Here is a 72089-nt window from a genome sequence, read left to right on the forward strand (position 1 = left end):
AGCAGCAGGACATGGGAGGTCACCCACACAAGTGCCCCGAGGGAGAGCGGCTCTCCAATGTGGAACTTGAGAAGAGGAGGAGCCAGGACTGCCACCGAGAGACCCCAGAAAAGGAGGATCGGGGCAACTCTGTGCAAAACCAACTGCACAGAGGAGGTATGACATGTTTGTTTAAAGAAAAAAAAGGAACGTTTAGTTATTCTTTAAAAAATGTTAGTCATATTATCATTTATTTCAAAATAAATCCTTCTATGAACTTTAGGGTGGGGGGGGGGGGGGGTTATGGCTGAACTTTGGGGGGGCGGTGCCCCTACCCTTATGGACCAGCCGCCACTTTGTTTACATGTCTTATTCCATAGCATATCCATAAAATAGAAGGGTTATTCACAATGTTTTGATAAGTTAGCAAAGCTTCTATATAGAGCAGATTTACTGAATGAACCTGGTTATATTACAAGCGCCTATATTAGTACACACTGCAAAATGCCATTGATGGCTGAGATACTATTAGAGAACCATTTAACCATTTCCAGTCCAGACAATTCTGATATTTCTCCCATACATGTAAAATCTTTTTTTTTTTTTTTGCTAGGAAACTTACTTAGAACCCCCAAACATTATATTTTTTTAAGCATAAACAATAGAGAATAAAATTGTTGTTGCTGCAATTTTTTATGTCACATGATATTTTGCGCAGTGGATTTATCGCGCACAAATTTTCAGGGAAAAATACACTTTTTAGTGTTATGCCCCGTATGCACAGTCGTAAATTCTGACGGAAAAGGTCAGATCAAATTATATTGTCGGAAAATCCGATTGTGTGTGGGCTCTTCGGACTTTTTCCGTCGGAAATTCTGTTGGAAAAAATTTGAGAGCAGGTTCTCAAATTTTCCGACAACAAAAGCCGTTCATCACGTTCTGAACAATCGGATTTTCCATCAACTTTGTCCGACCGTGTGTATGCAACACCAGCTTCAGGCAAAATCCGTCGGAAATTATGTGTACGGGGACTGACCCCTGTACACACGGTCAGACATTCTGCCAACCAAATCCATCGGATTTTGTCCAACGGATTTTGTCCGACGGATTGTGTCCGAAACTGTTGCATACACACAGTCGGACCAAGTTGTCGGAAAATCCAATCGTTCAGAACGTGATGACGTTATTTCGTTACGACGGGACTACGTTCACGCTAGTAGCCAATAGCTTTGGTGTAGGAATTTGATCTGAGCATGCGTGGTACTTGGTCCGATCAAAATTCTCTACACATGATCGGAGTATGTCCGATCGGACCAGTTTGTCGGAAAATATTTCCAACAAGTTGGAAAATTGGGTCCGACGGATATTCCGACGGAAACAGTCCGATGCATACCACACACAGTCGGATTATCCGACAAAACGGTCCAATAGGACACATTCCGTCGGAATCTCCGACCGTGTGTACAAGGGCTTAGAGTTTTAGTGAACACAAATACAATATAATACCCAATTTTTTCATAAAATATTAAAGATGACGCCGTGTTAATAGAGACCTAACATATCACGCTTGAGTACACCTGTGGAACAGTGACAAACTAAGGTACTTAAAAATGTCCGCAATATTTTTAAAGCCTTTACAGGTAACCAGTTTAGAGTTACGCAGGAGGTCTAGCACTAGAATTATTGCTCTCACTCTGATGTTCGCAAAAATACTTCACATGCGTGGTGCGATCACCGCTTACATATGCAAGCGGGTCCTAAGTGCACATTCGCATTTATGCGGAGCAAGGGGGGCGGGGAGCTTTGTAATTTTTTTACATTTATTTATTTATTTCTACACAACATCCCTTGTGATAGCATGGGCTGTGACAGGTCCTCTTGATGGAGAGTTGTGGGGTCCTTTAGACCCCAGCTCTCTCCTCTGGCCTTCAAAGCATCAGTTTGATCAGATGCTTACACAAGCCGGTAACAGCTCACAGTGAATGGTCGCATTGTTCCTCTGCTCCCAAATGGGACAGGAGACCTCAGGTTAAATTACTGCCTCCTAATGCTAGAGTCACGATTTAAAGATTTGTATACTGCGATCATATCCCCTCTTAAGTGCCTGTGGGCAGGGCCAATGGGGTGGTAGCTAATGTGGAAAAATGGCACACGGAGACAAAGAAAAATGGGCAATTATTATTTGGTTGCGTTGTAGGTAGACAGATGACAAGTAAAGTAACAGCAGCAAGGTAAAGTACGTGGCTTAACAGTTCCAAGAATTGTGGTATCAGCGACACTATAACACAAGAACACAAGTGTGCAAGCAGTGTTAGCGGCAAGGTTCCAGAGTTTAAAAGGTTGTACTTTAGGAAGGCTTACTTGACAGAAGCAGTATCAGGAGCAGCATCTGTCCCTAAGCGTGGATCCTGTGCCTACTCTAACTACCTTGCAACTGTATCGGAGTACTGCTATTTATTAGCATTGCCCTCACTAAATATTGGGGTTGAGGTCATCCTTTGTTGCAGTGTCCAATGGGTGACCACCTACAGAGGGGAGGGTAAACTGTGCCTATGCCTCTGCTCAAGGGAGAATGAGTTTAATGTTTGTATTTGTTTCTCAAAACTAAGGTCCTCCAGCCCTCTTATTAACGTTGTTGGCCTTCTTTGAACTCTCCACTCTTCACTAAAATTAGAAGAAAGGGGCTTAACCTTAAACTGCGTAGAGTTTTCTTCACTATAAGAGCGGCAAGGATGTTAAATTCCCTTCCACGGGCGGTGGTTTCAGCAGGGGGCATCGATAATTTCAAAAAGCATTTAGATAAGCACCTGAACGACCACAACATACAGGGATATACAATGTAATATTGACATAAAATCACACATATAGGTTGGACTTGTGTCTTTTTTCAACCTCGTCTACTATGTAAACAGAATGTGTCCCAGGACAGAGCCCTCGGCTCTTCGTACACAACTCCAAAAATATGCTATTAATCATCACCTATTGGAGATGATCCAGTAACCAGTTTTCTATCCAGCTACCTACTATCTTATCAATGCCATAAGATCTTCATTTGTGAATAAAGTGTTTATGTGGTACTGTATTGAATACCTTAGCAAAATCTAGGTACACTATATCCACAGGCCTTCCTCTGTCCAAATTACAGCTAACCTCCTCATAGAATCTTTAAAGGTTGGTCTGGCAAGAACTTCATGAGTCTTCATAATTCCATGTTGGTTACTACTACTGATAATATTTTCATCAGCAAATTCTTGGATGTGGTCCCTTATTATTCCTTCCAATATTTTACATACTAAAGATGTTAGGCTGACTGGTCTGTAGTTTCCAGATATATATGTTGGTCCTTTTTAGAATATTGGTACCACATTTGCAGTTCACCGATCTGCTGGTACCATTCCAGTCAGAAAGCATTCCTTTAAAATGAGGAAAATGGTCTGGTTATAATATGGCTAAGTTCTATGAGAACTCTCAGGTGTAAGTCATATGACACTGGTGATTTATTCACATTGTGTTTTTCTAGTCTTTTTTTTTTTTGACACTCTGTCAGGCACGAGGGTACATTCAATATAATGTTATTAACTTTTTTTTGTCTATCATACCCCTCCTTTCCCATAGCAAAAACTGTGGAGAAGAATATATTTAATATAGTTGCCTTCTCCCTGTCACTTGTGACCAACTTCCCATGATCATCTTTTAGGGGGTCAATACGTTCTGACCTTACCTTTTTACTATTACTATTTTTTAAGATCTACAGAGGGGAAAGTAAACTGCACCTGCCTACGTGCCTCTGCTCCAGGGAGAATAAGTTTAATGTTTGTATTTGTTTCTCATAACTAAGGTCCTCCAGCCCTCTTATTAAAGTTGTTGCCCTTCTTTGGACTCTCCACTTCAAGGACATTCTTCCTGAGGACCGTTGATCAAAAGTGGACAACATACTCAAGATGTATAATTATGGCAAAATGGAAGACGAATTACCTCCTATTTGCAATTTCAAGGAGACACCGTTGTTTTGAGGGGCTATATAAACTAGTTTGACGTTCTGATACTAGAGGACCCCTTGATAACATCTTATTGGGCAAATAACATCGGGGAGAGACACCTGTGCCCGACGTCAGGCCACTGTCCGATATCGGGTCGGCAGTGGCCCTTATTGTCCTATGTTTTTATGATTCATTTTATTTTGACTTTTAACATGCAAATGCAATAAATACTACACTATGTAGACTTCACCCTGGCTCCTGTTCATCTTTATTTACTACAGCTACATCTGGATGGTACGAGTTGCTGAACAGCCTTCCCCACAACAGATGTCAGATCTACACTGAGTGCGTGTTTGCTTCTGTAATGCCAGCCAGCTTTTCCGGTGAGTATCCATTTCACAGGTGTGCGGTGGATGATTCTGGAGCACTGTACTGGATCACCTCTTCACTTTTCAATTCACCTCCAATTTTTTGTGCACATCTTTTCACTGAACTATTTTGTTTTCACCAATAAGTTTATACTGCTGATCCTATCATGAGACTGTGCATTTAAATCTATATTTTTTTCACTATATTGTTTTTTTATTGTTGATTTCCACAGCGCAGAGATACACCTTTTTTATTTCTGGTATAATTGTTGTTTTATCCCTTGAGTTAATACCCTTTCTAATGCATGCCATTTGGCATTGTGATCTACTAGGACCCCCAGATCTTTTTCCATCCTCAGTTCCCCCAAATGTTCTCCCCCCTAGCGTGTAACTTACATGCATATTTTTAGCACCCAATTGCATTACTTTGCATTTTTCAATATTAAAATTCATCTGCCATCTAGCTGCCACCCCCTCTATATTAACTACACTGTGGGTCTTGTAAAGGGAGGTTACCTGTCTTTTACGGCCCATTGGGTCACTCTTCTGGCAGCTGGGAAGGATGCAGGACAAGGTGCAGTAGTGTTGGAGGTTGTTCCGCCACCACGCCTCCAAAATGCTACTATTGGTTGTGACACACCTCTCTCCTCCACCCCCTCCTCTTCTTCTTCCTCCATGGCCTCTTCCAGTGCTCTGTCCTCCGAACCAGCGGTGCTCCGTAGGCGTTCCAGGGGCTACGCAAGTACGCAGGCAAAACGATGCCATGCCGTGCTTGCGCTGGTTTGTTTGGGGGACAGGAGCCACACTGGGGCGGATGTTTTGTCAGCTCCGCAGGGGCAGGCCGAGAGATGGTTGACGCCACGCCAGCTTAAGCCAGGAATGGTGGTTTGCGACAATGGCACCAACCTCCTCTCCGCCCTCCGACAGGGACAACTGACCTATGTGCCCTGTGTAGCTCACGTCCTTAACCTGGTGGTGCAGCGGTTCTTGGGCAGGTACCCCGGCTTACAGGATGTCCTGAAGCAGGCCAGGAAAGTCTGTGTGCATTTCCGCCGATCATTTAATGCCTGTGCTCGGCTGGCTGAGCTCCAAAAGGAGTTGAACCTGCCCAAGAACCTCCTTATATGTGACATGCCCACCAGGTGGAACTCAACGTTGGCCATGCTGCAGCGGCTGCACACGCAGAAGAGGGCCATCAATGAGTATCTGTGCGACTACGGCACCAGGACAGGGTCAGGGGAGCTCGGTTTATACTCACCACGCCAGTGGGGCATGATCAAGGATGCATGCACTGTCCTGTCACCGTTTGAGGAGGCCACAAGGATGGTGAGCAGTGACAGTGCATGCATCAGTGACACTGTACCTCTTGTCCACCTCTTGGAGCATACGCTGCGTGGAATAATGGACAGGGCACTTGAGGCAGAACAGAGGCAGGAAGAGGAGGACTTCCTTGCCTCTCAAGGCCCCCTTTATCCAGACAGTGTTCCTGCTGTGCCACCCATCACACAGGAAGAGGATGAGGAGGAGGAAGAGGAGGAGGAGGATGATTGTGTCAGCATGGAGGTGGAGGCTGGCACTCAGCATCAGCAGCAGCAGTCTTGTAGGGATGATTTACAGTCCCAAGAAACACGTGGACTTGTACGTGGCTGGGAGGAGGTAGCTGCGGATCATGTTGCCCTTAGTGACCCAGAGGACTCCGGACCGAATGCCTCAGCTAACCTACGCTGCATGGCCTCCCTGATCCTGCAAAGCCTGCGGAAGGATCCTCGTATTCTTCGGATCAAGGAGCGGGACCATTACTGGCTGGCCACTCTCCTTGATCCACGGTATAAGGGTAAGGTTGCCGACCTTATCTTGCCATCGCAGAGGGAGCAGAGGATGAGACATCTCCGGGAGGCCTTGCAGAAAGGTCTGTGCAACGCGTTCCCAGAGACTGGGAGGTTACAAACTCCTGGTCCTGGACAACGTGTTGCTGAGGCATCGGTCAGAAGGAGCGGTGGAGAAGGTGGCCGTCTGACTGATGCTTTCAGACAATTTTTTAGTCCGCAGCCCCAAGGTGTGATCGGTTCCAGCAACCATCGCCAGCGTCTGATTTACATGGTGCAGGAATACCTAGGGGCAAGGTCAGACTTGGACACCTTTCCCACCGAAAATCCTCTGGCTTACTGGGTCTTGAGGATGGATCACTGGCCAGAGCTTGCACAGTATGCAATTGAGCTACTGGCCTGTCCTGCATCCAGCGTTCTTTCGGAACGCACCTTCAGTGCTGCTGGTGGCTTTGTTACCAATCACAGGGTGCGCCTGTCCACCGAATCAGTTGATCGACTGACCTTCATCAAGATGAATCAGTCTTGGATCACCCACAGCTACCAAGCACCTGAAGCTGATGTAACCGAATAATTTTTTTTGAAATATCACATCCCTTCAAGACTGCCTATGCTGATGCTGAGTGACTGTCCTGTTATGTTGATTGTCTATCCTCTTCCTCCTCTGCTGATATGTTGGAAGAACATTTCTGGCTCTGGGTGATGCTATCAGCCCAATTTTTCTGCCCCTGTTTAACAGGGGCGTTTAATTACAATTTTTGATGCAATGCTTTGCAGCAGGGCTAATTCCTGCAATAAAACTAGAGTATATGGGAGAGGTTTCAGTGTGGTGGCACCAGTGCCTAAGGCCCAATTTTTCTGCCCCTGTACAACAGGAGCGTTTAATTACAATTTTTGATGCAATGCTTTGCAGCAGGGCTAATTCCTGCAATAAAACAAGAGTATATGGGAGAGGTTGCAGTGTCGTGGCACCAGCACCAGTGCCTAAGGCCCAATTTTTCTGCCCCTGTTTAACAGGGACATGTAATTACAATTCTTGATATAATATTTCACAGGAGGGCCCGTTCCTGTGCCCACCCAGAGTAACTGTGAGGACTTATAGTGTTGTGGCACCAGCACCACAACCACCAAAGGTCAATTTTTCTACCACTGTTCAACAATGGCATGTAATTACAATTCTTGATATAATCGTTCACAGCAGGGCGCTCCAGCGCCCACCAAGAGTCACTTTGAGGGCTTACAATGTTGTGGCAAAACCAACACCTTGTTCCGCCATTTCTGCAGAGCATATAGGGCAGGCCCCTACTTTCAAACATCCAACTTACAAACATCTCCTACTTGCAAACGGAAGGAGACAACAGCAAGTGAGATGAAAAAAGATGGACGACAAAACAAATTATACAGGGGTGATAACCCTTCCCTATGTTTTCCAAAAAGCTTAAAAATAGTTTTCTTGACTGCACTTTAAAAATGTACCAGTTGAAAATTACAAACAGATTCAACTTAACACAACAAACCTACACAGTCCCTGTCTTGTTTGCACCGCCTGTATACTGCTGTTCTGAGTATATAGGGCCTGGGGGCCACACGCATTTCCTTTTTTTAATATGGGTACTGGGTTCCCCTTAATATGCGTACAAGACCCAAAGGGGCTGGTAATAGGCAGGGAGGGCTACCCATGCCATTTTTCTCAATGATTTTCAACCATATTGCAAGAACCAGATATAACATTAAAACCGCAAGCAGTTTTAAATGGTGTTATTTCCGTTTAATGTCATTTTGTGCAGGGACTGTTCTAAACACGGGAAACACGTGGCACTTCACAGGCATACTACAGACACCCCCCAGGCACCATATTTAAAGGAATATTTCACTTTTTTTTTTCACTTTATCGTCATTAAAATCAGTGCTCCCGCCAAAACGGCCATTTTTAAAAACATTTTAGGCATTGACCCATGTCCCTTGGGGCAGGAGCCAGGTCCCCAAACCCTTTTTAGGACAGTATCTTGCATATTAGCCGTTAAAATTAGCACTTTTAATTTCGAACGTTCGAGTCCCATAGACTTCAATGGGGTTCTAAAGTTCGTACGAATTTGGGGTCCGTTCGAAAGTTCTGGTGCGAACCGAACCGGGGGGTGTTCGGCTCATCCCTATTCGTGGGTATCGCCAAACTGGCTGAAAGATCCAGGTATCACACAAGTGCTATACAAGTTCTAGTTTCCTACATGTTCTACAACAGCGTCTGTGGCAGAGACTTGTTCCTGATTTAAGCACCTTGTTGGCTGCTAGGCCTTGTGAGAAAGGGACTATCCAACTTGAGCAGTGGTCAGCAGCAGTGGTCCTCATGTCTTCTCCTTTACAATATGGAGACTGTTGTAAACAGACCGATTGCCACCTGAAGGCCTTTATATTGCGGTTTTCTTTCACATGCTTGTGAGTACTTTTTAATCTGTTCTTTTAATAAATATATCAAAGGATAATGCACAAGGCTGGTGCGCCCTCCTTTCTTTATTTCTTCTCTTGACAGCTAGGATACCCCTATCCTGGAGGGCAGCAAGGCCTGAGTCACTATTCATCTGGAACTCTAGCTCCCCTGATCAACACACTTGTGCGCAAGAGTATTTGTTTTCTGCTATCAAAGAACCCAGATGACACCCCAGTTGTGAAAGGTTTGCATATGGATGTGTTTCATATCTTTGAAGATTATAAATTGGCCAAATCTGCAAATTTAGGCAAACCAAAAATGTGCAACTTTTTTAACGTAAGATCTGGTATTTACATTTTCATGTCTACATGGATTAATCAATGAGAAAGAACACTTATTTCTATATTTTATTTCCAATTTTGAGGTTACGATTGGCACAACACAGTTCTCTGCACAGTTCTGTGGCTGCGCAGAGAACAATGTGACATACAAATAGACAACACAAAAGGTTTACACTCCATAGTCCAGCCATGGTGTTGAAAAGTAGAAAATATGGCACATCGATTCAAAAAGCACACAGTTAAGCAGTGTAATACAAATATATAAAAAAATAATAACACACATTATAAAGTGATAATATAATAAAAATACAACATTAAATTACAGACTGTAATGTTCTAAGTGCCTATAAGGATGAACATGTTAGAAGGGCATTTATAAAAACCACTGCATATCAGGAGAAAAAGTATCCTTGGAAAATACTGCCACTTATGGCGTCTATGTATAAAAATTTATTGGACAAATGTCATAAGCATTCGTGCTCGTGCACTCTGCAATGTAGTTGAGCATCATGGGAGATGTAGTTCCAAAACATCTGGGGTGCTAAAGTTCACCATCACTGCTCTATGCTATTGTCTACTCTGTGAGAAACCCTGATGCCTAAGGTCTAATCTGGATCTATTCTAAACGTCTCTCTTCTTTTCTTTATTCCTCTATTCGGTCTCTCCCCCCTACTCTCTCGCTCCCCTTGTCCTCATTGCTGGGATACCTGTCTTTTTTTATTTCCAGAGATATTCATTAGGACATGTAATCGGGTAACTTGGGCAGGTTCTCATATAGTTGTGGAGCCAACTGGGAATCTGGTTATAACTCCCACAAGGGGAGATATTATGTATTTTAATAATTGAACCAGTGCATTTACTATAGCCATATATGATAGTTTTATCCAGGGCTTTTTTTCTCAGAGAATAGGTGCAGGAACGCAACCATGTCCGCCACACACACATACCTGCCAAATGGCGGCAAATAGTAGCCCCTCCCTCTGCATACAACCCCCTCCCTCCACTGCCCTCATTTTCTCCCCCCTCCTTAAAAGCTCCACCATCTGTCACATGTCTTACCTGTGTTGCAATATTAAGCTGAAACACCTATCCGGCTGTAGTACCTCCCAGCATACTATACTATACTACAGTCACTTGCAGGGGAGATTATGCAGTAGGAGCATCAACAACTGGTCACCAGGGAAAAAATGGAGACCACAGAGGGTGCAGCCTACCAGGCATCCTCTCCTGCCCGTGACCGCACTGAACCCTGGGCACCTGTTCTGTATCTCCCTTGTCCCTGTCCGGCACTCAGTGGGATCTGCGCAGGAGATCTGACCTGTGGGAACTACTGGGAGCTAAGCTATCACTTGTAAACGCAGAAGCTGGACTTGTTAAGTGTTAAGTGATAGTGGTGAGCAGGGAGCAGAAGACCTGAGCCAGAGGTGGTGGAACTGAGTTCCCCCTAGTTCCTGCTGAAAAAAATCCCTGGTTTTATCCAAGTTAGTACCCAAGATAACTATTTTTGCTATTAATAATGTGATATATACACATGTCAATCTCTAGGTTGGTTTATTATGCTCATGTTTCAATGTCCTATATTTTGATGAAATGTCCTTTTCTGTATTCATATGTGTTTTTTGTTTTTTTTTTCAAATAAAAATGATTGAAATATAAAATATTGGATTCAGCCTGTTGCAGCCTCTTCATTGTCATAGTACAGTTACTCGCTCCAATTTTTTGCCACTGGACTGCACAATCTTCTGGTTTTAATAAATGCCCAACCTTACCATGCAATAGACAATACCCCACATCACAAAAAATTTCTATATAAAATAATAGTACGACAAAAAGGTGTACATGAAACACCTGTCTATAATCTGCACATGAGTACATACCAAAATAGATGCACCTATCGGCTTATGAAACATTGACTATCAATGAAAATAAAATTTACAGTTTTAGTAAGTCCGTAAACCAGAGGTCACTGAGTTTTTGGCACGGGTTGGAGGCTCTTAGAGAACACGTTATGCTTCTGGCCTGTGTAAGATGGTAACACAGCCATGATAGCTGGTACAGCGTTGTAGAGGGGGTTCCACGTTAACTTGTCCCGATTTCGGGTCATACACAAACGCTTTTTCAGTTCCTTCTCCATTTTCATCCCGTCCACCCAGGATGTAAATGTTTCCACCGCAAACGGTCACTCCACAACTCTCCTACAAATCAGGATTTGTATTTTAATTACAGAAATTAATATTTGATAACACATTTGATTTTTTGCTCACAAATGCTGTCAAATACCTTTTTGACTAAGGGAAAATGCTGCCTCCTGCCCTCCTACTGCAGTGCTCTGTGTTTGCAGAGCTGAGTAACAGCCACACCCCTCATTAAAAGTATCCTATTGCAGAGGAAGATAAGAAGGCGAGTCTGACCAGGTCTGTTAAGCCTGGTACACACTATATGTTTTTTTAGTTCAACCTAGCAGGATGAACTGAAAAAAACAACTGACAGATTGCTGTACTAACACAAAAGATATTAGATGAATGATCTTCCCCACTGTGGGGGTTGCCAGTGGTTTCACTAGGAGGGTGGCTTTTGGGGCTGTAGCCCCAAATCTGGGACCCATAGCCCCGTGTCTCTGCAGGGGTTCCCAAGGGAAGGGGAGGCTCTCTGGGGACCCTGATGTAAGTGGGGGGCTCTCTGGCGTCACTAATGTAAAGGGGGCTCTCTGGGAACCCTGATGTAAGTGGGGGGGGGCTCTCTGGGGACCCTGGTGCAAGGGGGAGGCTCTCTGGGGACTCTGATGTAAGGAGGAGGCTCTCTGGAGACCCTGATGTAAGGGGGGCTCTCTGGGGACCCTGATGTAAGGGGGGCTCTCTGGGGACCCTGATGTAAGGGGGGCTCTCTGGGGACCCTGATGTAAGGGGGGCTCTCTGGGGACCCTGATGTAAGGGGGGTGTTCTGGGGACCCTGATGTAAGTGGGGGGTTCTCTGGGGATATATATACACACACACACACACGTATATTACTTTATATACATGTGTATGCCCGCCCAAGCATATGACTTTCTTTACTACGCTGCTATGGGCTCTAGCCCCAGATCTTTTGTAGACCTTGCAACGCCCCTGGTGGCCGCCATTGGCTGCAAGCACTGATCAGCTGCTGGCTTTCAAGCATGGTCCTTCAACAGAAGATGGTCGTGATACAGCTGTACACACAGGACAAAAGTCGACAGTTTTCTACTGTAATGGCTAATTCAGGTAGATAATCAGCCTGTGTGTATGGGACTTTACTAAGTACACCTGGTCTGCCTCTGGTACATAATGAACTGTGCTTTCATATTAAATATATCAAATATAAAAAATATAATGAAAAAATAAATAAAATTGAAAAACCTGCACAACTACTGTAACAGGAAAGCCGGGGTAAGACTAAAAATATGGCATCTGCTAGTACAATGTCTACTTGACTGAATTTCCTTGGCCCTTCCTTAGTTTAGGGACCCTTCACTTCCTGTCCCAGTGACCACCGTTACTAGTTGGGAAGCGAGGAGAAATCTCCCTAAAGGGGACAATGAAAATCTGATAGGGGCTCTAATCTTTCCACCCTCTATTAAAATTAGTGTTTTTATTGCTTTGTGTCTCTAAATCACAGAGATTTATATTCAGTTCCTGTTTCAGTGATTACTGTTTTAGGGACAGGTAGTAAAGGGAAATCCCCCAAAATGTTAAGATTCAAATTATTCTTTTTTATTTTTTATTACTCTTTTAAAATTTTACTTATTTTTTAATCATTTTTTAAAATTATTTATTTATTTATTTTTTAGGAGTCCTGTTAGGGGTCTTTGGTGAAATATCAGGGGTCCAAACCGATCCCCGATGTCTCACTTTTGAGACAGAAAAAGGGATTGAGGACAGCTGCACTGGAAAGTGAATGAATGGAAAGTGCTCTGTGCTGAACATCTTCCTGTTCAATCACAAACTGAAGCATTGTAAATACATTTACACAGTGAGTGATTGGTAACAGTCACTCACTGTGTTCCTTCAGAAATGAAGGTGCAAGTAAATGACACATTTACCGGTCCCTTCCCACTCTTTCCATTCTGTATGTATAACATACTGATGCCTGAAATGATTTAGTAAATATATGACAGATGGTACACTCACCAGAGGGCCGGGTAGAGAAGCGGCATCACTCCATTCATCTGTTTTTGGGTTGTATCTGAATATTGTGCTCAACAGACCCCCAACGACGTAAATCATTCCATCCAACTCAACTGCACTGATACACCTCTGGGAGAAGGGCGATGAAGACTTGTAAGTCCACTTGTCTTCTTCCGGATCATAGCACTGGACCTGGAAAGAAATAAAAGTTCAACTTGGTTATAAAATACATTTCAAGTATATATTACAAGGATCTGACTACATTTTTTGTAAATTCCTACATGCTGTTAATCTGGAGATAATGTTTAAAGCATTCGCTTGGAAAACATGTGCCATGAACGAAGGTTTGTCCTGGTGACCAATGTCTTGGACCAAAAGTGACATGAAATCTAACATTTTACAACTGTCCTCAGAAGAAGAGCTGAGGGAATTTCTTCCAATGGGAATACCTGTCATGTTGGAGAGGATCGAACTTATTGATGCATGTGAGCTTACTATCCAAGTCCATATAAAAAAATGGTTTTACTTGGACATTGTCAACCAATTTGCTCACGCATGGAGGGGTGAACCTGGTGGTCTTTGTACTAATATCCGTACCTTGTTTGTGTTCCCATAATCCTCTACTGCTCCTCCAATGATATAGAGCTTGTTCATGCAGGTCACCGCCGCCGCGGAGCTCACAGCTTCCAACATTGGAGTTCCTGGGATCCAGTTGTTAGTGAACATGTTGTAGCGTTCAACCGTAGACAACCTTTTTGTTCCATCAAAGCCACCAGCAGCGTAGATCTAGGAAATCAAAATGGGATACATACATTGTTTGCTTTTTATTACACATAGAAAATATATTTGTCCTTTTAGACAAGAAAGATAACCAGGATATAAAAGCAATTGCTAAATATACATTTTTATCTATCTAGAAGTGTTTCTGTGCTGCTCTGTGTCAAGTTTCCTGTTATCTAAATGACAGCTTTAAAAAGTGCCTATTTCTACACACTGAATGCTATATCTGCATTTTAATCTCGAGAGATGTCCTCCACCTCTGTCTGTGCAAGAAAGATGATAATTGGAGAGGGAAAGGGACATAAAAGTGGATATTTGCTATTTGCTGTAGAGATTTTCTTTTCTTTTATAGACTAACTTTATCTACGTTTTTTTATTTTATCTCCTTCTCATTGTTTTTTTCTTACCATGTCTGTCTTGGGTGATCTACATCAATATGAGGACACCAGTGGGTCCATTTCTAAAACATATGTTCAACGAATGTCACAAGCATTCATCTAGGCCAGTGTTTCTCAACTCTAGTCCTCAAGGCATCCCAACAGGTCATGTTTTCAGGTTTTCCATTATTTTGCACAGATGATTTGATCAGTTTCACTGCCTCCGCAATTACCACAGCTGTTTCATCTGAGGGAAATCCTGAAAACATGACCTGTTGGGGCGCCTTGAGGACTGGAGTTGAGAAACACTGGTCTAGGCTGCATACATTTTCCCCGTGTTTTCTGTAAGGGCACTTTCAGAGATGAGCGGGCAGTAAAAACTGGCATCTAAACCCCTGGCCGCCCACCCAAATTGCAACAACTTAGGGTGCAGAGTTTGACAGATAGCACATCCTGTCAAATGTTTCCATTGAGTTCAATAGGGGTGCCCTGCAACTGCAAGCCAAATACTTCCATATACCATGCCTTGTGGTACACTGAGTTTTTAACTCCTTCCTGCTTGCCCTGGCATCGAAACTCTGCACCCAAATTGCAACAACTTGGGGTGCAGAGTTTGACAGATAGCACATCCTGTCAAATGCCTCCATTGAGATCAATAGGGGTGCACTGCAACTGCAAGCCCACAATCTTTTGTGCCGCACATACACATTACGTGGGCGGCAAGAGGTTAAGTACATTTTTTTATCTGCTATGGCACGTTAACCATGTGCCATGATGTGCGTAAACACATTGCAAAAGAACGCTTAAAGTGTTACTAAACCCACAACAGTAAAATCTGTTTATACAGTGCCTTGAAAAAGCATTCCTACCCCTTGAAATTTTCCACATTTTGTCATGTTACAAATAAAATTGTAAATGTATTTTATAGGGATTTTATGTTATAGACCAACACAAAGTTGCACATAATTGTGAAGTGGAAGGAAAAAGGGTAAATGGTTTTCAATTTTTTTTTTACAAATAAATAGCTGAAAAGTGTGGCATGCGTTTGTATTCAGCCCCCTTTACTCTGAACTAACTAAAATCTAGTGGAACCAATTGCCTTCAGAAGTCACCTAATAAGTAAATAGCGTCCACCTGCGTGTAATTTACACAGTAATCAGGGCATTTTTAAAGCACTGATCGCTGTATAAATGTCATTGGTCCCCAAAATAGTGTCAAACATGTCCGATCTGCCCACCGCAATGTCGCAGTCATAATTAAAAAAAAGCAGATCGCTGCCATTACTAATAAAAAAAATTATAATAAAAATGCCATAAATCTATCCCCTATTTTGTAAACGCAATAACTTTTGCGCAAAACAATCAATATACGCTTATTGTGTTTTTGTTTTTTACCAAAAATATGTAGAAGAATACATATTGAGGAATACATTTGTTGTTTTTATATTTTTTTGGGATATTTATTATAGCAAAAAGTTAAAAATATTGCCTTTTTTTTCAAAATTTACGCTTTTTTTTGTTTATAGCACAAAAACTTAAAAACGCAGAGGTGATCAAATACCACCAAAAGAAAGCTCTATTTGTGGGGAAAAAATTACGTCAATTTTGTTTGGGTACAACAACTGCGCAATTGTCAGTTAAAACGACGCAGTGCCGTATCGGAAAAAAGGGCTTGGTCAGGAAGGGGGTAAATCCTTCTGGGGGCAGAAGTGGTTAAGTTATTAAAAATATCTCAAGCTTTGAACATCTCACGAAGCACTGTTCAGACCATAGAAAGAGTATGGTACTACTGCAGACCTACCAAGACATGGCCGTCCACCGAAACCGACAGGCCGGGCAAGGAGAGCATTCATCAGAGAAGCTGCCAAGAGGCCCATGGTAACTCTGGAGGAGCTGCAGAGATCCACAGCTCAGGTGGGAGAATCTGTCCACAGGACAACTATTAGTTGTGCTCTCCACAAATCTGCCCTTTATGGAAGAGTGGCAAGAAGAAAGCCATTGTTGAAAGAAAGCCATAAAAAGTCTCATTTGTAGTTTGTGAGAAGTCATGTGGGGGACACAGCAAACATGTGGAAGAAGGTGCTCTGGTCAGATGACACCAAAATTTAACTTTCTGGCCTAAAAGCAAAACACTATGTGTGGTGGAAAACTATCACTGCACATCACACTGAACACACCATCCCCACCGTGAGACATGGTGGTAACAGCATCATGTTGTTGGGGTGCTTTTCTTCAGCAGGGACAGGGAAGCTGGTCAGAGTTGATGGGAAGATGGATGGAGCCAAATACAGGGAAATCTTAAAAGAAAACCTGTTTGAGTCTGCAAAAGGCTTGAGACCGGGTCGAAGGTTCAATCACTTTCCAGCAGGACAACGACCCTAAACATACATCCGGAGCTACAATGGAATGGTTTAGATCAAAGAATATTCCTGTGTTAGAATGCCCCATTCAAAGTCTAGACCTAAATCCAATTGAGAAACTGTGGCAATACATGAAAATTGCTGTTCACAGACACTCTCCATCCAATCTGACAGAACTTGAGCTATTTTGCAAAGAAGAATGGGCAAAAATGTCACCATCTAGATGTGCAAAGCTGGTGGAGACATCCTCAAAAAGACTTGCAGCTGTAATTGAAGAAAAAGGTGGTTCTCCGGGGGGCTGAATACAAATGTACCCCTAAATTTTCACATATTTATTTGTGAAAAATAGAATTTTCCTTCCACTTCATAATTATGTGTACTTTGTGTTAGTCTATCACATAAAATCCCAATAAAATAAATGTAAGTTTTTGGTTGTAACATAACAATGTGGAAAATTTCAAGGGGTATGAATACTTTTTTGCATTTCCATGTTCTGTGTACTGTGGGAGACCAGATATAGTGAATGCAGGGTCCTGGGTTTAGTAACACTTTAAGTATGAATAGGCCCTCGCAGAGATTTCAAGGAAATAGCAATGCTATATTTGCTAATTGTTAGTAGTCCATGTCTCTGGTGAATGGGGGAGGTAAGGTTATCATAGTCAATGACTTATGCTTCCTCCCTGCATGGTGGAGATCTTATTTTCTAAAAAAAAAAAAAATTAAAAAATGACCTACCTCTCCATTCAGAATGGCCATTTTGTGCCTCCATCGTCCCTTTGCTAACGAGGCAATTCTGATCCATGCATTGAGCTGAGTGTTAAACATCCAAACATCACTGCTGTTAATATGTCCACCTGAAGAAGGACAATGATGGAGATCACATGATTTGGAACAACATTTTTTTTCTTATTCTACACCTATGATGAAGAAGGGTTACGGCCCCTGATAGCGTATTATTGCTGTCTGTGTCCCTGCTGAGATTAGTGACCTATATGATGGGAAATTCAAAATTTTGCATATGAAAAATGAGAACAAGCACTTACCTGAGATGTATATATTATTCTTTAATGTACAGGCAGCAAATTCAGACTTGGTATATCCTGGCATGCTGGCAAGAAGTTTCCACTGCCCGCTCCTTGGATAGTAACATTCAGTAAAAGGTAATTTTAAAAGTCCCTTTTTATCACAACCGCCAATAATGACGATGGCTTCCGACAAGTCTGCAAATCTGCAAGAAAGAAACAGTAAACTTATATTGCTCCTTTATTATTTGCACATTGTTCATTGACTAAACACTAGGGATGAGCAAAATTGAGCTTTTTCATTTCCCCTATGATTTTGGTGAAAATTAATACATTTCAGCAACATTTTATCATTTGCTGAAATGCACTGAAGTCAATGGGGAATGAGAAATGAATATGGTTTTTGGTGAGTTTTAGGTGTAAAATGGGCTTCAGTGGCTTCTGGGGTTTACATAAGCTTCTCTTAGCTACGTATATATGTTTGTGTTCCTTATTAGCCTCAATAGTCTTTGTTTTTTATTGCAAAAAAAAGTAACAAGCGAATGCACAAAAAAGGAAATGAAAATACAACTTCCACCACTACCTTCCCAAGAAAAACATCTTCTAAATAAAATTAAAATATATAGTTTTTTTTTTTTTGGTGCAAATTTTGCAATCTGAACAATTGAAAGTTTATTCTTGGTGATTTCACAGTGAAATCACTCATCCATACTGGCCAGCAATGGTCAGAGTTACCAAAGGATAATTGTAGTTTTGTGCAATCTGTTCAGCAATACCATTAGACTAAGCACAAGCTACTAAAACCACAGGAGCTCTGATTCCGAAGCACAGCGCTCCTCTGCAGCACATGCAGTGGTATGTATGTATATCCTTGTAACCAGCAGTGCTTTTAGGTAAAGTTAGTGCCAGCTATCACCTTCATAATACAGAGCTGGTGGTGAAAGTCCAGTTACCTTAGAGCATTTTAGGGCTCCCTGTAAGTGGAAGTGACAATAATGTTGAGGGAGCCTCAAAAACATTTACATAAACAGAGCCTCGATACAAAGCATGAACCACCGCTCCAAAGTAATCCTCGAGGATTAAAGCTCTGTCTCCTATTGATGAGCCCCAGGTGCTGATCATTACACACACACTGAGAAAACAAGCAGGACAAAACTCTGGATAGCCGCACACTGGAAAAAGACTTGAAATCCCATCTTTAATTGAAACAACGTGGGTCACATCAAAACAAAATCAAAAGATCCACAGCAAAAGGAATAACAGGGTGCAGGAAAACTGACGCGTTTTGCACCAAAATCAGTGCTTACTCATAGCTATGAGTAAGCGTTGCGAAACGCGTCCGTTTTCAGGAACCCTGTTATTCCTTATGCTGTGGATCTTTTGATTTTGTTTTGATTTGAACCACGTTGTTTCAATTAAAGATGGGATTTCAAGTCTTTTTTCAGTGTGCGGCTATCCAGAGTTTTGTCCTGCTTGTTTGATCAACAGAGCCTCGTTTGGGTTAAGGTAACCTGAAGACAGGTTGAAAAAAATGGCAAAAAGCAAAGTTCTATATTTCTGTACCTTCTTGGCCTTGCTCTGAATGAGTTGACTGGATTCCCAAGGATATGAAACATCCGAGCCTCGTGCAACAAAGAAAAGCATTCTGGACAGCCCTGGATGGTCTTATCTCTTTCCACCTTCTCCATGAAATAAGCAGGATCCAGCAATGGCAGTCTCACATGTTCCAGAAGATCCTTCAAAGCTTTAGTTCCGATGGTTTTATTTTCTTTGACCCACCTCATGACAGCTTCGAAGACAATTTCCTCTTTGCTCACCACCAGGTCCTCGTTGGACAAGTACTCAATCAATTCCTCTTTGGTCAGCTGCAAGAACTCCTCGTGACAGGAGACCTCCTCGAAACCTTCCAGCACCAGTTTTTTGCTTTTCTCAGAGAGAGAAGTGATTGAGAACAAGTCAGCAAACTTCATTATGCCAACACAGTTAGAAGGGTCCAGTTGGCTGTCCAAAAATTTGACACACTCATCTTTTAAATTTGAGATGTGGAGGAGATCTGAGGCCTGCAAAAGGTCTTCCACATTGTCTTCTTGTATCATTGGGTTCCCACCATACATGAAGTCCAACAAGAAGCCCATAATTCTTGCTGATATTTTCTGAATGTTGATAACACTGAGATTTCGCTCCTTGAGGCTTCCTCCAAACATGGCTCTGAAATAAGAACTGTTGGCTGACAGTATGCCTCGATGGCAGGGAAATGTCTGGTCTTCTATTTGGAGAACCACATCTGTAAAAATTCCACATTGTCTGTAAATGTTTAGACTTTGTAGGATCTCCCTGGCATGGCATGTCCCGCCACAAGGCCATGTCTGTTGTCTCACCATTCTCAGCTCCTGGAAGGAGTTTTCGAGATTGATAGGTTCCAATTCTGGTACCTCTTTTGAAGTCTTTTCAATCCTGCATTAAACGAGACAATGATTAAAGATAAGCTATGAAATATTAGAAAATATTGTAAAAATGTAACTTAATCCATTGGGCAGGCTCCCATGTACTGAATATAAATCCAAAAAGAAAGGAAGCGGGACAGGTAAACTTGTGAACTTGAGAAATAAAGTGTGGATGTCCAACATGGGCACACAAAATTCAAAGCAAGAGTATCAATCTCACATCCTTTCTTTTTGGACTTTTTATTATATATTTTAACTTTTTTTTTTTCTGCAATGGAATGTAGCAATAGCAAAGCTAACTACAGAATGAACAGAGCCCATTCCCCGACACAAAAGTTGTTACCCCCGTCCTCTCATACTATTGGCCGGAATTTGCATCAGACACTTATCGGTGACTTGTGTTTCATTTTTTCTTACATTGTATTCCTTACAGCAGCTCAGTGATTAACAAGCGTGGTGGGCATGTCATTTTGGATACCCAACATTCAGAATAAAAAGCCTAATCTTTTGGTTTTACTTTTTTGCCGTTTACTTTACAAGCCCATCCTAAAAGGATAAATTTGCACCATCATTTTTTGTGGCTCATGACTGTCGCCCCCCCCCCCCCCCCCCCAACTTTAAAAACCACAGGACTTTGTTATTTCATGTGCAGCACATCTGCTTAGATGATCAGGGCCTTGGCTCGGCGAAGATGGAAAAATTGTACGTTTGTAAGCCAACTCACATCTGCACACCGGCTCTACAAATTGTATTCACCACATGACATGAAAATATTTACTTACAGATAAGCAGCCACTTAGACGGCTGGCTAATTTTAGGCTCTGGTAACCGGACCTCCCCACATTCGCCTATAAAGCCCATGTGCTGACAAATTGTAGTGGGCATGTATCAGCAGCAATTAGGGTAGCACAGACTGCGGCAGGGGGAACGTCTATTTTTTTATTTTCCTTCTCTATTTAGGAGCAATACCACCATCGACATAGAGGATCTCCGGAGAACTTCTCTATTAATTCATTTTCATTTCTACACACTTTTATAGGGCACATTAAAGAGTAAAAATGGCCATTAATGACTTTTTTTTTGATCAGCCAGTGGATTTATTATATTCAGCTGGATACTTTTTGTGTTCTGATAAAAAAAATGCAGTGTCAGCCTCCCTTTAGAACAATAGTTTCCAAACTGGGATCTGTGGGCGGCATGCAGCTCTTTGCTAGTCGTTATGCGGACCTTGGGGCACTATTCTTCTGCCTGATACAAGGCACTATTCCTCCACTGACACCAACAGTGGGGCATACTTGCTACCACTGACACCAAGGATGAGGCACTATTCCTCCCACTGATTCCAATGACAGGGCACTATACCTCCCACTGATACCAATGATGGAGCACTATATCTCCAACTGAAAACAACACTGGGGCACTATTCCTCCCACTGACTCCAACAGTGGGGCATATTTGCTACCACTGACACCAAGGATGAGGCACTATACCTCCCACTGATACCAATGATGGGGCGCTATATCTCCCACTGATACCAAGGATGAGGCACTATTCCTCCCACTATCCAATGACAGGGCACTATACCTCCCACTGATACCAATGATAGGGCACTATACCTCCCGCTGATACCAATTATGGAGCACTATACCTCCCACTGATACCAATTATGGGACACTATACCTCCCACTGATACCAATTATGGAGCACTATACCTCCCACTGATACCAATTATGGGACACTATACCTCCCGCTGATACCAATTATGGAGCACTATACCTCCCACTGATACCAATTATGGGACACTATACCTCCCACTGATACCAATGATGGGGCACTATACCTCCCACTGATACCAATGATAGGGCACTATACCTCCCGCTGATACCAATTATGGAGCACTATACCTCCCACTGATACCAATGATGGGGCACTATACCTCCCACTGATACCAATGATAGGGCACTATACCTCCCACTGATACCAAATATGGGGCACTATACCTCCCACTGATACCAATGATGGGGCACTATACCTCCCACTGATACCTCCCACTGATACCAGTTATGGGGCACTATACCTCTCACTGATACCATTGATGGAGTTCTTTTACTTCCACTGATACCAATGACGGGGCACTATTCCCCCACTGATACTAATGAGAAGGCACTATATCTCCAAATGATACCAATGATGGAGCACTATTCCTTCACCTGAAAACAACACTGGGGCACTATTCCTCCCACTGACACCAACAGTGGGGCATACTTGCTACCACTGACACCAATAGTGACTGCCACTATTCCTCCCACTGATACGAATGATGGGGCACTATTCCTCCCACTGACATCAACGATGGGGCACTATTCGTCCCATTGCTACCAATGATGGGGCACTATTCGTCCCATTGATACCAATGATGAGGCACTATTCCTCCCACTGATACGAATGATAGGACACTATTCCTCCAACTGATATCAACCATGGGGCACTATTCCTCCCATTGATACCAATTATGGGGCACTATTCCTCCCATTGATACCAATGATGGGGCACTATTCCTCCCACGGATACCAATTATGGGGCACTATACCTCCCACTAATACCATTGATGGAGGTCTTTTACTTCCAGTGATACCAATGGCGGGGCACTATTCCCCCCACTGATACTAATGAGATGGCACTTTACCTCCCACTGATACAAATGATGGGGCACTATTCCTCCCATTGATACCAATGATGGGGCACTATTCTCCCACTGATACCAATGATGGGGCACTATTCCTCCCACTGATATCAACAACAGGGCACTATTACTCCCACTGATTTCAATTATGGGGCACTATTCCTCCCACTGATTCCAATGATGGGGCACTATTCCTCTCATTGATCCCAATGAGGGGGCATTTTACCCCCCACTTGTACCATAGATGGAGTAAAGCCACTTCCACTGATACCAATGACGGGGCACTATTCCCCCCCACTGATATTAATGATGGGGCACTATTCCTCCCACTGATATTAATGATGGGGCACTATTCCTCCCACTGAAACAAATGACAGGGCACTATACTTTACCTACAACTGATGCCTATGATGGGGCCTTAAACTTCCCACTGGTACCAATGATGGGACACTATTCCTCCCCCTACTGATCACATGCACTTGGTAATTTTTTTACAACCATTGATCATGAAAGCCTAAACTACTGGTACTTTTTTTTTCTCCCACTTTGCACAATCCAGCCCCCCTAAAGTCTGAAGGACAGTAAACTGGCCCTTTCTGTAGATGTTCTGCTTCAGAAGTCTTTAACCCTTATGGCGTATGTCACCAAAACAAAAATTTATATTGCAGGAGTGCCTAAAATTAGACTTTTATCTTAGTGCAGACTAGTGATGGCCGAACGGTTCGCCCGGCGGTCGTTTCGCGGCGAATTTCCGACTTTCGCCGTCCGCGGGTTCGAACGCCTTTTTCCGTCGTTCGCCCCGGCGGACTTACGTGTTTAATGTATACAAGAACTTTAACCTTTCGTGACACGTTTATCATGTGTTACAGGACAACCAATTGAGACATGACAGCTCATGGACACTTGGACATTCCCCCTAACCTATAAATACACCCGATCCGGTGGCCATTTTACATTCTTTCTTCTGTCACTGTAGGGAAAGGATCCTGTGTGGAGTAGGGACAGAGAAAACGCTAGCTATTTGGTACACAAAAGTTCTTTTCAGGACTGGTATAGGTGTTAGGTCAGCAGCCTGAGTTTCTTTTGTCAGTTTAGATAAAGGGACAGAGCGCTGTATGCTGCTATTTTAGGGACAGCTCAGCCAGATTAGTCTTTCTTCATCATCATCATCATCATCATCATTAGCTGTTACTATCAGGTCCACAAAAGAGCTGTTCCAGCTAATCGTTCCAGCCTACTCTTTTTTGCCAATTTGTATAGGGACAGGCAGGAAGCAGTGTGTCAGGCAGTGAGGATAATTTTAAAGACTTGCTGTTACTATTAGTTCCACAAAGGTTCTTTTCAGGACTGGTATCAGTGGTACGGTAATAGGCTTGTACACGTATAATATTCTTTCTTCCAAATATAGAAAGAATATTATACTTGACTGCTGCCCTTCTGCTGCAGTCTGCTAATCATTCACAACTCACTTGTTCCACAAAGCTCTTTATCAGGACTGGTAACTTGGTCTGTCTAGGGTGCTACGGTACATAGGCTTGGGTGCGGTACAGTCTGCTGTTCTGTAAGGACCGCTATCGGTCCACAATACATAGGGTTGCCGTGCACTACTGCTGACCGCTGCCCTATACTGCAGCAGTCCTTCAGCGGTATAGGGACTGACGCACAGTCTGCTAAACACTAATACACAACCTGCTTGGTCCACAAAAGTTCTTATAAGGACTGGTAACTTGGTATAGGGTGCTACGGTACATAGGCCTGAGTGCAGTACAGTCTGCTGTTCTGTAAGGACCGCTATCGGTCCACAATACATAGGGTTGCCGTGCACTACTGCTGACCGCTGCCCTATACTGCAGCAGTCCTTCATTGGTATAGGGACTGACGTACAGTCTGCTAATCACTAACACACAACCTGCTTGGTCCACAAAAGTTCTTATAAGGACTGGTAACTTGGTATAGGGTGCTACGGTACATAGGCCTGAGTGCGTTACAGTCTGCTGTTCTGTAAGGACCGCTATCGGTCCACAATACATAGGGTTGCCGTGCACTACTGCTGACCGCTGCCCTATACTGCAGCAGTCCTTCAGCGGTATAGGGACTGACGCACAGTCTGCTAAACACTAACACACAACCTGCTTGGTCCACAAAAGTTTTTATAAGGACTGGTAACTTGGTATAGGGTGCTACGGTACATAGGCCTGAGTGCAGTACAGTCTGCTGTTCTGTAAGGACCGCTATCGGTCCACAATACATAGGGTTGCCGTGCACTACTGCTGACCGCTGCCCTATACTGCAGCAGTCCTTCATTGGTATAGGGACTGACGTACAGTCTGCTAATCACTAACACACAACCTGCTTGGTCCACAAAAGTTCTTATAAGGACTGGTAACTTGGTATAGGGTGCTACGGTACATAGGCCTGAGTGCGTTACAGTCTGCTGTTCTGTAAGGACCGCTATCGGTCCACAATACATAGGGTTGCCGTGCACTACTGCTGACCGCTGCCCTATACTGCAGCAGTCCTTCATTGGTATAGGGACTGACGTACAGTCTGCTAATCACTAACACACAACCTGCTTGGTCCACAAAAGTTCTTATAAGGACTGGTAACTTGGTATAGGGTGCTACGGTACATAGGCCTGAGTGCGTTACAGTCTGCTGTTCTGTAAGGACCGCTATCGGTCCACAATACATAGGGTTGCCGTGCACTACTGCTGACCGCTGCCCTATACTGCAGCAGTCCTTCATTGGTATAGGGACTGACGTACAGTCTGCTAATCACTAACACACAACCTGCTTGGTCCACAAAAGTTCTTATAAGGACTGGTAACTTGGTATAGGGTGCTACGGTACATAGGCCTGAGTGCGTTACAGTCTGCTGTTCTGTAAGGACCGCTATCGGTCCACAATACATAGGGTTGCCGTGCACTACTGCTGACCGCTGCCCTATACTGCAGCAGTCCTTCAGCGGTATAGGGACTGACGCACAGTCTGCTAAACACTAACACACAACCTGCTTGGTCCACAAAAGTTTTTATAAGGACTGGTAACTTGGTATAGGGTGCTACGGTACATAGGCCTGAGTGCAGTACAGTCTGCTGTTCTGTAAGGACCGCTATCGGTCCACAATACATAGGGTTGCCGTGCACTACTGCTGACCGCTGCCCTATACTGCAGCAGTCCTTCATTGGTATAGGGACTGACGTACAGTCTGCTAATCACTAACACACAACCTGCTTGGTCCACAAAAGTTCTTATAAGGACTGGTAACTTGGTATAGGGTGCTACGGTACATAGGCCTGAGTGCGTTACAGTCTGCTGTTCTGTAAGGACCGCTATCGGTCCACAATACATAGGGTTGCCGTGCACTACTGCTGACCGCTGCCCTATACTGCAGCAGTCCTTCATTGGTATAGGGACTGACGTACAGTCTGCTAATCACTAACACACAACCTGCTTGGTCCACAAAAGTTCTTATAAGGACTGGTAACTTGGTATAGGGTGCTACGGTACATAGGCCTGAGTGCGTTACAGTCTGCTGTTCTGTAAGGACCGCTATCGGTCCACAATACATAGGGTTGCCGTGCACTACTGCTGACCGCTGCCCTATACTGCAGCAGTCCTTCATTGGTATAGGGACTGACGTACAGTCTGCTAATCACTAACACACAACCTGCTTGGTCCACAAAAGTTCTTATAAGGACTGGTAACTTGGTATAGGGTGCTACGGTACATAGGCCTGAGTGCGTTACAGTCTGCTGTTCTGTAAGGACCGCTATCGGTCCACAATACATAGGGTTGCCGTGCACTACTGCTGACCGCTGCCCTATACTGCAGCAGTCCTTCAGCGGTATAGGGACTGACGCACAGTCTGCTAAACACTAACACACAACCTGCTTGGTCCACAAAAGTTTTTATAAGGACTGGTAACTTGGTATAGGGTGCTACGGTACATAGGCCTGAGTGCAGTACAGTCTGCTGTTCTGTAAGGACCGCTATCGGTCCACAATACATAGGGTTGCCGTGCACTACTGCTGACCGCTGCCCTATACTGCAGCAGTCCTTCATTGGTATAGGGACTGACGTACAGTCTGCTAATCACTAACACACAACCTGCTTGGTCCACAAAAGTTCTTATAAGGACTGGTAACTTGGTATAGGGTGCTACGGTACATAGGCCTGAGTGCGTTACAGTCTGCTGTTCTGTAAGGACCGCTATCGGTCCACAATACATAGGGTTGCCGTGCACTACTGCTGACCGCTGCCCTATACTGCAGCAGTCCTTCATTGGTATAGGGACTGACGTACAGTCTGCTAATCACTAACACACAACCTGCTTGGTCCACAAAAGTTCTTATAAGGACTGGTAACTTGGTATAGGGTGCTACGGTACATAGGCCTGAGTGCGTTACAGTCTGCTGTTCTGTAAGGACCGCTATCGGTCCACAATACATAGGGTTGCCGTGCACTACTGCTGACCGCTGCCCTATACTGCAGCAGTCCTTCATTGGTATAGGGACTGACGTACAGTCTGCTAATCACTAACACACAACCTGCTTGTTCCACAAAAGTTCTTATAAGGACTGGTAACTTGGTATAGGGTGCTACGGTACATAGGCTTGAGTGCGGTACAGTCTGCTGTTCTGTAAGGACCGCTATCGGTCCACAATAGATAGGGTTGACGTGCACCACTGCTGACCGCTGCCCTATACTGCAGCAGTCCTTCAGCGGTATAGGGACTGACGTACAGTCTGCTAAACACTAATACACAACCTGCTTGGTCCACAAAAGTTCTTATAAGGACTGGTAACTTGGTATAGGGTGCTACGGTACATAGGCTTGAGTGCGGTACAGTCTGCTGTTCTGTAAGGACCGCTATAGGTCCACAATAGATAGGGTTGACGTGCACCACTGCTGACCGCTGCCCTATACTGCAGCAGTCCTTCAGCGGTATAGGGACTGACGTACAGTCTGCTAAACACTAATACACAACCTGCTTGGTCCACAAAAGTTCTTATAAGGACTGGTAACTTGGTATAGGGTGCTACGGTACATAGGCTTGAGTGCGGTACAGTCTGCTGTTCTGTAAGGACCGCTATAGGTCCACAATAGATAGGGTTGACGTGCACCACTGCTGACCGCTCACCTATACTGCAGCAGTCCTTCAGCGGTATAGGGACTAAGAGTTTTGTCACAGGGTCATTTAAAAAATGACATGCAGAGGAAGAGGCAGGCCCTTCCGCAGGGGTGGTAGGGGTAGGGCAGGAGCAACAGGCTTGAGCCAAAGTGGGAAGTTGCAGAAGGTGCGTTCAATTACTTTAAAGGATGCACCAGACTTGGTTGAGTGGCTCGCTCAGCCTTACTCTTCTGCACCCTCCTCATCCTCTCGATCTGCACCCTCTTCTTCACTCTCTGCTATGTGCACCCCCAAAGACACTACCACCAACAACACGACCACCACCACCACCACCACATACCTTCCGCTTGAGTCACTGGAATTATTTTCCGATCCATATCAAGAGGACATTTCTGATGCGCAGCCACTCTTGGTATTGGATCAGGAAGAGGAGGTAGCAACAAGCGCTACTCAGCAGTCTGACGCCAGTACCCAGATCAGCCCAAGGAGGAGGTTGGTCCCCGGTGTTGCTGCCTACTCTACTTATAGCGGTGGGGAAGGTGACGTTGATGATGACGTGTCTAGTGATGTCACGTGGGTGCCCACAAGAGAGGAAGAGGAGGGGAGTTCAGAGGGAGATATGGACCAGCAGATAGGGAGGAGAAGCAGCAATGACTTACATTGCACAGCAGGGACAAAGCAGACTGCAAATGTATCAGGAGCGAGTCATCGACCATGTACGGTCACATCTGGCGCTCCCAGGACACCGGCACATGGCTCCGCAGTGTGGGCTTTTTTTAACGTGTCCGCTGCTGACAATAGCGTTGCCATCTGCAATCTTTGCAGTCAACGCGTTAGTCGCGGTAAGCCCAATACTCACCTAGGGACGACCGCCTTAAGAAGGCACATGAGCAGCCATCACCGAGCCCAGTGGGAGCAACGGAACACACAAAGCCACACTGCAGGCTCTCACCGTCCAGCCTCGTCTTCTACTTCTCCTTCTCCTCTCTCCTCACAATTGTCCTCCACTCCACCTTCCATCACGCCAAGCTCACATTTTTCTGCAAAAAGGCAGGCTTCCGTGGGCCTAATGTTTGAGCGTAAAAAAATGATGACGCCGGATAACCCTCTTGCCCAACGGTTGGCGGCTGGCTTGTCAGAACTCATAGCCCGCCAACTACTGCCATATAAACTGGTGGACTCGGAGGCCTTTCGCAAATTTGTGGCCATTGGAACACCACAATGGAAGGTCCCAGGAAGGAAGTATTTCTCAGAGAAGGGCATCCCAGAGCTATATGGCCATGTTCAGCGGCAAGTGAATGTATCTCTGGCACACAGTGTCGGTGCCAAGATACATCTGACCACAGACACGTGGTCTAGCAAACACGGGCAGGGAAGGTATATCAGTTTTACTGCCCACTGGGTGAACCTTCTGACGGCCGTCAAGCATGTAACCCGTGGCACCCGTGTAGATTTGGTTTTACCGCCACGGATTGCATGCAGGCCTGACTCTTCTTCTCCTCCTCCTACTCCATCCTCCTCCCTCTCCTCCTCAGCTGCCTCCTCCTTTTCCGCTGCTAGCGTCTCTTCCACTGCACCGCCCAAGCTCCCCAGAACCTATTCCACATGCCAGGTGAGACGTTGCCATGCCGTGCTGCGTCTGTTGTGCCTGGAAGCAAAGAGCCACACTGGCCCGGCACTCCTTTCAGCTTTGCGTTCACAGGCAGATGAGTGGCTAACACCGCTCAATTTGACAGTTGGTAAAGTGGTGTGTGACAACGGTGCCAATCTGCTTAGCGCATTGAAACAGGGCAAAATCACGCACGTGCCGTGCATGGCACACGTCTTAAACTTGGTCGTGCAGCGATTCCTTGTCAAATACCCTGGGGTCCAGGACATCTTGCGGCAGGCAAGGAAAATCTCGGCCCATTTCAGAAGATCTTACACGGCCATGGCTCGCCTTGCTGACATTCAGCGGCGACACCATCTGCCGGTCAGACGTCTTATTTGCGATTGCCCGACGCGATGGAACTCAACCTTCTATATGCTTGATAGGCTGCTCCAGCAGAAACGTGCAGTTAACGTCTACCTGTATGAACTCTGCGAAAGAAACGGTTCTGGGGAGCTGGGTTTTTTTTCACCGCGCCAGTGGCTGCTCATGCGCGACACATGCAGACTTCTGCGGCCATTTGAGGAGATCACCAAACTGGTCAGTCGCAGCCATGGCGCCATCAGTGACATGGTACCTTATGCCTTCTTTCTGGAGCGTGCATTGCGTCGTGTCATTGATCAGGCTGTGGAGGAGCAGGAGCGGGAAGATGAGGAAGTCGCAATGCTGGATGAATTCCCAGGGGGGGCTACTCTATCTGAGACAAGTCAACAACAGGAGTCTGATGAGGAGTCAGAGGAGGATGGTGCCGGGGCGGATGAGCAGGAGCAAGAAGAGCATGCTTTAAACCTTTCTGGGATCCCTGTTGTGCGAGGATGGGGAGAGGAGAATGAAGAGGACGACATTATCCTGGATGATGAGCAGGAGCCAGGCCACCACACCGCTTCCACTTTAGTGCAAATGGGGGCCTTCATGCTCCAGTGTTTTAATAGGGACCCCCGTATAAAAAGCATGAGGGTCAAGGACCAGTACTGGGTGGCAACGTACTTAGACCCCCGGTACAAACACAAAATGGCGGAAATGTTACCGCCGTCGCAGAGGGCTGTCAGAATGCAGCACTTCCAGGCCTTGCTTCGAGAAATGCTGCATTCTGCTTTTGCGTGCGCTGGCAGAGGAGCAATTCCCACTCCCAGAGAAGGATTTGCGGGTACCAATCCAACAGCGCCTGCAAGAAGAGGCCGGTTTGAAGATGTGTTGGTGACTTCGGATATGAGGTCATTCTTTCAGCCGACCCATCGACAGGTGTCATCCGGATCCAGCATCAGGGAACGCCTAGACCGTCAGGTGTCCGACTACATTGGGTTAACGGCCGATGTGGACGCTCTGAGGAGTGATGAACCCCTAGACTACTGGGTGGGCAGGCTTGACCTCTGGCCAGAGCTTGCCCAATTTGCAATCGAACTGTTGGCTTGCCCCTCATCCAGTGTCCTGTCCGAAAGGACGTTCAGCGCAGCAGGGGGGATTGTGACCGATAAGCGTACTCGCCTAGCTCACCACAGTGTTAACTACCTCACATTTCTAAAAATGAATGAGGCATGGATCTCGGAGGAATTCAACACATGTGATCAGTAGACCATGTATATGTCTATAAACAATTTTTGGAATCAAGCACACAGACCTTCTTAATTCATTTGGCTCACTTCCCTGACCCAAAAAAGCACACCGTACTATATGCCCCTACCCTCCTCTTTGAAGAGGTTGAGCGGTGTCATATTTCTACTGGGGCTGCTTATTATGAGGGGTTCCCACCATCCCTGTGCTGTGCTGACTTCCTCCTGGGTGTTCTTATTATGAGGGGCTCCCACCATCCCTGTGCTGTGCTGACTTCCTCCTGGGGGTTCTTATTATGAGGGGATCACACCATCCCTGTGCTGTGCTGACTTCCTCCTGGGGCTGCTTACGGTGCTGCTGTCAGCGCTGTATGTCACGGAGCTGCTGTCAGCGCTGTATGTCACGGAGCTGCTGTCAGCGCTGTATGTCACGGAGCTGCTGTCAGCGCTGTATGTCACGGAGCTGCTGTCAGCGCTGTATGTCACGGAGCTGCTGTCAGCGCTGTATGTCACGGAGCTGCTGTCAGCGCTGTATGTCACGGAGCTGCTGTCAGCGCTGTATGTCACGGAGCTGCTGTCAGCGCTGTATGTCACGGAGCTGCTGTCAGCGCTGTATGTCACGGAGCTGCTGTCAGCGCTGTATGTCACGGAGCTGCTGTCAGCGCTGTATGTCACGGAGCTGCTGTCAGCGCTGTATGTCACGGTGCTGCTGTCAGCGCTGTATGTCACGGAGCTGCTGTCAGCGCTGTATGTCACGGAGCTGCTGTCAGCGCTGTATGTCACGGAGCTGCTGTCAGCGCTGTATGTCACGGAGCTGCTGTCAGCGCTGTATGTCACGGAGCTGCTGTCAGCGCTGTATGTCACGGTGCTGCTGTCAGCGCTGTATGTCACGGAGCTGCTGTCAGCGCTGTATGTCACGGAGCTGCTGTCAGCGCTGTATGTCACGGAGCTGCTGTCAGCGCTGTATGTCACGGAGCTGCTGTCAGCGCTGTATGTCACGGAGCTGCTGTCAGCGCTGTATGTCACGGTGCTGATGTCAGTGCTCTGTATTACGGTGCTGCTGTCAGTGCTCTGTATCTCCTGCACCCTCTTGTTTGCCTACCCTGGTCCCTGACCTTCCCTCTCCTCCATTGCCTTCATTAGCTCCATAGTCCTGAATTGTCAGAACAATTTCCCAAATAAAAAAAAAATGCTTGTAGTTATCGATCCCAAATTCACCTCATACATGTATTATGCTATTGTCCAGGTGGTGGGACTACGTGCTACCCCCTAATAATTACCCCGTGGCCGCAAATTCGACCTAAAGGTTTGCGAAATTCGCCTCCCATTGAAGTCAATGGAGCCCGCGGCGAACGGTCGTTTTCGCGAACGTTTGTGCCCGTTCGCGTTTCGCGTTCGCGAAACGTCCCGTCGGAAGTTCGTCCATCACTAGTGCAGACTTCTGGGAAAATGAGTGAGCCAATCACACCAGCAAGAATTTACATTTCCAGGGGCATTCTGTACACCGCAATGTATGTCAGCACAGCCAACCGCTAGTTTTCACCAGGGGGGAGCGTGTGACATGGTGACAACACAGGGGCACAACTGGGAGACAGCTGCGGAACTTTGAAACCTTTTTCATCCCTTTTTCCATCTCAGTGCTGTTGATCTCCTGCAGCTTTTTTCAGCCACTTCATAGACCGGCTTCCTGAGAGTGGCTATGATGGGCCATGTAATGTCTGTTGGCCGGGCCACTTGTTGTCGCCACCAGGATTGTGTGTGACAAGGAGCAACTCAATTTAGAGACAGTTGTCACCCTATACCAAGAAGTGCGTGAACCTTCATGGTAGGATCACCTGGTATTCGTTTATACTACTGGTTATATGATATTTTAGGTTTAGGCGGTCCCGTACCTTAATTCACAGAATCACCAGGCATTTGTTTCTTTTTTATATATAAAGTAAAACCTTGGATTACGAGCGTAATTCCTTCCAGAAACATGCTTGTAATCCAAAGCACTCGTATATCAAAGCGAATTTCCCCATAAGAAATAATGAAAACTCAGATGATTTGTTCCGTAATTATTTATTCATAAGTCCTTCAGTTTATAGTCTATATAAAAAGATTCTAGCAATGTGATGTGTTCTGTAACCATAAAATGTCCATCCACAAATGGAAACCTCCACAAAGGGGATTAGAAGCAAAATCCAGCACAAGCTACAGAGTATAAAAGAGAAGAGAGGCGCCTCTAAGTGTAGCAATATGGTTACATTTAATGAAGGTACAACATTTAGCAACTCATATGGTTTATGATTAAAACAGTCACATGTAAGTATGCAGGCATCCGAGGTAAAGTTGTCCACATAGAGCAGTGATTCTCAACCAGGGTTCCGTGGAACCTTAGGGTTCCTCCAGAGGTTGCTAGGGATTCCTTCAGCATTGGGCCATTTCTGCCTCTCGGATAAGTTCCCACCGACACCATTGATCTTTTTAGCTATTTGTCAGGAGGTATTTCTTCCCAATGACCACAAGTGTAAGGACCATTCTTCCCACCGTCCATCACACTAATGTATCATGAGTTGTAGATTTCGAATTTTTAGCAGGGGGTTCCCTGAGACTGGAGAACTATTTCAAGGGTTCCTCTGTGTTGAAAGGGTTGAGAAAGGCTGACCTAGACCATCCTCCGCACTGCCGGCTCTCCCGCTGTCAGTCTGCAGTCATGAACAGGAAGACTACCCTGCAGTAGAGCGATCTGAAAGTGAGGCTTGAAGCGCTCATTGAGCACAGCGTGGAAGGGATGGCTTCGATAGTGGTGTGGAGGACGGTCTACATGGACATCTTTACCCCGGATACCTGCATACTTGCATGTGCCTGTTTTAATCATCATCCAAATGAGTTGCTAAATGTTGTACCTTCATTAAATGTAACCATATTGCTACACTTAGAGGCGCCTCTCTTCTCTTTTATACTCAGTTGTGACATGCTACCTGTATATCAAGACATCGCTTTTTTTAAATGTATTTAAAAATTCTGCTTGTCCAGTAAAACTCTCTCAAACCAAGGCCTTAAGCCGCGTACACACGGGCGGACTGTATGGCCTACTTAGTCCGTCATACAATCCGACAGACAGTCCGTCCTACTTTCGAATGAACGGACTTGACCACACACGGATGCACAAACAGTCCGTCGAAAGCTTGCGCGATGACGTGTAAGCACGTACGACGGGACTAGAAATAGGAAGTCGAATACACAGCAATGCACCCTTCCGCCGTGTAAATCCTTTCTGAGCATGCGCCATTCTTAGTCCATCGAACTAGCCTACCAACGAGCGGACTGTCCGCTGAAACCAAAGTACGACGGACAGTATTTCGAAAAATCCGAAATACTTAGTACGCCAGACTGCACGCTGAAAAAGTCAGCTGAAGCCCACACACGAGCGGACTGTCCGCTGAAATGTGTTTTCGACGGACTAAGTACTGTGTATATATATATATATATATATATATATATATATATATATATATATATATATATATTCATGTCCCTGTTTCTCATATTTTATTTTTACTGCCTACAAAAAAGGAGATCAGTTGTCAGTCATTGGCAGACAGGCAGGAAATGAATTTCCAGGTGTTTTCCTATTACATGATATTCCAGAGTTTCCTGCTTCTCTGTGAAATAGATTTGGACCTCACTGTCCTCATATTGTTTGTCCATTTTACTGTAACATGCGGGCCCTATGTATTAAAGTATTAGAGTGGATCCAGCAAAACTTGACTGCCTGTGTTTCGATCGGCCACACATCTAGTGACTGGCAGATGTTAAATGTCAACCAATAATAAACTGAGCGAGAAATTTCCCCCAATAGGGACACCGCAATGAAAAGCAATGCCTACAAGGTCGCAATCCTTCCTCACTATATCTAAAACAAAAACAAAAAAATTTGGTTGTAGATTTTTTCTTGTTTTCAATGTCTTTACACCATTAAAAAAAATATGAATTCACACCTGGGACATCCATAGTTTTCAACAGGGGCCCATATGACTGGGTGACAACAGAGGAAAACAAGTGGGGAGCAGTTGTCACCCTTTACCAGGAAGTGTCACATGGCAGGATTGCCAGGCACATAGTAGGATCATTTTTTTTTACTAAAGGCAAACAGAATGTGCACTTTAGAAGTGCAGGTGCACTCATTTTTCCCCAGAACTTATTGAATGTGGTGAAGCTCTGCGGATTTCTAATCCAATCATGTGCAAGCAAAAATGCATATTTTTTTAATAGTACTTTTACCTGATTTGGGTATTTTTCAGCTTCACCGCATTCACTCTGGGGAAATTAGGGTTGATTTACAAAGTGTAGTTGCCTCTGCCAGGGCTGGATTAACGTAGGGGCTATTGGAGCTGCAGCCCCAGGCCCCTACCTTAATATAGGCCCAGCCAACCAAAAAGAACAGACTTCTTATGGAAAGCAATGGGCCAACGGGAAGAGATCTCCACTGACAGGCCCTGCATTCCACATGCACTGCCTGGGCAGGGTGGTGGGATTGATAATGGGCACTACATGAGCAGTCCTAACAGAAGCCTGGGGCACGACAATGCAGGTCTCTTACAGAAGTCTGGGGCTTCCATAGTGTTAGGCCTGTGCAGCTGCACTCTTTCAGCTCAGAGTGCACGCCAATGCATGGCCCTTACAGAAACTTGGCAAATCAAATGCCAGGCTTCCCTAATGTTATGCCTGTACAGCTGCGCACTTTTGAGTTTGGGCGCATGCCAGCACAGGCTCCTGGAAAGCAGAAGGGTGACCAGTAAAGGGTCCACCAAAATCCTCAGTACCAAGCACATGATGCTCTTAATCCGGCTCTGGCCTCTGCAAGTGCAGTCCAGAGCTTAGTAAATGAGATAAAGCTTTACTTTAAAAGAGTACCCAATCACGTGCAAGGAAAATTTAACCGCTTCAGCCCCAGAAGATTTTACCCCCTTCCTGACTAGAGCACTTTTTGCGATTCGGCACTGCGTCGCTTTAACTGACAATTGCGCGGTCCTACAGCACTGCACCCAAACAAAATGGATGACCTTTTTCCCCCAAAAACTGAGCTGTCTTTTGGTGGTATTTGATCACCTCTGCAATTTTTATTTTTTGCGCTATAAACAAACAGAAAAAACATCAATTTTGAAAAAAACGCAATATTTTTTACTTTTTGCTATAATAACTATCCCCAAAAATATATATAAAAAATTTTTTTTTCCTCAGTTTAGGCCGATACTTCTACATATTTTTGGTAAAAAAAAATCACAATAAGCGTATATTGATTGGTTTGAGCAAACATTATAGCGTCTACAAAATAGGGGATAGTTTTATGGCATTTTTATTATAATATATTTTTTTTAACTAGTAATGGCGGCGATCTGCGATTTTTATCAGGACTGCGACAATCATGGCGGACACATCGGACACATTTTTGGGACCGTTATCATTTGTAAAGCGATCAGTGCTATAAAAATGCACTGATTACTGTAAAATTGTCACTGTCAGGGAAGGGGTTAACACTAGGGGGCGATCAAGGGGTTAATTGTGTTCCCTCAGTGTGTTGTAACTGTAACTGAAAGGGGGAGGGGACTGTCTAGGGGAGATGACAGATCGCTGTTCATACCTTGTATGAATGATCAGTCTCTTCTCCCCTCAGAGAACTGAAAACTGTGTTTACACACACAGATCCCGGTTCTCCGTGTCTCAACAGCGACCGCGGGAGCCTGACGGTGATAGCGACCACCGGGCACTCGCATCGGCTTCAGCGGCGCACGCCCCTAGTGGCCACAGAGCGAAGCGATGTTACATAACGTCGTTTCGCCCAGCCGCGCCATTCTGCCGCAGTAAAACTGCGGCGGCTGGTTGGTGAGTGGTTTAAAAACAGCATTTTTCCTTGCACGTGATTGGATGATGGAAGTCAGCAGAGCTTCTGCTCATTTACTAAGCTCTGGAGTAACTGCACTTGCAGAGTGCACAGACTATTTGCCTTTAGTAAATTAACCCCTAATTATTGCAATAAAATAAGAAAGCGAGACGAGCAATTGCTCTAAACGAACGTTCAAACAAAAATCTGTATGGCTGGCTCTACTCATCTGCCTGTTTATCAACAAGCTGCTTATCTCAGCGAATATTTGTATTTTCACAGCCATATGTGACATGTCATTGTTCCTATCTCAGACACATGTCCCCATTCCTGTCTGACGCCGGGCTCACACACGTGTTGTGTATTGCAGACAGATGTGGTTAGACGTGTTTGTGTGACCGGAGAGAAGCTGAGTCCTCTGAGGTTACAAGATGAGCCAACTCGCTGTCTGTCTTGAAGAAAAAGGGAAATGACTTTAGGTGAAATAGCGGTTATTTTCCGTGTCCTGTGGAGTTCACACAGAGGGGGATTTCTACAGATCTTCAGACATCACACAAACCACGTCTTTCCAGACGACCAGCCGGCGCCGCCGTACAATACTAGATTTGGGCCCTTGCACACCACCGCAGGTTAACGTATACGTAAACACTCTCCTTCTAAAACAACCTTTTCTGTTTAAGGGACAGTTCACACCACATGCAGTCCAGTGCGTTTTTTTTTCTGCATCAAAAACGCATGGAACGTAGGTTATATGGTTTTCAATGGCATCGTTTTAGAGCTGCACGATTAACCAATTCCCACCCCGGCTGCTGTTGCGCGCTGTGGAGGCGTGCATCAGTCTGTCAGTCAGTCTGACACACCGCTACCTCGATCTCGGTAAAGAGTCTCTGATGGAGGCTCTTTACCATGTGATCAGCCATGTCCAATCACGGCTGATCACGATGTAAACAGGAAGAGCCGTTGATCGGCTTTTCCACACTCGTGTCTGACAGACTTGAGTAGAGGAGAGCCGATCGGCTGCTCTCCTGACAGGGGGGTCTGTGCTGATTGTTTTTAGCGCAGCCCCTCCTCGGATGCCCACCCAGGACCATCAGGATGCTGCCAGGACCACCAGGGATGCCACCACACTGGACCACCAGGTGTGCCACCCTAGACCACCAGGGAAATGCCAATCAGTACCCAGGCAGCTGCCAATCAGTCCCCATGCCCAATACCTGCCAGTGCCATCAGTGATGACTATCAATGCCCTCTATCAGTGCCCAGCAGTGCCGCCTATCAGTGCCCAGCAGTGCCGCCTATCAGTGCCACTCATAAGTACCCATCAGTGCAGCCTTTCTGTGCCCATCAGTGCTGCCTATCAATGCCCATCAGTGCTGCATATCAGAGCCACTCATCAGTCCTGCATGCCAGTGCCCATCATCAGTGCCCGTCAGTGCCACCTCACTGGTGCCACCTCATCGGTGCCACCTTATCACTGCTAGCCAGTGCCGCCTAATCAGTGCCCATCAATGAAGGAGAAAACTTACTTATTTACAAAATTTTATAACAGAAACAAAAGAAAAACTATTTGTTTTCAAAATTTTAGGTCTTTTTTTATTTGTTTAGCAAAAAGTAAAAACCGCAGAGGTGATCAAATACCACCAAAAGAAAGCTCTATTTGTGGGAACAAAATGATAAAAATTCTGTTTGCGTACAGTGTAGCATGACCGCGCAATTGTCATTTAAACAGTGACAGCACTGAAAGCTGAAAATTGGCCTGGGCAGGAAGGGGGTGTAAGTGTCCTGTATTGAAGTAGTTAATCGTTAAGAATCGTTATCGCAATTTTTTTCCCGGTTGCGATCTTGGCAAAGTATTTCCTGTTTCTTTCGTTTTTTTCTCTCTGCTCTCATAAAGCCGACAGCCGTCAAAAGAAAGGGAAAAAAAAACAAAAAACGGGCAGTCTGTCAAGAATCACAACTTTCTTAGCAGTGGAACTTAAGTATAAACATTGTAACAATTTGTCCTTTAGCTCAAAGGACTATACACTTTGGTGTGTAAATAAGGAAGTTTAACCACTTAAACTGTTTTCTGACATTTGTTTCAAGTTAAAATCAGTTTTTTGCTTTGCTAGAAAATTACTTAGAACCCCCAAACATTATATACATATATATATATATATATATATATATATATATATATATATATATATATATATATATATATATATATATATATATATAAATATGTGTGTGTGTGTATATATATATATATATATATATATATATATATTTATTTATTTATTTATTTTGTGGAGACCCTAGAGAATAAAATGGTGGTTGTTGCAATATTTTATGTCACACAGTATTTGTGCAGCAGTCATTCAAATGCAATTTTTTGGGAAAAAATTACACTTTAATTAGTTAAAAAAAAAAAAAAAAAACAGTAAAGTTAGCCCAATTTTTTTTTGTATAATGTGAAAAAAAATTTACGCCGCAAGAATTTGCGATCTTTTTATTCTAAGCAAAAAAATTGTGATTCTCATTTTGGCCAGAATCGTGCAGCTCAACATAGTTTACAAAAGAGGAAGAGATGAGGGCGCTCTGGTGAGGCTGGGTGTCCAGTCCTTTGTAGAAATGGAGAGATGGCACTGAAGGCAGCACTTTGTAGAGAAGTAGTAGCTCTGGAGGGTCATAAAGGAAAGAGAAAGGTGCCTCTAAGTGCAGTGGTTAAAAGATTTATTACAGGGACATTGGGATTAAAAACACTTACAAGATAGTAAGAGGTCATATAATGATTAGTCCTCCTGCGGACAGGGCTGTCTTTAAGGCAGGGCAAAAGGGGAAGCTGCCCTGGGCCCTGTCATTGTTTTGGGGCCCAAAGCAGCTGCCTCATACTTGCCAACTATCCCAGTTTAAATTCCCTTGTCCCTTGAAGTTTTAGTCCCTTGCTATGTCCTGATATCTCAGTGTGAAGTGCAGCTACTAATGGTGCCCAGCGCTGCCCTATTGTTGTGTACAGATGACTCACCTACAGACCTGTGTTTACATGTAAATACCCAACATTCCTATGTAAATAGCAGCATTCATAGCTTCACCAAAAGACATAGATATGTAAATAAAGGCAGCATTCATATGGATATCATGCCCCCTGCAGTGAGCAGTATTACTGTACAGTAATCCCTAGCAACCAACCAACAAGCAGAAATCATGTAGTGTAACATCTAGCAACTAATCAGCGAGCTGTAATGTGTGCTGTAGCCTCTAGCAACCAGTCAGTAAGGGGTAATGATACACTGTAACCTCTGGCAACAAATTGCAATCGCTGCCTGATCTGATACAGTAAACTGATTTTAAGTCTAGCTGCTATTTATTGTATGTCTCAGAGCAGGCGGAGAGCAAAATTGTAAAATTGTATTGGGGGGGGGGGGCCAAGAACATGTTTTCCCAGGGTCCAATCATTATTAAAGACGGCCCTGCCTGCGGATCGCTGTAAACCTTGTCTGTCTGGGGGAGAGAGAGAGCCGTCCTGCAGCTGTCAGAGTCCCTGGTGATATGGATTTGGCGAGGAGGTGAAGATGTGATGAGGTCTGACGAAGGAGCTGCGCATGCTCTGAAACGCGTTACTGCCCATCACCTTCACCTGATGTTACAGCAGCCATTCCAGCTTAGTTCCAGAACCCGAGCCGCCTCATTGCATTTTCATATGCCTATGACCTCTTACTATCTTGTAAGTGTTTTTAATCCCACTGTGACTGTAATCATACCTACAAAATCGCACAGGCTAAACAATGATTTCTGATTGGCTGCCCTGGTTTCATGCTGTGATTTGCCCTATTGGGTCTAAAGCCCATTATTAGGAGCCTGCCAAAATCAATAATAGGCTGAAATATACAGCTGCTGTACACACCTCAGAGTGGTACTTACATAGTTACATAGTTAGTAAGATTGAATAAAGACACCAGTCCATCCAGTTCAACCTGAGTGAGTGTCTACAATTGTCCCTATCCCTGTACATTGCACACTCACATCAGCCCCTACCCTCAAGGAGCCCACAATCCAAGGTCCACATTCATATACTAGGGCCAATTTTGGACAGAAGCCAATTGGCCTACCTGCATGTCTTTGTAGTGTGGGAGGAAACCCACGCAGGCACAGGGAGAACATGTATACTCCAGGCAGGTAGTGTCGTGATTGGGATTCAAGCCAACGACCCTTCGTGCTGCTAGGTGAGAGTGCTACCCACTACACCACTGTGCCACCTTATAAGGCCATATGTGCCCAGGGACTTCTCCCCCACATTCACAATGTGCATCCCTGTATACATACGGACCTGTATGTGACTATCGCTTAGCTGTGTGCATGTATTTCAGTTTGTCATTGATTTTGACAGCCTGTTGGCAGCACTGCTGAACTGCACCCATTTTAAATTGCCTAGAGGCATGGAGCCAGCTATTATTGATCCATGGCTGTGATCTACGACTGCAGTTACCACAGTGATACCAGGGACATGTAGACCCTGTTCTGACCTTCGCCACAACATAAATCAACATCGCAGTGTCAGAATGGCGCACTCCACTGTTCTCATACAGGGGTTGATATACTAGAGGCAAATAGACTGTGCACTTTGCAAAGTGCAGTTGTTCCAGAGCTTTATAAATGAAGTGAAGCTTCTCTTTGCAAAGAATACCCAATCACATGCAAGGAAAATTTAAAAAAAAACATTTTTGCTTGCACGTGATTGGGTGATGGAAGTCAGCTTCTGCTCATTTACTAAGCTCTGGAGCAACTGCAACTTTGCAAAGTGCACAGACTATTTGCCTTTAGTAGTTCAACGCCTTAGCTGTTCAATAGTAATGTGGACTTCACTAAGGGAGAAATGTCCACATTGGCACAGCGGACCATCATCACTGACACCACTCAACTCAAAATAACACAGTAAAAATACTCAAAAGCAAAAGATGAAATGGGCATAAATCTGGTACATTTGGTGATTTGGTCATGTCTGACCAATTGTAGTGTATGAGAACCAATTCATTTTTGTATAGCATTGGGTTTCCAAGATGTTTCCAAGATGTTTTTGCTCCAAACAAATCGATCACTAAGGGGCCTGCTCAGTGTATAAGTATTCAACTGTATATATGCCCCAGCAATAAACCTCCTTTATTTGCTCCCTTTTGGTCTATTAAATACAATATCAGTTACGTTTGTTCAATAAGTGCAAACAAATACCCGCTGAGACTATCAGAAAGCGTATGAGCTGGTGACCTCTTGTGCTGTCTGCCTCTGCTGGCTGTTATCAGTTTGCATTGTTCCCAGCTATCCCAGTGAACTACAAAGCACCTCTACCCAATGTTAAAGCAGACCTTCAGTCATTTTTTCATCTTTCCAGCTATTAAATCTTTTGCCCTTGTTGTTTTACCTTTGAATTTTTTTTTTTGCCAGTAAATACCTTATATAGCCCACTTCTTGTCTGGTAAAAAGCCTGGGCTTATGACATAATGTGCAGCTCTCTCTCTCACTCTTGTGGGAGTTTGCCAGGAAGGGAGGGGGGATGAGTCACAAGAGGGCCAATGAGAGCCGCCGAGCTGGTAGTGTGCCTCTATGCGTCAATCCAGGAAGTGAACAGGCAGCAGCTTCAGCAGCTTCAGCTGCCCACAGTCAAAATGGCTGCAGCCAGACTCGGTGGAGGGAGATTTCTGCAGCATATTTGGCAAGTACAGAATCGCAATATATATAAAATAATATGCAAAGTGGTTGGAGGGAAGCTTCAGAATGGCAAAGATGTTTTTATTACAAATTATGTGAGCAGACAGCAGTTCTTCTTTAAGGAGAGGAGGAGGGTGTCCTTTGGTCCTGGACTGTCTCCTCCATTCTGTACAGTGAGTGTTGTCAGCAAAGGACAGGAAGTGTGTTACTGGCAGGATCTCCAGATGAAAATAAAGATGGAATAAAGATCTCCAGATGAAAATAAAGATGGAATAAAGATCTCCAGATGAATATAAGGGGAGAAAAAACAAAACAAATGCAGCCACCACATCTAAGGGCTGGTAAAATGCGCTAGATCTATTTTTTTATTTATTTTTTGTCTGTGTTTTGAAACACTGAGATGTTCAGTCAAAACAATTGTGCATGTTTATGTAAAAGAGCTATCAGAGGACAGATCGTCTGATCACCATGTTATTTCTATGGCAAGCCTTAGAGATACCCACAAACATGAAAGAGAAGACCTTAAACCAACTAAACCAAGCGTTCATGTTTATAGAAGTGCTTCCAAGACAGAGGCTGAAGGAAGATTGCATAAATCTGCAAATGCAACTGGTTTATTATCTACTTTCAGACATGAAGTGACAAAAAGAAAGAACGAAATAAAGACTGTAGAATGTGTGAATATATTATCATAAAGTGAATAATATTATAATGTAATAATATAAGAAAGGAACGAAGAAAGAGAGAAAGAAGAGATGAGAGAAAGAGAGAAAGAAGAGATGAGAGAAAGAGAGAAAGAAGAGATGAGAGAAAGAAAGAAAGAAGAGACGAGAGAAAGAGAGAATGAAGAGATGAGAGAAAGAAAAGACGAGAGAAAGAGAGAAAGAAGAGATGAGAGAAAGAGAAAGAAGAGATGAGAGAAAGAAAGAAAGAAGAGACGAGAGAAAGAGAGAATGAAGAGATGAGAGAAAGAAAAGACGAGAGAAAGAGAGAAAGAAGAGATGAGAGAAAGAAAAGACGAGAGAAAGAAGAGACGAGAGAAAGAAGAGACGAGAGAAAGAAGAGACGAGAGAAAGAGAGAAAGAAGAGATGAGAGAAAGAAAGAAAGAAAGAAAGAAAGAAGAGATGAGAGAAAGAAGAGACGAGAGAAAGAGAGAATGAAGAGATGAGAGAAAGAGAGAAAGAAGAGATGAGAGAAAGAGAGTATGAAGAGATAAGAGAAAGAAGAGATGAGAGAAAGAAGAGATGAGAGAAAGAAGAGACGAGAGAAAGAGAGAATGAAGAGATGAGAGAAAGAAGAGACGAGAGAAAGAAGAAACGAGAGAAAGAGAGAAAGAAGAGATGAGAGAAAGAGACAAAGAAGAGATGAGAGAAAGAGAGAATGCAGAGATGAGAGAAAGAAGAGAGGAGAGAAAGAGAGAATGAAGAGATGAGAGAAAGAAGAGACGAGAGAAAGAGAGAATGAAGAGATGAGAGAAAGAAGAGATGAGAGAAAGAAGAGATGAGAGAAAGAGAAAGAAAACAAGAAAGAAGGAAAGAAAGAGAATATATGTCAATATATTATCATGAAGTGAATAAAATTATCATGTAATAATAAAAGTAAGGAATGAAGAAACGAGATAAAGAAGAGATGAGAGAAAGAAGAAGAGATTAGAGAAAGAAAGAGAGAAAAAGAAAGAAAGCATGAATGGAGTTGATTTATTAAAACTGGAGAGTGATAAATCTTGTGCAGCTGTGCACAGAAACCAATCAGCTTCCAGGTTTTTTTGTCAAAGCATAATTGAAAAAGCTGAAGTTAGAAGCTGATTGGTTACCAGTCACAGCTGTGCTAAATTTTGTCATCTTCAATTTTAGTAAATCAACCCCATTGGGGTTATTTATCACTATGAAACTAAATAATATCTTTCATGTAAAATGACAAGATATAAAAGTAGAAAGAAAAAAAAAAAAAGAAACAAAGGAACAGAAGAGAGAAAGAAAGGAAAGGAAAGAAAAAAAGGAAAAGTGTACTGTATAATGTAAATATATAGGTTAATAATATCATTATTGTAATACTACAAGATATAAAAAAATATATTTGAACTACTATAACTAACCAACTAACATAATACAATAGATAGATAGATGGGAAATATAGGTAGGTTAAAATATAGATAGATAAAACAAGAAACAAAGAAAATTAAGAATAGGTCACATATTATCAATATAAAAATAAATAATACCAATATAAATATATAATAATGTATGACATAAAAATATAAGTAAATATAAATACAATAGATGGAGATAGATAGATAGATAGATAGATAGACAGACCCCAATCCTGACACAAAGCCCAGGAATCGCAGGCTGTCTGCCCCGGTGTGATGCACAAAGACACAATGAGTCGGTGACATGTCCCATTACCTGGGTTGGGGGGGTCGGGCTGGCTCGGCGTCTCTCATGCTGTCGCGGTGTAGTCGGTGGAGTACCATGCACCTGTATTTGTAGTGGATATGCAGGGCGGTCCAGGGAGGTGACACTTCCAGAGAAAACAATTATCTGTTCTTCCTGCTGAGGATAATGTATTGTGTCTCAGCTGTGTACAGTGTATGTAATGTGTGTGCGGGGGAGGAGGAGGAGGAGTTGGCCCAGTCCTACACAAAGAAGGGGGGGGGTTCCCCTCCCCAGGGCTCAGGCTGCTTTACATACACGTGATTGTGGGGGAACCCTAACTCTGTCCCCGCACAGATAAATCCAGCTCAGAGTACACCGTGGAGGTTGTTTTCTAAAACCGGAGAGTGAAAAATCTGGTGCAGCTCTGCATAGAAACCAATCAGCTTCCAGGTTTTATTGTCAATTATAAAGTGACTATAAAGTCTCAGTTTTTTTTTTTTTTTTTTTTTAAAACATGTTATAGTTACATAGTAAAATAAAAGCAAAGAATTTCCAAGCTCAACTTACCAACCAGCCTGCAACCAACCGAATTAACCTGTCTAACAGTATGCGTTAAAAACAGGGGTTTAGTTGCACACATTTGCAAATACATGCATAAGCTGCAGGCAATGGCGAGGCACCCTGTATCCTGCAGACCCTAAGGCCCCATGTACACGGGTCGCTGATAAACGTGCGTTCAGAGGCAGTTGGACGCTTTTTTCAACTGCCCCCGAACCCATTCAATGTTATCCTATGTGACCATGTACACAGTCTCGTTTATTGCCGTTTTTTTGCAGTTGTGTTCAACAGCGTTTCTTTGTAAGCAAAAAATGGGTTCAGACGCAGAAGATTTCCAAGTTTCAGACGCCAAACGTGTCTAAACGCGGGTACCCGCGTTTAGACGCGTTTTAGTTTATAAGCGTTTTTAACCACATGCCAACCAGCGCACACCGATATACGTCAGCAGAATGGCACGGACAGACAAATGGGCGTACAGGTACGTCCCTTTAAATTTGCCGCCATGCTATCACGTGTGTGCCGTCGGCGGCGCACACACACGCCGGTGAAGCAACCACGCACGGCGGTCGGGGTCCTCCATGAGTCCAATCGCAGGTCCCGCGGACTCGATCGCCGTGGGGGTACCCGCGATCGTCTCTAATGTAAACAAGCATCTCCCCGTTCTGCCTAGGGACAGTGTCACTGATCTCTGCTCCCTGTGATTGTATCATACACAGCCACGCCCACCCACAGTTAGAAACAGTCCCCAGGGCTCACTTAACCCCTACACTGCCACCTAGTGGTTAACCCCTTCACTGCCAGTGTCATTTACACAGGAATCAGTGCATTTGTATAGCACTGATCGCTGTATAAATGACAATGGTCCCAAAAATGTGTCAAAATTGTCCGATGTGTCCGCCATAATGTCACAGTCACGATAAAAAACGCTGATCGCTGCCATTACTAGAAAAAAAGAATATTAATAAAAATGCCATAAATCTATCCCCTATTTTGTAAACGCTATAACTTTTGAGCAAACCAATCAATATTCGGTTATTGCAATTTTTTTACCAAAAATATGTAGAAGAATACGTATCGGCCTAAACTGAGGAAAAAAATCGTTTTTTTGATATATTTTTGGGGGATATTTATTATAGCAAAATGTAAAAAATAATGCGTTTTTTTTTTTCAAAATTTACGCTATTTTTTTGTTTATAACGCAAAAAATAAAAACCGCAGGGGTGATCAAATACCACCAAAAGAAAGGACGTAAATTTTGTTTCGGGAGCCACGCCGCACGACTGCGCAATTGTCAGTTAAAGCGACCAAAGTGTTCTGGTCTTTGGCCTGCAAAATGGTCCAGGGCTGAAGTGGTTAAAGATACCCTATATTTTAGACCTGAAAAGACAAAAATATGATGGAAAACAATGAAAAACATAAAAAAAATAGTTAAAAATGTTTTAATTACTAGCGATGATTCATAGAATATATATATAGTCGTAGTTTTTCAAGTAGGAGGTCAAATGTGGCAATGGACATGCTTGTGAAATGAAAAAAAATGTGTCGGAGTAGGTACGCAGCTGTACGTACATGTTTACAAAATATCCTGCTGACATTCCCTGCGCAATCAAAGGATGGGTCCAATAGCAATAAACTCTGACTATGGACCTCTCACAAATTTTTTACATTGTTCTAGCCTCATCAAGAGCCATGTCAGTAGCATTTCCTCACATATGCTCATTATCCATTGAAAAAAAAAAGCACTATGGGAACAGAGGACACTATAGGGGCAGAGAACAGAGGACACTATGGGGGCAGAGGATACTGTAGGGACAGAGGACAGAGGACACTATAGGAGCAGAGGACACTATGGGGGGGCAGAGGGAACTATGGAGGCAGAGGACACTGTAGGGACAGAGGACAGAGGACCCTATGGGGGCAGAGGACACTGTAGGGGCAGAGGACAGAGGACACTATGGGGGCAGAGGACACTGTAGGGACAGAGGACACTATGGGGGCAGAGGACAGAGGACACTATGGGGAGATAGGACATTACAGGGGCAGAGGACAGAAGGCACTATAGGGGTAGAGGACACTATGGGGGCAGAGGAAAGAAGGCACTATAGGGGTAGAGGACACTATGGGGCAGAGGACACTATGGGGTACAGAGGACATTATGAGTGGCAGAGGACACTATGGGGGCAAAGGACAGAGGACACTATGGGGCAGAGGAAACTATGGAGGCAGAGGACAGAATGGCGGCAGAGGACCCTATGGGGGCAGAGGACAGAGGACACTATGGGGGCAGAGGACACTATGGGGACAGAGAACAGAGGTCAATGGGAGGGGGGGCAGAAGACAGAAGACACTATGGGGCACAGGACAGAGGACACTATGGGGCAGAGGACAGAGAGGGGGCAGAGGACAGAGAGGGGGCAGAGGACAGAGAGGGGGCAGAGGACTCTATGGGAACAGAGGACACTGTGGGGGCAGAAGACACTGGGAGGGGGCAGAGGACACTATGGGGCAGAGGACACTATGGAGGCAGAGGGCTTTATGGGGGCAGAGAACACTATGGAGGTAGAGGAGAGGACACTATGGGGGCAGAGGACAGAGGACACTATGGGAGCAGAGGACAGAGGACACTATGGGTGCATTGAATACTATGGGGGCAGAGGACAGAGGACACTATGGAGGCAGAGGGAACTATGGGGGGGAGGGGACACTAGAGTGGGGGGGGGTGCAGGGACAGAGGACACTGCTTTGGGGGGCAAAGGAAACTTGCTTTGGGGGATGGGGAAGAGGACACTATGTGAGTGATGGGAAGGGGGACAGAGGACACTGCAATGGGGGGCACCCTTTTAGGGACCCCATCATCGCTGGGGACAGGGACCCCATCACCCCTGGGGACAGGGACCCCTTCTTACTTGGAGACAGGGACCCCATCTCACCTGGGGACAGGGTCCCCATCTCCCCTGGGGACAGGGACTTCTTCTCACTTGGAGACAGGAACCCCATCTCCAGACCATGCTGGCTGGCAGGGCTGACGTCAGCCACCCTTGGGTGCCAGGATGGGGGAGGGGGCAGTAAAATCCGAATCCCCAGCCACATGCTCCCTGGGGAGGTGAAGGTGAACTGGCTTTGTATTAGTGAAGCACCTTAAAATGAAGTAAATATGTACTGTTATTATTACTGTGTTAGGATTATTATTATCTTCATTTATTAGCCGGTAAATGCGTCCCCCCATGCATTCACATACATTGAATCCGGCCCTTAAGTGGAAAAAGGTTGCTGAACCCTGCGCTAGATCGTTTATGAATAAATGAAAAAGGATTGGTCTGAGGACAGAACCCTGGGGGACCCCACTTTCCACACTGGACCTTGAGTACTCCCCATTTATTACCACCCTCTGAACAGCACTTGGGTACTCACAATTAGGGATGAGCCGAACACCCCCCGGTTCGGTTTGCACCAGAACTTGCGAACGACCCCCGCGTTCGGTACGAACGTTAGAACCCCATTGAAGTCTATGGGACTCGAACGTTCGAATTGGAAAGTGCTAATTTTAACGGCTAATATGCAAGATAGTGTCCTAAAAAGGGTTTGGCGACCTGCCTCCTGCCTCAGGGGACATGGGTCACTGCAAAAAAAAGTTTTAAAAACTACCGTTTTGGCGGGAGCACTGATTTTAATGACGATTAAAGTGAAAAAAAAAAGTGAAATATTCCTTTAAATATGGTGCCTGGTGGGTGTCTGTAGTATGCCTGTGAAGTGCCACGTGTTTCCCGTGTTTAGAACAGTCCCTGCACAAAATGACATTAAACGGAAATAACACCATTTAAAACTGCTTGCGGTTTTAATGTTATATCTGGTTCCTGCAATATGGTTGAAAATCATTCAGAAAAATGGCATGGGTAGCCCTCCCTGCCCATTACCAGCCTATTTGGGTCTTGTACACATATTAAGGGGAACCCCGTACCCATATTAAAAAAAGGAAATGCGTGTGGCCCCCAGGCCCTATATACTCAGAACAGCAGTATACAGGCGGTGCAAACAAGACAGGGACTGTGTAGGTTTGTTGTGTTAAGTTGAATCTGTTTGTCATTTTCAACCGGTACATTTTTAAAGTGTAGCTCCAGTCAAAAAAAATATCTGTAAGCTTTTTGGAAAACATAGGGAAGGGTTATCACCCCTGTATAATTTGTTTTGTCGTCCATCTTTTTTCATCTAACTTGCTGCTGTCTCCTTGCGTTTGCAAGTAGGAGATGTTTGTAAGTTGGATGTTTGAAAGTAGGGGCCTGCCCTATATTATAGCGGTATGTACTGGGTACAGAGCACGCAGACAGCACGCACTATCTCCTAACACTACTAACTGCAAGCTCTATTATTAACCACTTGTTAGCCCAATGTTTGCATAAAGTGAAAGATGAAGTTATGCTGAGTAAATAGATATCAAACATGTCACTCTTCAAAATTGCACATGCCCGTGGAATGGCGCCAAACGTCGCTACTTAAAAAATCCCCATAGGCGACGCTTTAAATATTTTTTTACTGGTTACATGTTTTGAGTTGCAGAGGAGGTCTAGGACTAGAATTATTGCTCTCGCTCTAACATTCTCGGCGATACCTCACATGTGTGGCACATGCGAGCACATGGGGACATGGGCGCTTTAATTTTTATTTTATTTTTTTATTGTTCATTTTACTTTATTTATTTTAGTTTGACATTTTTTTTCCCAAAAATATATTTTTGATCACTTTTATTCCTATTACAAGAAATGTAAACATCCCTTGTAATAGAAATATGGGGTGACAGGTCCTCTTTACAGTGAAATCTGGGGGGTCAATATGACCCCGCATCTCACCTCTAGGCTGGGAAGCCTGAAATAAAAAATAAAAAAAAGATTCTGGCTTTGATTGTACTGGCGAGTTGGTAGAAGCACCGGAGGGCGGTGAGGGGTGGGGGGCGTCTATGGCTGGGTATTTCAGGGTATCACCGAGTATGGCTGGGTATCTCTGAGTATGGCTGGGTATGGCAATTTATGGCAGGGTATTACAGAGTATTGGCGGGGTATTGGCGGGGTACTACAGAGTAATAGCAGGGTACTGCAGAGTATTGGGGGTGCTGCAGAGTAATGGCGGGTACTGCAGAGTATTGGGGGGTACTGCAGAGTAATGGGGGTTACTGCAGAGTAATGGGGGGTACTGCAGAGTAATGGCGGGGTACTGCACTGCAGAGTAATGGCAGGGTACTGCACTGCAGAGTAATGGCGGGGTACTGCAGAGTAATGGCGGGGTACTGCAGAGTAATGGCAGGGTACTGCAGAGTATGCACTGGTATTGCAGAGTATTGGCAGGGAATTGAGGGGTTAAATTCGGTGAGCAGCGATGTGGGCACTGCAGATGCAGCCCACATCGCTGCTGACACCGATCTCTTTCCCCTCCGCTGTACCGATCGGTACAGAAAGGGGAGGGAGGAACAGGCGTCATAACATGACGCCGGTTTGTTTCCAAGTGATCACTCCGTCATTTGACGGAGCAATCACGTGGTAAACGGCCGCTATGAGCGGCCGTTTACCGTGATGCGCCGGGTCCTATGGACCCGGCGGTCACGGATGCTCTCGAGTGCGCACACCTCAGGGCACGCGAGAGCAGAATTCTGGGAGGCCGTTAATTAACGGCCTCTCTGAGTTAAACAACCGCCCTGAAGCCGTTAATCGGCAATGGGCAGTTGTTAAGTGGTTAAAGCTAGATCACTAGCTATATAGGTGAGGTGAATATAGTGGTGTATACTGCAGTCAGGGCACAGACAACAACCACTACACAGCAGCAAGATAGGAAATCAGCCAAAAACGATTGGTGTGTACTGTGTTGAAGGTACACAGAACACCCACTGCTTCAGATGCAAAGTAACACACTACAGGAGGCCGCCTTAAAGGCGGCCTTATATAGTGTGGGGCGTGCACTACACAGCCTGAGCTATGATTGGCCACAGGCAGGATGCCTGTGGCCAATCATGGCTCTCCTCGCTGCCGGCGCTGCGATTGGCCAAGCATGCGGGGTCACAGTGCATGCTTGGCCAATCATCGGGCAGCAATGCACTGCGCCAACGCAGTGCATTGTGGTCCGCGCGCGCGTCACTCTAATTTTGACGCGAACGGCCAAAACGTTCGGAATTCGCCGAACGCACGAACAGCCAATGTTCGAGTCGAACGTACGTTCGACTCGAACACGAAGCTCATCCCTACTCACAATACACAGGTACTCACAATACTCTGTCGGTAAGTTTTTTATTATTTGTGTCTCTCGGTGTGGCTATTGTAATCAGACACTTGCAGCCGTCAGTTAGTAACCTTCAGTCCCATTACCCGCCTTGCCCCTGGCACTGACACCCCATGCTTTGCCCCTAAGCCTCAGAACCGCGTGTGCACGAAAAACAGACAACAATTACATTACCCAAAATTATCAACTCTTTAACTTTCTTTACAGCTCCTCAGTTTAGAATTACCTATGAATAAATCACAGACGTGGGATTATTGCTCTCATTCTGGCATGTACCGCGATACCCGATATGTGCTGCGTATTCATCTACTTACATGCAATGGATGCATAATGGACATTAATTGGGACTTTTAACGAAGCTATGGCCTGGTAAGGTCATGTGTTTCCATCCCACGGGACTTTAAATGAAACCATGGCCTGGTAGGTCATGCGTTTCCATCCCTATTGTATTAAAAAAAAGGGGGGAACAAGGGGAACAAGGGGGACATTGGGACTTTACATGAAGTATGTGGTAGCAAGAGAGTACAAGGTGAACTAATAGGAATTTTATTAATCGTTGCAGTTGGATTTACAAGAGATAAATACAATGATAAACAAAGTAATAAACAATACATGATAATGGTAATAGTGATAATAATAGTACAACATGATAATAACATGAATATCACAAAGTATCATAATAAAACTCCAAAGTTCACCGCAGCAGGATTGAATAAAAGCATATGAGCATTTTTTGAATACTTACATGCAATGTACTAAATTATACTAAATTGTTGCGATTTGAGGGGTAATGCGGCCTATTCACTTTAAATGGGCTGGCAAATGCACTGCAGCACCATGCAGTGAGGTGTGAATGGGCCCCTAACAAAAGCTGCATGTACTTTGGTCAGTTTTATTCATATAGGTATCATATTTATAAAGTAGGTGAATGTTGACTGGTCCATGTGTTTCAAATGACAGTGATTGGTTCTCCATCAAAGAATGTTTGGTGAAAGTCACACTCACTAGTTTATAATTAAAACCCTTATGCCCCCTACACACGTCCAGACTTTTCAACATCAAAAGTCTGACGGAATGATTCCGGCAGACTATTTGAATGTGTGTGGGCTGCAGCGGACTTTTGATTTGCAAAAGTCTGACAGACTTTAGAAATGGAACATGTTTCAAATTTTTCCGACAGAACTCTGCCGGACCCAGAAATCCGCTCGTGTGTGTGCTAGTCTGACGGACTAAAACCAACGCTAGGGCAGCTATTGGCTACTGGCTATGAACTTCCTTATTCTAGTCCAGTCATACGTCATCACGTTCGAATCCGTCGGACTTTGGTGTGATTGTGTGTGGCCAAGTCCGTTCATTCGGGAAAGTCCGTCAGAACTCTGTCAGAACTCCGTCAGAACTCCGTCGAAAGTCTGCCGGACTTAAGTCCTGTCGTGTGTACACGGCATTAGAGGTCTATGTATGAAAGAATTCACTTTGCGAACATCTCAGAATACATGCAAACGTCACCAATAATAGGCTCCATGTTTGTAACATGTGTGTAACACCAGCTTCCATTTATTGCACCTTGTTGGATGAATGTGACATTCAACCAGTAGAGAAAATAGTCTAATAATATAGGCATAAAACATTCAACCAGAAGAGGAAATAATATGAAGGATAGACATGTGCACTGCCAAAAAATGTGTTTGTATTCGTTTTAGTTTCATTTGTGTTATTTATTTTTTATTTTTCGGGTCATTCGTTATGATCGAATTTCATTGTTTTGAATAAATTCGTAACTTTGGAAAAATTTGAATTAGTTTAGATGCGCTATTTATTTTGGATCATTCAAAAAAATCCCAAATTCGAAAATTTTAAAAAATTCGAAAATCCAAACATAAGAATGAAAATCCTAAAATTCGATAGAATGAAAATCCAGAAAATTTGAAAATACAAAATAATAACTAACTATTAAATTATAGGTATTGGAATTTCCTTTCAAATTTGGATGTTGAACGTAACATATACAAATTTATCCGAAGTTATGAATTATCCGAAGTAACGAATGCCACAACTAAACAAATGGAACATAACGAATTAATAATAATGAAACTTTTTTTATTGTTATTATTAATTATTATTATTCATTTATTACGTTCCATTTGTTTAGATGTGACATTCGTTATTTCGGGTAATTCGTAACTTGGGATAAATTCATATTTGTTACGTTCACTAACAACCAAATTTGAAAGGAAATTCCAATACTTATAATTTAATAGTTAGTAATAGTTATTATTATTAGTTAGTTATTATTTCAAATTTTCAGATTTTCGTTCTTTTGAGTTTTCAGATTTTCATACATATTTTCGAATTTTCAGAATTTTCGAGTTTCCCAATCTTTGAATTTCCAAATTTTCATTTTCAGAAAAATTAGTTAAACGGGTTTCCGTTAATTTGACTATTTCAGAAACAAATTACACACGTCTAATGAAGGAGAATCCTGTCAGGACTGTGTGCCGAGTCTATGGAGACTCATGTGCTCTCTTGGGAGGAGCTGCAGGTTTGTCCATTTTCCAGGTGGTTCGGTGAACAAACGAATGGCTATTCGGTGGAGCCAAACCTCCAGCTGAAGTAGGAAGGGAAACATGTAGCAGCGGTGTTACTAGAACTGTTAAATGTGATAGCTTCCTGCTGAGGACTCCAGCTTCTTAAGGAGTCAGAGGTTTGGCTTAGCTGGATACCCATTCGTTCGTCTGTGCGACAAACCTCCCAAAACAGCCCACAAACCTGCCACTCATCCTTAGAAGGCACAGGAATCTTCATACACAGTGCAGACTTCCCCCTCATGTTATTTTTTCTTCTGGTCAAATGTTCTTAGTCTATAATTTCAGACTATTTTTTCTGTTGGTAACCACTTCAGCCCCGGAAGATTTGCCTGCTCAATGACTAGGCCATTTTTTGAGATTCAACACTGCGTTGTTTTAACTGACAATTGCACAGTCGTGTGATGCTGAACCCAAACAAAATTGACATCCTTGGCACTTGGCACCTCAGCCTGTGGCACTGCTAAGGTGTTATGGAAGCCCAGGTTGCTTTGATAGCGGCCTTCAGCTCTTCTGCATTGTTGGGTCTGGTGTCTCTCATCTTCCTCTTGACAATACCCCACAGATTCTCAAAGGGGTTTAGGTCAGGAGAGTTTGCTGGCCAATCAAGCACGTGACCATGTGACCAGGTATTGGTACTTATGGCAGTGTGGGCAGGCGCCAAGTCCTGCTGGAAGATGAAATCAGCATCTCCATAAAGCTGGTCAGCAGAGGGAAGCATGAAGTGCTCTAGAATTTCCTGGTAGAGGGCTGCGCTGACTTTGGACTTTATAAAACTCAGTGGATCAACACCAGCAGATGACATGTGGAAACTTCACACTGGACCTCATGCAACTTGGATTCTGTGCCTCTCCACTCTTCCTCCAGACTCTGGGACCTTGATTTCCAAATGAAATGCAAAATATACTTTCTTCCGAAAAGAGGACTTTGGACCACTGAGCAACTGTCCAGTCCTTTGTCTCCTTCGTCCAGGTAAGACATTTCTGGTTCAGGAGTGGCTTGACACAAGGAATGCGTCATTTGTAGCGAATGTCCTGGATACGTCTGTGTGTGGTGGCTCTTGAAGCACTGACACCAGCTGTAGTCTACACCTTTGCGAATCTCCCCCAAATTCTTGAATGGCCTTTGCTTCACAATCCCCTCGAGGCTGCAGTTATGTTATCCCTGTTGCTTGTGCACCTTTTTCCTTCCACTCAACTTTCCATTAATATGCTTGGATACAGCACTCTGTGAACAGCTAGCTTCTTTAGTAATAACCTTTTTTACGTTCCTTTTGGAGGGTGTCAATGATTGTCTTCTGGACAACTATCAAGTCAGTAGTCTTTCCCATGATTGTGTAACCTACTGAACCAGACAAAGAGACCATTTGGAGGCTCAGGAAACCTTAACAGGTGTTTTGAGTTAATTAGCTGCTTAGTGTGACATCATGAGTCTACATGAGTTTTCACAATATTCAAATTTTCTGAGATACAGAATTTTGGGTTTTCACTAGCTGTAAGCCATAATCATCAAAATTAAAAGAAAGACACAATTGAAATATATCACGCTGTGTGTAATGAATCTATAGAGGTTTCACTTTTTGAATTGAATTACTGAAATAAATTAACTTTTTGACGATATTCAAATTTTTTGCAGATGTGCCTGTATTGCACCATGTATGTCTTAAATGGTTTATAGAATGGAGACATAATAACATACATGACATTGCTTGTTACAAGTTGGTGCTAGGTCCATGACAGCCAGGCAGCCAGCATTGTCTGAAAGAGCACATAATGGGCAGACTATATACTACAAATATGTTTTCATTAAAAAATAACGTAACGTATTTTTAACCACTTCCGGACCGCCCACCGCACATGTACTATGGCAGGGCGACCCGGCTGTGCGAAATGACTTTGTACGTCGTTTCGTGCGTGAGATACCGTAAGCACGCGTGTCCTGCAGACCTGATGTCCGCCGGCCACCCGCGATCACCACACAGAGAGGCACAACGGGGATCTGCAAGGCGGATCCCCTTCCTGTCAGGGGAACAACAATGAGTTTGGCTGTTCTTAGTAATCTGTACTCACTGGTAAAAGAAAAACGTTATCGGGGGAACCCTAGTTAGGGTTGCCACCTGTCCAGGATTCACCCAGAGAGTCTTGAGAGGGTTTTGAATCATTTGTCCGGGTTTCAGACCAACAGAAACCCGGACACATTATTCAGACCTATAGGTGTGCGCACAGAGTGTGCTGTGTGTGTCCAATCACCCCATGCGATGCAGATACCCCCTACTGTGCGGGGCCCCCCTCCCCACCCCCCGTGACTTTGGTGAGCAGAAAACCCCCTTACATTAGAGCTCCCCTTTACACCAAAGTCCACAGCATTCCCCCTTTTATAAGATTGCTGTGCGCCGTTGCCGCTAATGTGTTCGGGTTTGTCTTCAAGAGAAGGTGGCAACCCTAACACTAGTGTAAATGTTAGGACTGGATGGACAGAAATACAAACTCATTAACCACTTCAGCCCCAGAGCATTTTTCAGGCCAAAGACCAGAGCACTTTTTGCAATTCGGCACTGCGTCGCTTTAACTGACAATTGCGCAGTTGTACGACGTGGCCCCCAAACAAAATTGATGTCCTTTTTCCCCCACAAATAGAGCTTTCTTTTGGTGGTATTTAATCACCTTTTATTTTTTGCACTATAAACAAAAAAACAGCGACAATTTTGAAAAAAAAATCATTATCTTTTACTTTTTGCTATAATAAATATTCCCAAAATGATTTTTTTCCTCAGTTTAGGCCACTATGTGTTCTTCTACATATTTTTGGTAAAAAAAAAAAAATCACAATAAGCGTTTATTGATTGGGTTGCGCAAAAGTTATAGCGTCTACAAAATAGGGGATGGTTTTATGGCATTTTTATAAAAAAAATTTTTTTTTACTAGTTATGGCGGTGATCAGCGATTTTTATCATGACTGCGACATTATGGCGGACACATCAGACACTTTTGGTGCTATTTTGGGACCATTCACATTTATACAGCGATCAGTGCGATTAAAAATGCATTGATTACTGTGTAAATGTGACTGGCAGTGAAGTGGTTAACCACTATGTGGCGCTGCAGGGGTTAAGTGTGTCCTAGGGAGTGATTCTAACTGTGGGGGCGAGGGGCTGTGTGCGACACATCACTGATCACCGCTCCTGATTACAGGGAGCGGTGATCAGTGACAGTGTCACTAGGCAGAACTTCTTCCTCTCTGTGAGACGATCGCGGGTATCCCCGCGGACATTGAGCCCGCGGGTCCTGTGGTCGGACTCACAGAGCTTGTGGCGGGCATGCGCGCCTGCTAGCCAAGCCTTGCGAGATCACGTACAATAACGTGATTTTGCGCAGCGGAGCCAACCTACCGCAGTAAAACTGCGGCAGCTGGTCCACAAGCGGTTAACAAGTAAAGCAGCCCTAATATATGTATTTTTAGTGATGTGCTTAGCTCACCCTGCATTGAAAGCGGAACTAAAGTCTTCTTCACCCACATCCTGCATGGCCAGCTTCCTCCTCACCTCCTTCTTATAGCTGCAGATCAGAGAAGGAAAAGTCAAAGGGAAACTGAAAATAACTCTGTAAACTCATCACCATAAGGTATAAAAATGTATTTGCAGCATTCCTGTGCACAATTTCTGCATGCAAATCACATAAACACATAGGGGAGAGGAGGATCAGCTCTTGCCCCTTCCCACTCCACATAGCTGGGTGTCTGACGGGGTCTACAGTAGGGTTGTCACCTGTCCAGGATTCACCCGGACAGTTCGGGCTTTGAATCATGTGTCCGGGTTTCAGTCCACCTGAAACCCGGACACATTATTCAGACCAGGCTGTGGCTCCCCAAGTAACCCAGATAGTCATACACAAATCTGTTGCTGCTGCAGGCAGCTGTTTGAGGTCAGGTTCGGCATCACTGAAGGGTGGGTTGATGATGTCAGCAAGAGTAATTTGGCTGCACCCACTGGTGCGCTCTGTGCGCTACATTACTACTCTCCTTGGGGCACGCAAATATATCCCAGGTCTTTTATAATCCTATAGTGTTTACTGAAAAAAGAAACAAAAAATTGCCCTGTGCCGCAAAAATGTTCGGGTTTGGCTTGAAGAAAAGGTGGCAACCCTAGTCTACAGTCTCTAATTACATAAAACACCCACAATGCTCATTAGGTGCTCACATACAGAATATAGTACATATACACTCACCGGACACTTTATTTGGTACACCTGTTCAATTGCTTGGTAACACAAATTGCTAATTAGCCAATCACATGGCAGTTTAAAGTGGTCGTAAAGGGTTTACAACCACTTTAAATTTGATGTTTTTGCTCTCACTCTCTCATACTGGTCACTGGAAGTCCAGCATGCCACCTCATGACAAAGAACTCTCTGAGGATCTGAAAAAAAAAGAATTGTTACTCTACATAAAGATGGCCTAGGCCAGTGATGGTGAACCTTGGCACCTCAGATGTTTTGGAACTACATTTCCCATGATGCTCGTGCACTCTACGGTGTAGTTGAGCATCATGGGAAATGTAGTTCCAAAAACATCTGGGGTGCCAAGGTTCTCCATCACTGGCCTAGGCTATAAGAAGACACTGAAACTGAGCTGCAGCACGGTGGCCAAGACCATACAGTGGTTTCACAGCTGTCAGTTTTTATTGCTGTGTCCCCATTAGGGAGATTCCCCCTCTCTATTTGTCTTGTGTACTGTTATCATTGGAAGTGAAATTTAAAAAAAATCCCAAATTGTGGGTTGTCCCCAGAAGATTAATAAATGGGGAGCTTTCTGGTGGTCCCCACAAAATCCCCTTAATTTTCAGGTATTTCCTCTCATTTCCTGTTTGGCTATGGCACAGGAAGTGAAGGGAAATCTCCGCAATGGGACACATGACAAAAATAATATCCGACGGGTTATAACCCTTCTTTGCTCTATCCAAATTGAAAAAAAAAAGTTTTGCCTATAGCTCTACTTGAATGCCGGGATATGCAAATATTAGTGAAATAAATGAATCAAGTGAATTCTTCCTTGAATTTTGTGGGGCAGCAAAATGAGGTTTCGCCTAGGGCAGGGGTGTCCAAACTTTTTTTTAAAGAGGGCCAGATTTGATGAAGTGAACATGTGTGAGGGCCGAACCATTTAAATCATGACTACAGGATGACTGACGTGCTTTGGCTGCTGTACCAACCACCCAACTCCATAATTGTCCCTTCCCATTAAATGAGACCACACCTTCTTTTGGAGTATTTAGTGGCCGTAGCAGCCTCTTTATTAATCAAAATATAATAATTTAACGTATAACAAAATATCAACAAAAACATAGTTTAACTTCAAACCCTGAGCGCGTTGGTCATCTGCAGTAAAACTCCCCCTCTCCACCCCATTAGCATATCGATCCAAACAAGCACTGCGGTAATATTCCTTTAACTAGGCCTCAAGCCGACATGCTAGCTCAAAGACACCAAACTATTTTACCGCAGTGCACCCATTCACCATCAGCCATATCAACCCTCACTATATGGCCATATCATCAACGAGCCCATATCTCCAATGGGTCCCGCATCAACTTCTGTGGGGAGGGGTTATCTTCCTGTACCTGCATCGACCAACACCCGCCAACCGCTACGACATCCAACACCTCAAACCTGAAACAGAAAAAAACAAGTTAGCCAGTCCTCCCCCCCCCCCCCCCTGGTAGAATCTACCACAACCACTCCGTCCAAGGTAAGGGAGGGAGGGTGGGAACTGCACAACTTGCACTGACGCCGGGGCGTAGAGCGCGCACACGTCCTTGCGCTGACTCCGCCCCCCGGCCAATCGCTGCAGTCCGCTGTCCTCATGCCAGCCCTGCACCTACGCTGTGCTCTCGTCTTCGGGCTGTGCTTTAAGTGTGTTTGTCCCAGTACTAATACACTGCCCAACAAGAATTATCTTAGCTTTGTGGCTGTGTGTGGTGAAGAGATGAGCTCAGGCATGTTATTTGCATATATATATATTTTGTGGCCCCCAAATGAATCCCTGAATCCTAGTGGCGATTCAGTTCGCATTGTGCGCTATACAAGTATTCCATTCAATCATTCATTCACTGAGGACGAAGGATGAGCTCGGGTGTGTTATTTGTGAAGCGCAGGTGTTTTTGCCACCTAAATTACCATATGAATAGTGTTATGTTAATAATTTAGAGAATGGCTCCCACTAGTGTCCTTTCTTTTGCATTATTGTTGTTAAGACTTTTGTTTGGCTTTTGCAATAGCCAGCTCCAATGCATTGTGGGGTATGTAGTGAATAGAGATGTGACTCATATGTAAATTACCAGTAAAGGGACTACATACCCACAATGCCCACGTACCTACCCACAAGGCTGAGTTAAAGAACTGTATGCTGGGTAGGTAATACAAGATACAGAGCGGCCATGTTTCGCTCTTTTCTGCCTGGGTTTTGTGAGACCTGCCTGCAGGGACTTGTGTGGGTGTGACTCGAAGAGCTGCGACCTGCTTGGCGTGGAGTGGACTTGAAGCCTCTGGAGAGGTATCGTACAGAGTGTGCTGGATCAAGCGTGGTCGGATCAGAGAATCCAGGATACCGGAAAGAGTTCAGCAACACTAACTTTGAGTGGGACTGAGATCACGGAAGTGGAGCAGCAACATTGTTCGGGCCCTGTGTGGTGAAAGGGCTGTTGCCCAAGATTTATATATTACTTTGTCACGTTGCAGACTAGTTCAGAGGATTGCTGAGACCTGTAGTTCTACAGAGTGGTCTCACTGTTATAGACTGTCCAACCAGGCCTCAAAGTTTACCTTCCACATAATATAGAGTGTCCAGTTGTACCATTCATAGAAGAAGAAGTTTGCATGTGTTTCACATAACCAAGTTCACAGTTCACCTACCACCCTTATCTTATCTTAACATTTGCTTACTCACTGGATTATAAACACTGCAGTATAATAAAGCTAGCTGAAGAAAGAAGATCAAAGACTTTGCCATTCACTATTAAGCGCTTATTACTTTTCTAACATAAACTCTGAGGACTGCAGTACAGCCTAGGGGGGGTATATGTATTGCATTGCATTGTTTGAGTCTTTGAGTCTGAATATTTACATGCACCTTGATTATTATTGTTGTAACGCTGTTTTAATCCTGTGTATCGGAATCATTATTGTATTTGCTATCCTAAACCAGTTTCCAGTAAACTTACTGTGTGGTTAAAGTACAAATGGTGTGAGACATTGTCTATTTCTATAGCAGGTGGAGTGGTGGATACCCAGGTAACGGTAAAGGTACAATATATAATACTATTGTTGGGTCGTTGGGTTGTTCCTTGCTAATGGGTTTCACACCAACACTATTACACAGCTGTGTCAAGTGAGCTGAACCAATTCTTTGGGGGTGGAGAATCAGAGTACAGGCCCAATTAATTACTAGCAGCACCTTCGGGGGTAAGTGCTACATTTGGATATACCGTATTTATCGGCGTATAACATGCACTTTCACTTTAAGAGCAAAGTTTCAGGAAAAAATGTAATTTTAAGTAAAGAGTGTGGCGGTAACCAGATGAGGAGTAAAAAGACAAGTGTGTCTTGCTTACAGTCAAGTATGATGGTGGGAGTGTCATGGTCTGGGACTGCATGAGTGCTGCCGGCACTGGGGAGCTACAGTTTATTGAGGGAACCATGAATGCCAACATGTATTGTGACATACTGAAGCAGAGCATGATCCCCTCCCTTCGGAGACTGGGCCGCAGGGCAGCATTCCAACATGATAATGACCCCAAACATATCTCCAAGATGACCACTGCCTTGCTAAAGAAGCTGAGGGTAAAGGTGATGGACTGGCCAAGCATGTCTCCAGACCTAGAAAAGATAGAATAAAATATTTACAAAAATCTGAGGGGTGTACTCATTTTGTGAGATACTGTATATCAGTGATGATTATGTCATTCGGGGCGGATCTGGTTGAAATCTGTGACCTACTGATCCGTGGTGAACGTGTCTTTTGCAAAGGCTTGTGCTCTGTGTTTACCTTTGAGAAGGAAACAAATAAAACTGAAACCACAAATCTGTTTTCGGAAGAAGCGAAGATATTTAAGTGGAGGAAGGGGTAGGACTGATACACCGTAATGTGACAACATACAGTTGACTCACTCTCCAACAAGTCTGAGAGGACAATTAAACTTAATACTAGTTGCATAACAAATGCTACAAATTCCAGTTACTATATATAAAAGCTGAAAGTATAACCAAAAGGCAACACTTTTTTTTTTTCCAAGTTTTATGAAAAAATTGCTGAAGTCACCAAACAGCATTAATTAATGGAAAAGCTCCATGTTTTATCATTAAAGTATAACTAAAGGCAAAACCTTTTTTTTTTTTTTAGTGTTGGATAGAGCGCAGAGGTATTAGAACACCTGTCAGTTTTTATTGCTGTCTATGCTCCCGTTAGGGAGATTCCCCCTCTCTGTTTGTCCTGTGTACTGTTATCATTGGAAGTGAAAGTACAAAAAATCCCAAATTTTTGGGTTGTCCCCAGAAAAGTAATAAAGGGTAGAGGTCGACCGATATATCGGCCGATATTTGCCGTTTTTTAAATAATCGGCATCGGCCGATTTGTGCTGATAAAAAGCCGATTTAGAACTACAGCGGACTTTGAAATGACTTCTGTATAGAAGTCAGTCTAAGTTGACTGAGTCGTCATAGCAACACTTTCCTCCTCTCTGGGCAGGCTGCCAAGAAAAGAACAGAAAGATACAATGTTTACACTTGAATGAATTAAGTCATCTCAGTGTGTAGAAGTTCTCAGTTTAACCATTTAAAGACTAAATCTTTTCTGACACTTGTTGCTTACAAGTAAAAATCCTGTATTTTCTGCCAGAAAATCACTTAGACCCCCCCAAAAATGATATATATATTTTTAGCAGAGATCCTAGGGAATAAAATAGCGGTTGTTGCAATATTTTATGTCACACGGCATTTGCACAGAGGTCTTTCAAATGCATTTTTTTGGGAAAAAAATACAGCATTTAAAAAATAAAAATAAAATAAAAACAGTAAAGTTAGCCCATTTTTTTTTTTTTTTGTCCAAAAGTTTTGACTACCTGTTTTTATTTAATATATATATATATATATATATATATATATATATATATATATATATATATATATATATATATATATATATATTTTTTTTTTATCTAAATCATACATACAAGTAAACTGATTGTAGGTTTGTTTTGTTTAATAAATGTTTAAGTGTAAGAAATTTTCTGTATCACGTATGAAGGCCGCTTTTACACTGGAGCGGGCAGGCGTTGATGGTAAAACGCAAATTTTAGCGGCTCTTTACCATCATTTTAGCGGTGCTATTTGGCTGCTAGTGGGGCACATATAACCCAGCTAGCGGCCAAGGAAGAGGTTAAATGCGCCCGTGAAGCACTGCTGCCAAATCGCATTGCATGCGCTTCGGCAGTGGTGCCCATTCATATCAATGGGCAGGAGTGGTGGATGAGCAGTATACACCACCCCAAACGTGCTGCTTGCAGGACTTTTTTTTAAGATCCTGCCAGCGCATCGCCTCAGTGTGAAAGCACTCTGTCTTTCACACAGACTGCAGGGGAGCCATTTTACAGGCACTTTACAGGCGCTATTTTTAGCCCAAAAGCGCCTTAAAACGCCACAGTGGGAAAGGTGTGTTAGATCAAGGGGGATTAAAAATAAATAAATAAATAAAATAAAATCGGCCTAACATATCGGCCCAAAAAAATCGGCATCATATATCGGCTATCGGCCGCCATGATTTCTAAATATCGGCATCGGCCAGAGAAAAACCCATATCGGTCGACCTCTAATAAAGGGTGAGTTTTCTGGTGGTCCCCACGAAATCCCCTTAATTTTCAGGGATTTCCTCTCACTTCCTGTTTGGCTATGGGACAGGAAGTGAAGAGAAATCTCTGCAATGGGACACAGATGGCAAAAATCATATCTGACAGGGGTCTGTGTATATAAAGTCAAGTAGCGCTAATTAAACCAATATAGTAAATGGTGAATAAATGATATCTAACCAAATATCAAGAGGGGATAAACGTATCCATAAACAGTGATAAGTAATGTTCAAAGAAGTACTAATGATATTCACACAACACGTGATCCAAATTGATGTGAGTAAAGTGCAATAAATCCTAAAAAATAAAGAAAGAAAGAAAGAAAGAAAAATGATATATATTCCTTGATACCTAAAATTAACAAAAAATAAAAATAGAGAAAGAAATATATATTTGAATAAAGTGCAATACTGGTAAAGTGTAATCCAAAGAATATGAGTAAAAAAAAAAAATATATATATATATATTATATAGATCAGCCTTTCTCAACCTTTTCAACACAGAGGAACCCTTGAAATAGTTCTCCGGTCTCAGGGAACCCCTGCTAAAAATTAGAAATCTACAACTCATGATACATTAGTGTGATGGTCAATGGGAAGAATGGTCCTTACACTTGTGATCATTGGGAAGAATTACCTCCTTACAGATAGTTAAAAAGATCAATGGTGTCAGTGAGAAATTATTTGAGAAGCAGAAATTGCCCAATGCTGAAGGAACCCCTAGCAACATCTGGAGGAACCCTAGGGTTCCACGGAACCCTGGTTGAGAATCACTGATATAGATAGTCCAATAAAGAAACAATGGAAAAGTAAACTAATGCTCTAAAAATGCACTATAATTAAAATGCAGTGCCTGGTGCAAATAATAGCATATCATCCAAACGGGGATCATATACCAGTAGTTCAAGTTCATAGAAACCAGAGTTCTGTCTCCAAAAAGTCCTGCAACAATATCACTCGTTTCCTATAAGTACAAATGGGAGTGAGGGGGAAAAGAGCAGGTGTAGGAGTCCAACAAAGGGCAAATTAAGCAGTCCACTTTAGAATGTAGAGAAACCACATATAGCTTGATACAATCCTCCCCCAATGGTGCCAGCCCCTTACCTCACAAAAAGACCCCAGATGGGTCTAGTGGTACATCAATGGCCATTCAGGCGGTGGTTAAGGATCCTTCTCAAACGTCCAGAGGGGTCTCTGTGCTGGTTCCCGGTCTCCAGGATCTCTTGTCCTAATGGGAATGTCTCCAAGCACTGCAATACACAGGTGGCCTGGAGTAGACCAAAAAAAAAAAAAAAGACTCCATTGAGATGGAGTTTTCATAATTTTTTCAATTTTTTGGGTCCATCGGGCAGCATGATTGAAGATGGATGGACATCGTGGGACACTTTTTTCCCCTTTTTTAATAAAGGAATTGTCTGTTGTGGTTTTTACTTTTTTGACACTTTTTTTGGTGAATGGGTAGGGGTACAATGTACCTGATACCCATTCACATGGGGGGGGGGGCACAAGGAGAAGTCTGCATCTTTTTATGATGTGGGTCTTTTAGGTGCTGTTGCCAATGGACTGCATGGCAGGTCATCATATATCTTGTCAAGCATGTGGTGCCCAAGCAGGTGGTGTTCTGGGCATGCTTGATCTGCTTCAGACAGAAATTGCAAACAGCAAACGGTGCGATCTACTGCACATGTGTTGAAAAAAGCCCACACCTATTAACTTTTGGAAGTCAGCGGGGAGTTAGCAGCACCATGCACCTGTGCAGCTCTGTGGTGTGATGCAATAGGTTGCCCTTAAGCTGGCCCCTAGAGGACATCTTCCCTCACTGGAGTTGTGCCTCCTCACAAGTACAGTCAGTGACCTCATCATCCCCTCCCTCCTCATCACTGGAGCAAATTTGGTAGTATGCTGCAGTCTGGGGGAACATGACTGCCAGTTTCTTGTCCTTCTGTGGCACCCCTCTCTCTTGGCTCACGTTACTCCCTTCCTCAACCTGGGAACCAACATCGAAGCATTCAAACTGCTGTGCATGCTCCAGCAGCATGTAACCGACACTATGGTCGAATAATTCTGCTGACTCCTCCGTGCATGATGGCGGGGCTAAGGAAGGAGTAACTGTGGATAAGGAGCCGGTGGAATAGTCCGCTTTGGCAGCTTCGTTGGAAAGCAAACTAGTATAAGCTTGGGTGGCAGAGGATAAGGAGGATGAGGACGGCTTAATTAGCCACTCTACCAACTTTTCTGCATGTTGTGGCTCAATAACACGGACAGCAGCAGAAAAAAGGACAAGCATGCCCCACCTGCAGAGGATGCATCATGTCCACAACCACCACTTTTCAATGTAGACACAGAGGGTGCTTGCCCTCTTTTAGTGGCCTGTGAGTGCTTGCCTCTCCTTGGTGGCCTTCCGGACTTGATCTGGATTTTTTTTCACACCCGCACTACACTGTATTATATACTGTACACTGCCTGCACTGTATTATATACTGTACACCGACTGCACTGTATTATATACTGTACACACTGTATTATATACTGTGTACACCGCCTTCACTGTATTATATACTGTACACCACCTGCACTGTATTATATACTGTACACTGACTGTATTGTATTACATACTGTACACTGACTGCAATGTATTATATACTGTACACCGTCTGAAGTGTATTATATACTGTGTACACCGCCTGAAGTATAATATATACTGTACACCGTCTGCACTGTATTATATACTGCAGACCGCCTGCATTGTATTATATACTGTACACTAGGGGTGCAACAGATCGTCACCGATCCGTGATCTGAACGGGTCACCCTCTTGGGATTGGCACACACCGCGCTCCGCGGAGCGCTCCGTGGTATCGGACTTAGGAAAGGCAGCGGCTTCGGCCTAGTTCCGAAGCAGCCGCCATCTTGGTGCACCCATCGGCGTTTACAATGTGATCGCTCCGTCAAATGACGCCGGTTCCTCTCTCCCCTCTGTGTACAGATCTGTACAGTGGAGGCGAGACATCAGATGGCAGCAGTACTGTGTAGAGCCCACAGAGCTGCTCTGTGACAAGTGCAGTCACAGCCATCCCTCCATACTCTGCCAGTACTCTGCAATACCCTGCCATAACTCTGCAATACCCTGCTGCCAGTAATCTGCAATACCCTGCCATACCCTGCAATACTCTGCAACACCCTTCCAATACTCTGCCATACCCTGCAATACTCTGCAATACCCTGCCAATACTCTGCCATACCTTGCAATACCCGCCAATACTCTGCCAATACCCTGCCAATACTCTGTCAATATTCTGCAATACTCTGCCATACCCTGCCAATACTCTGGCCATACCCAGCCCTACTCTGCAATACTCGGTAATACCCAGACATACTTGGCAATACCCAGCCGTACCCAGCCATACTCTGCGATACCCAGCCATACTTGCCGATACCCAGCCATGCTCAGCCAATATTATAGTGGGGGAGATGTATATTGCAGTGGGGACTATATGGTGATGGAATTTTCACAGGTTTTTGCAAATTCAATTATTATTTCCTGATCCGAAAAATGATCCGATCCATGACTCTGATCCGAGGAACGATCCGATCCGTGAGTTTTTTGATCCGTTGCACCCCTACTGTACACCAACTAGACTGTATTATATACTGTGTACACCACCTGAACTGTATTATATTCTGTACACTGTCTGCACTGTATTATATAATGTGCAGCGACTGCACTGTATTATATACTGTACACCTCCTAAAGTGTATTATATAGTGTACATCGCCTGCACTGTATTATATACTGTACACGGTCTGAAGTGCATTATATACTGTACACCGACTGCACAATATTATATACTGTACACCAACTGCACTGTATTATATACTGTACAATACCGACTGCACTGTATTATATACTGTACACTAACTGTGCTGTATTATGTACTGTATACCGCCTGCCCTGTATTATATACTGTACAACACTGACTACACTGTATTATATACTGTACACCGATTGCACTGAATTATATACTGTACACACTGTATTATATACTGTTTACACCGACTGCACTGTATTATATACTATGCACCGACTGCACTGTATTATATACTGTACACTGACTGCAATGTATTATATACTGTACACACTGTATTATATACTGTACATCGCCTGCACTGTATTATATACTGTACATCGCCTGCACTGTATTATATACTGTACACGGTCTGAAGTGCATTATATGCTGTACACCGACTGCACAATATTATATACTGTACACCAACTGCACTGTATTATATACTGTACACTGCCTTAAGTGTATTATATACTGTACAACACTGACTGCACTGTATTATATACTGTACACTGCCTGATCTTATATATTGTACACCAACTGCACTGTATTATATATACTGTACAATACCGACTGCACTGTATTATATACTGTACACTAACTGTGCTGTATTATATACTGTATACCGCCTGCCCTGTATTATATACTGTACATCACCTTAAGTGTATTATATACTGTACAACACTGACTACACTGTATTATATACTGTACACCGATTGCACTGAATTATATACTGTACACACTGTATTATATACTGTTTACACCGACTGCACTGTATTATATACTATGCACCGACTGCACTGTATTATATACTGTACACTGACTGCAATGTATTATATACTGTACACACTGTATTATATACTGTACATCGCCTGCATTGTATTATATACTGTACATCGCCTGCACTGTATTATATACTGTACACGGTCTGAAGTGCATTATATGCTGTACACCGACTGCACAATATTATATACTGTACACCAACTGCACTGTATTATATACTGTACACTGCCTTAAGTGTATTATATACTGTACAACACTGACTGCACTGTATTATATACTGTACACTGCCTGATCTTATATATTGTACACCAACTGCACTGTATTATATATACTGTACAATACCGACTGCACTGTATTATATACTGTACACTAACTGTGCTGTATTATATACTGTATACCGCCTGCCCTGTATTATATACTGTACAGCGTCTGCACTGTATTGTACTGTACACCTCCTAAAGTGTATTATATGCTGTACACCAACTGCACTGTATTATATACTGCACACTGCCTGCACTGTATTATATACTGTACACGACTACACTGTATTATATACTGTACACCGCCTGCACTGTATTATATACTGTACACCTCCTAAATTGTATTATATACTGTACACCAACTGCACTGTATTATATACTGTACACTGCCTGAACTGTATTATATACTGTACATCACCTTAAGTGTATTATATACTGTACAACACTGACTAAACTGTATTATATACTGTACACCGATTGCACTGAATTATATACTGCACACACTGTATTATATACTGTGTACACCGACTGCACTGTATTATATACTATGCACCGACTGCACTGTATTATATACTGTACACTGACTGCAATGTATTATATACTGTACACACTGTATTATATACTGTACATCGCCTGCACTGTATTATATACTGTACATGGTCTGAAGTGCATTATATACTGTACACCGACTGCACAATATTATATACTGTACACCAACTGCACTGTATTATATACTGTACACTGCCTTAAGTGTATTATATACTGTACAACACTGACTGCACTGTATTATATACTGTACACTGCCTGATCTTATATATTGTACACCAACTGCACTGTATTATATATACTGTACAATACCGACTGCACTGTATTATATACTGTATACCGCCTGCCCTGTATTATATACTGTACAGCGCCTGCACTGTATTGTACTGTACACCTCCTAAAGTGTATTATATGCTGTACACCAACTGCACTGTATTATATACTGTACACTGCCTGCACTGTATTATATACTGTACACGACTACACTGTATTATATACTGTACACCGCCTGCACTGTATTATATACTGTACACCTCCTAAATTGTATTATATACTGTACACCAACTGCACTGTATTATATACTGTACACTGCCTGAACTGTATTATATACTGTACATCACCTTAAGTGTATTATATACTGTACAACACTGACTAAACTGTATTATATACTGTACAACACTGACTAAACTGTATTATTTACTGTACACCGATTGCACTGAATTATATACTATGCACCGACTGCACTGTATTATATACTGTACACTGACTGCAATGTATTATATACTGTACACACTGTATTATATACTGTACATCGCCTGCACTGTATTATATACTGTACACGGTCTGAAGTGCATTCCAACACATTTACATGTTTCCCCTTAAACCACACAAGTGTTGCTTTAGGAGTGTGTTTGGGGTCATTGTCCTGCTGGAAAGTGAACCTCCGTCCTAGCCTCAAATCACACACAGAGTGGTACTAGACATGTGCGATTCGTTTCTTCCGAATCTCAAATTCGTACGAATTTCCCAAAATTCGTACGTTCGGGATGATCCGAAATACGAATTGCCGTGAGTCCGAATTTTGTACGGAATATGAACTTTTGTTTACGGATTTCGGATCAGTTGTCGTTGAATCGACGACGACTCAGTCATTATGCTTATTATGACTTGCAAATGACTTCTGTAATAGAAGTCAATGTAAGTTGCCAGAAGACATCAGTGAAGGACTTTCCTCCTCTCTGGGCAGCCTGCCAAGAAAAGAACAAAATGATACAATGTTTCTTCTTCAATGGGCTGAACTCCCTGTGTAGAAGTTCTCCGTTTAACCATTTAAAGACTAAATCTTTTCTGACACTTGTTGCTTACAAGTAAAAATCCAGTATTTTCTGCTAGAAAATCACTCAGAAGCCCCAAAAATTATATATATATTTTTAGCAGAGACCCTAGGGAATAAAATAGCAGTTGTTGCAATATTTTATGTGACGCGGTATTAGCACAGAGGTCTTTCAAACACAAGTTAGCCCTTTTTTTTCGGTCGACCTCTAGAGAGCACTGACATCAGCAGCGTGACATACAGCAATGACACCTGCACCGTGATAGAGTGATCTGACACCAGCACTGTGATAGAGAGCACTGACATCAGCAGCGTGACAAACAGCAATGACACCTGCACCGTGATAGAGTGATCTGACACCAGCACCGTGATAGAGAGCACTGACATCAGCAGCGTAACATAAAGCACTGACACCAGCACCGTGATATACAGCACTGACACCAGCACCGTGATATACAGCACTGACACCTGCACCGTAAGCAGCCCCAGGAGGAAGTCAACATAGCACAGGGATGGTGGGAGCCCCTCATAATAAGCAGCCCCAGGAGGAAGTCAGCACATCACAGGGATGGTGAACTTTACAAACCTACAGGTCATATTTGCAGCCACAAAATAATTACTAGCTGTGCACACATAGTCCCACCACATGGCCAATGACATAACACATGTATGAGGTGAATCTGGGATCGACAACTACAAGCATTCTTTTTTTATATGTGAAATTCTGAAAATTCAGGAATCTTGAGACAATGGAGGCGAGGGAAGGTGAGGGTAGGCAAAGAAGAGGGTGCAGGAGATGATCACCAGCACCAGCACCGTGATATAGAGCACTGACACCTGCACCGTGATAGAGTGATCTGACACCAGCACCGTGACATAACACATGTATGAGGTGAATCTGGGATCGACAACTACAAGCATTCTTTTTTTATATGTGAAATTCTGAAAATTCAGGAACCTTGAGACAATGGAGGCGAGGGAAGGTGAGGGTAGGCAAAGAAGAGGGTGCAGGAGATGATCACCAGCACCAGCACCGTGATAT

General features: G+C 43.8%; 1 protein-coding gene across 1 annotated transcript; it reads right to left on the reverse strand.

Annotated features, from left to right (window-relative positions):
* Positions 1-8972: 8972 nt before the first annotated feature.
* Positions 8973-45215, reverse strand: LOC143927395 (kelch-like protein 35). The gene is made up of 7 exons (XM_077451447.1): positions 45019-45215; positions 19164-20054; positions 17622-17806; positions 17314-17432; positions 13660-13848; positions 13066-13254; positions 8973-11114 (listed from the first exon to the last, which is right to left on the reverse strand). Exons 1-7 carry the CDS (start codon positions 45084-45086, stop codon positions 10926-10928), a joined length of 1830 nt encoding a protein of 609 aa, XP_077307573.1. The 5' UTR covers positions 45087-45215; the 3' UTR covers positions 8973-10925.
* Between the last annotated feature and the right edge of the window lie 26874 nt (positions 45216-72089).

This window comes from Lithobates pipiens, unplaced genomic scaffold (genome assembly GCF_037356315.1).
Source record: "Lithobates pipiens isolate NorthernLeopardFrog02 unplaced genomic scaffold, aLitPip1_a1.2 Scaffold_23, whole genome shotgun sequence".
Taxonomy (NCBI): domain Eukaryota; kingdom Metazoa; phylum Chordata; class Amphibia; order Anura; family Ranidae; genus Lithobates; species Lithobates pipiens.

Bases quoted from the DNA above. Each gene is read 5' to 3' on its own strand.
- LOC143927395 (XM_077451447.1), bottom strand. From the start codon at position 45,086: ATGGTACTCCACCGACTACACCGCGACAGCATGAGAGACGCCGAGCCA. The intron at 13,849-17,313 runs GTAGGTCATTTT...TTGATTTCCTAG, and splicing joins TGGCCATTCTGAATGGAGAG to ATCTACGCTGCTGGTGGCTT. The intron at 11,115-13,065 runs GTGAGTGTACCA...CCTGATTTGTAG, and splicing joins CTTCTCTACCCGGCCCTCTG to GAGAGTTGTGGAGTGACCGT.